Source organism: Canis lupus, chromosome 8, assembly GCF_003254725.2.
Source record: "Canis lupus dingo isolate Sandy chromosome 8, ASM325472v2, whole genome shotgun sequence".
NCBI classification, from domain to species: domain Eukaryota; kingdom Metazoa; phylum Chordata; class Mammalia; order Carnivora; family Canidae; genus Canis; species Canis lupus.
In genome coordinates, this window is record NC_064250.1 from 39,512,330 (window position 1) to 39,583,947 (window position 71,618).

Sequence of the window (71,618 nt, forward strand, 5' to 3'; positions counted from 1 at the left end):
CAGGGAGTCTGCTTCTTCCTCTCCCTCAGCCGTCCCCACCATGTTCGCTCACATGCTCTCTTTCTCTCTAGTAAACAAAAGCATTTTTTTTAATGTTAATAGTTAAATAAATTATGATTTCTCTACACCATGGTTGCATACAATGGGCTAATCTGGAAAACTCTCCAGAACCCAACCTAAAGTGTAAAAAGTGTGGTCTGGGGATGCCTGGGTGGCTCAGTGGTTGAGCTTCTGCCTTTAGCCCAGGGCGTGATCCTGGAGACCCGGGATCAAGTCCCACATCGGGCTCCCTGCATGGAGCCTGCTTCTCCCTCTGCCTATGTCTCTGCCTCTCTCTCTCTGTGTCTCTCATGAATAAATAAAATCTTTAAAAAGTGTGGTCTGTGTGCACATGGGCTGACATCCCCACAGCTTTTCCTGGAAGCGAGCAAGACCCCTTTAACAATGGGCAGCTTTGGGAGAAAGATGAGTGATGAAGGGAGGGAGACTTATGTATTGGATTTTTTTTCCTTCTGTACTATACTCTGCTTTTTTCTTCACCATGTGCATTACAACTTTTATCTCAGTAAGTGACCAAATACATTTATTTAAAGGCAATGATCATATTGTGAGCTAGAGAGATAACAAGAGCCCGATACACAGCAGCACACAAACCCCGTCCTACCTCACTCGGCAAGTGGCTGTCAGTAATTCCACGCAGGTCACTGCCATACATGTGTAGAGGACAGTAGTGGAATAGAAGGACAAATGATTAAGATTTTCAAAATATAAAATGCAGACCAAATTAGTGAGTTATTTGGTTTCTGTGGAGCAGTAGGCCTGTGAGCTTGTGTTTGGATTGACAGTTACTGGTTGCTTATATATTCTCTGAGACATGCTGCAGGCCTGGATTTTTCCGTTTGTGAAATTGAGCTACATGTGCTATACCCATCAGTTGCTGTTTAGGAAAACTTTTGATTTCTTAGAGAAAAGGAATCTTTGAAATGCAAAATGACATGATGATGGGGATTTGTAATTTAAGGGAGGGGTATGAAGGATTTAGAAGGCTGATTCCAGTGCAGTCAGCACTCAGTAATCATGTCTGCGTTCAGCTGTGATTATGTATGCTGCTGTGCAAATTCCAAAATCCTGGGAAGCTCCTTGTTGAGTTTGTGAACTTTGAGCTTGTAGACTTCAGCAATACAGCAAGTAACTGACCTACTCTGTAATCTGTCTAATAACAAACACAGCAGTTTCTTCTCAGATTCCGATTTTAGTGATAGGCTGGCACTTACCTTACAATAATAGTCTTTTATTTCTTATAGGATACAGAATAAAAGTGTATTTTGAACAGATGTTTAATGCAATTATCCTAAAGTTTAATATATTTACTCTAAAAAGAATAGCTTTCTTGAGGTATAATTCACATACCATACAATTCACTTATTTAAAACATACAATTCGGCGGTTTTTAGTGTAGTCACAGAGTTGTGCAACCATGACCCTAGTCAATTTTAGAATTTTCATCACTTCCCCAAAGTCCCTATACCTATTGAATGTGCCTCTTTATAGAAGAAATCACAAAGGAAAAATCAACAGGATGATTATAGCATAGAAAAACGTGTGTCTATAGTATTAAATGGAAAATATAAAATTATAATAACTGTAAAGAAAAATATGTAGAAATAAAAAAGACTGGAAAAGGAAAAATTAGCTTTTAATAAGGTATTTACAGAACATTTGCTATGTTTGTAGTAGGCCAGGTATCAAAGTATAAAATTGACCCAGGACTAACACACGTGTATTTTTTAAAAAACAACTCCCATGTAAATGCTTTTGCAGATGCCCTCCTCTGCACTCGAGAACTGTGCGGCCCACAGAATTCTCTGCCCATACTGATGCAGCTTCAGATGAGGAGGCCTACTTGCTTCCTGTTAGTATTATTACCAGAATTACCAGGTTCTGCTCCTGCTACCATATTATATGATGCAGGAATCCTGGCAGTGACTAGTAATGCTTCTTAGGAAAAGTTTTTGAGTCAAGATAAAAATTGGAGGATGGCCTTAAGAGATGAATTAAGTTGAGGCTGAGAAAAGTAGAAGGAACAGACATCGCCCCTGTGGAGAGTTCTCTTAGTCAATTAGAGTCAGAGATGTGCTAGAGGAAGTGTCTTGAGAAGCCCAGGGTGGCATAGGGTGCCCGAGTGGTTGAGCATCCCACACTTGGTTTCGGCTCAGATTTTGGTTCATGATCTCAGGGTCATGGGATTGAGCCCTGCATTGTGTTCTGTGCTCAGCACAGAGTCTGCCTCCCCCCACGCTCACTCTCTTTCTCTCTCTCTTTTTCTCCCCCAGCCCCAAATAAATAAATAAAATCTTAAAAAAAAAAAAAAGCCACAGTCCAGAGTAAGGAGTCAGGAGCAGTAGCAGGGTGGGTCTGGAAGGCGGAGCTAGCCATCCGGCTCACACCTGACAGGGATGTAGTTTAGGATGGACATCCATGGTAAGGGCTCCAGCTAAGGTGCCACTCTGCACTGCTGCTCTTTGACTCAAGTCAGAGGTCAGGAGAGACATATCATAGGACTTGATGAAGGTATTAAGTGTCCTAAGAATGTAATTTTCAAAATTAATCCAGAAGAATAGAGGGAAACCTTAACTGTCCCCAATGGGTAATAAAATACAAAGATGTCATTGACACTGTGCTGGATGTTGCCTAGGCCTTGGCCCGCCCTGATCCTTTGCCTTTCTGCAGGCGACCCTGCCCTCAGCATGAGCCACTGGATGTTTCATCAGCAGGCCCTGCAGGAGTACATCCTTATGTGCTGCCAGTGTCCCGCTGGGGGGCTTCTGGATAAACCTGGCAAGTGAGTGGCTTCTCTCGGGGGATCAGGAAGGGGGAGAGGGATGCCAGTCAGGCGTGTTCAGAGCCAAGGGCAATAGTGGATGAGCTTTAAAAGCCGGGAGAGTGTGTGGACAGTGGGGGGAGTCCCTTTCCATCCAGCTGCTTAGTACTAGTGTAAAGCACCCCAGTGGGGGCATCTCCTTCTAGTGCCATCCTGGCATCCCCTGTGACCGTCTTTTCCCCCAGCTTCCATTCACCCCTCTTTCCAGGTAGGTATACAGATTGCCAGGTAGCCTTTCTTTCCTCCTTTTTTCTTTTAAACTAATTTAAATAGAACAGGTTACAGGATTTTAAAGCCCTTGAGTGTTGTCAACAGAAATTATAATCACCGCAACCACTGCAGCGTAGATTAAATCTTTAGGCCCCACGGACAAAGAAAAGGGAAATCAGATTAGGCCCCGTGCCCCTCTCTTGCTACTGGGTGTGCACACACCCTGCCACTGTCAACTTCCAGGGCCTGGCCCAGCTCAAGGTCAGTCCGAGCAGTTTATCGGGAAGAATTTGGCCCATTTCTATGCATTTTGGTGGTCTTTTGGAGAACTATAGTAATTTAGCAATATATATATAGTAATATATATAATATATATTTAGCACTCTAATTACTAAATTGTAGTTATTTAGTAGTTCTTCCCTACGGTGGAGAGCCCTTTCCGGAAGACAGCTGAAGGGGCCCTGGGGCTGTGCGGCAGGCCTGAAGGATGGGCCCTGAGGAATGCTGCCGGGCCGTGGGAGGCGGGAGCGCACCCTGGGCCTGGATCTCTGTGGGGTTTGTGGGGAGCGGAGGAGCACCTCTCAGAGCCGCCCTGTCCTTGCAGGTCTCGGGACTTCTACCACACGTGCTACTGCCTGAGTGGCCTGTCCATAGCCCAGCACTTCGGCAGCGGAGCCATGTTGCACGATGTGGTCCTGGGTGTGCCGGAAAATGCTCTGGTAAGGCGGGATGGGGGCCTTGACACCCCTCTCCCGGGTGTCCTGGCACGGGGGCGCTTACCGGGAGAGCAGAGCAGCCACTGCGCCCCGGGGAACTGCCCGCGCACCGCGCCCACCCGTCCAGGATCTGCAGCCTTCCCCAGGAGCTCCCGCGGGGGCGAACGCCTCTGGGCAAACGTGGGGCTCCAGGTGGGGGCGCCGGTCCGCCCTCCTCCCTGCCTCGGGACCCAGCCCTGCGGCTAGGCCGTCCGAGCGGGGCTTCCACGCGCCTCCCGCGCGCATCTCTCCGGAGAAGCTGCCCAGGCTTCGGGCTTCCCGGCGGACGCGGGCGCCCCGCAGTGCGTGCCCCGGCGCCGCTCTGTGCCCGGCCTGCGCGCCGCACGGTTCGGAACGTGTGTCCGACCTGTCTCCTGCTGCCCGCCAGGGCTGTCAGGCCCGGGGGGGGGGGGCAGGCCGGTGGGTGCCGCCCGCAGCCTGGGCCCGGCGGCCGCCGGAGACAGCCCTCCCGGGCCGCGGCGCGAATCCCGCTGAGACTGTCCGCGCCCGGCGGGCGAGCAGGCCGCCACCCAGCAGTGCGCAGGGAAGGAAGAGCCGCGCCGCGGGCGCATGCGGAGGTGCCCAGCCGCGCCCGCAGCCGGAGGGAATTGCAGTGGCCACCGCCCAGCCTTCTCAAGTCCTGACGTTTTCCCCTGCTTGCCCCCCTGCCTCCCTCCCTCCCCGGCATAACCTTGTCCCCGGCCGTGTGGCGCACCTGCCCACGTCTGTGTGCGTCCCGGGCTGTGTCTGTGTCTGTCCCTAAACGGCACAGAGGGCAGGTAGGCGCAGGTAGGCGTTCACGCCTTGTCCGGGAGCATCTCCCGCAGCGCTTACCGCGCCTGCTCCTCTCGCCGGCCCTTAGGCTTTGGAGGTTTGTCTGCGTGCAGGTGTCTGGTTTGCCCGTTTCCACAGCTCTGCGGCATCCCGGTGCACAGATGGACCCCGGTGTATTTTCCTTCTGTTGGTTCACGTTGGGATGCTTTCAGCCCGTGCTGTTGCAGAGTCGCGGTGTACTTTCTTCTGTTAGTTTCCCCGGGAGCAGAGGCTTGCTGGGTTGCAGAGAACACACGCCTGCGTCTTCACTGGACCAGCCGATGTGGCCCCACGTGCGTGTGTCACTTTCCGCTCAGCAGCACTCAGAGGAGTTGCTCCATAGTCCGACTTTTCCCTTCTGCCATTTGATACGTGGAAATGGTACCTCAGTTTTATTTTTGCATTTCCCCCATTCCTAGTAAGGTTAAGCATCTTTTCAAATGTTCATTGACCATTTGTGTTGTCTTCTGTGAATTGTCTTTCTTGCTGATCTGCGATTTTAATCGTTTGCCCTTTTCTTATAGGTTTGTAGGAGTTCTCCGTGTGTTCTTGATACTCATCCTGTGTCTGTGGTGTGGGTGTAGTGAATCTCTTCCAGTTCGTGACTTGTCTTTTCTCTTTTAGTGTTTTTGTTGTTGTTGTTGTCGTTGAATAGGAGATTTTAATTTTTTAGTGAACAGTTTTATTGCCTTTTTAGTTTTAGAGGGTATGGGAGGGGTACTTAAGAAATCTTTCCCTACCCTGAGGTCATACATATATTTTCTTCCAAACAGTGTAAAGTTTTGCTTTTCCCATCTGGATTTCTAATTCTCTTGGAATTGATTTTTGTCTGTGGTGAGGGTTGGATGTAATTTTATCCTTTTTCCCTGTGGATGACCAGTTGACCAGCACCACCACTTATGGAAGTTTATAACTTTCGTACTGATGTGTGTCACATGTGTGTCACGTATCCAAGTTTCTATATATGACGTGATTCTGTTCTGTTCCTTTGGTCTGTTGTCCTGTCTGCACTATCTGAAGCAAATCTTAAATTCAGGTAGGCAAGTCCCATCCAGTTTGTTCTTTTTCTTCAAAATTGCCTCGCTGTTCTTTGCTTTTTGCTTTTTCCTGTGAATTTTAGAATCAGCTTATCAAGTTGCACAAACTATATATAATGGAATTTTTATGGGAATTTGCATTGGATTTAAGATTCATGGGAGAGAACTGACTTCTTTTTCAGTATTAAAGCTTTCCATTTGTGAACACAATTTTTCAGATTATCTTACACGTCCTTCAATGAATGGTCTCTTATCATTTTCTCTATAAGAAACTAGCACATCTTTTGTTAGAGTTAGGTCTAGGAAATTTATAGTTTTCATGTCTGTTGTGATTGGAATATTTTTTCCATTATATTTTATAACTGGTTGTTACTAATGTACAGAAATGATACTTGTATTTTAATTTTTTTTTTGTATTTTAATTTTTGTATCCAGCCACCTTGTTGAACTTGCTTAGTAGTTGTAATGGTTTGTAGAATCTCTTGGATTTTCTCTTTAGAATGTGATATTATTTTTAGATGAGGAGGTTTGCCTTTTTCTTTCTGATTCTTTTAAAAAATATATATTTATTTAGAGAGAGTGCATGTTGGGGGAGAGGCAGAAGGAGAGTGAGAGAGAATCCTCAAGCAGACCTCAACATGGAGCACAGTCTCATGACCTGAGGTGATGACCTGAGCCAAAACCAAGAGTTGAACACTGAACTGACTGAGCCATTCAGGTGCCCCTCTCTTGCTGATTCTTTTTTTTTTTTTTTTAAGATTTTATTTACTTATTCATGAGAGACAGAGGGAGAGGCAGAGACACAGGCAGAGGGAGAAGCAGGCCCCGTGCAGGGAGACCGACGCAGGACTCGATCCTGGGACTCCAGCATTACACCATGGCCAAAGGCAGGCCTAAACCGCTGAGCCACCCAGGGATTCCCTCTTTCTGATTCTTAAGGGTTGTATTTCTTGTTCCTGCCTTGTTGGCTACGACTCTCATAGAGTGTTGACTAGAGGTAGTTATAGAGGACATTCCTAATTTGCTTTTGGTTGTAATGAAAAGGTGTCTACAATTTGACTATGAGGTAGGATCCTTACTGGGGGGTTTTGGTAAATACCTCCAATCAGGTTAAGATGTTACTTACCCTCCCTTCCTGGTTTGCTAGGTTGTTGTGTTGTTTCATCATAATCTATATTAAATTTTATTGAATGCTTTTTCTGCACCTGATTTTTCTCCTTTAACCTGCTGTATTTTTGTTAATAAATGTTCTGACATTAACCTTACATTCCCAGGATCAGCCCTTGGTCATAGGACAGTGTGAGTATGTGTGTAGTACATTGCTGGATTCGGCTTGCTAGTATATTTTTGGCTAGCATTTTTATTTAGGAGTTTTTATATGATATAAAAAAAACTGATCTAAAATTTCTGTTTTATTGTATTGCTCTTTCCAGTTCATATTTCAGGATAATATCACAGCCTCGTGAAATTAGATGAGTAGTTTCTCTTCCTTCCCTGCCACCCGCCTTTTTTGTTTTTTTAGTCTTTGAGAACATTTGTACAGGTTAGATGATGTGTTTCTTGTAGGTTTGATAGCGCTTGCTCGAGAAGCCGTGTAGGCCTGGTGTCCTAAGGCAGGAAGGGTGGTAGTAGAATAAGCAACTGTATTATTGATCTAATTTATTCATATACATTTTAAAGAACTTCTTGAGTAAATTTTGAAAATTTGTATTGTTCTTTAGAGTTATTCAGTTTATCTGTACTTTTATATGTTTTGGCATAAAGTTGCTCATAGTATTCTCTCTTAAAAGTTTTAAAACCTTGGGGCACCTGGTGGTTCAGTCAGTTGAGTGTCGGACTCTTGCTTTTGGCTCAGGTCACGATCTCAGGGTCATGAGATCAAGGCCCATGATGGGCTCCGTGTTCAACTCCGAGTCTTCTCCCCCACCCCTCCACACTCCCCCACTCTCTATAAAATAAATATGTAAAATGTTTTTTTTTTTTTTACAGAAGTTTTAAAAACTTCTCCAGCAATTCTGTCCCCTTCTTCATTTGCCCAAAATGGAACAGTCCTCAATATTAGCTTCCAGTTGTACTGTGCCTTAGACCTAAAGTTTTTTTGGGGGTTTCTGTGATGTAATTATTCTGTGAATACTGTAGATAGGGTGGAACAACTCAAGCATGGCCTGACACTTTTACTGTGTCATAAGGTTGTGGTCCTTTTTCCCGATTACAGATGTAAATACCTGGTGTGATTGCTTTAATAATTGGAATATATACAAAAGTATAATTAAGAAAATTTAAAACAATTGTATCACTGTTCCTATTTGGGTGGATGTCCAACTTCTACCTGTGAATCACATCTATCAAAAAATTTTCAAAAATTCTAGGATAAAGGATGCCCAGGTGCCTCAGCGGTTGGGCGTTTGCCTTCAGCCAGGGCGTGATCCTGGAGTCCCGGGATCGAGTCCCGCATTGGGTTCCCTGCATGGAGCCTGCTTCTCCCTCTGCCTGTGTCTCTGCCTCTCTCTGTATGTCTCTCATGAATAAATAAATTAAAAATCTTAAAAAAAAAATTTAGGATAACATTGTACATACTGTTTTCTACCTCATATGTTATAAGTATTTGCCCTTATCATTAAATATTTGTTTTTATTTTTTTAATTTATTTTATTTATTTATTTTTAAAGATTTTTATTCATTCATGAGAGAGAGGCAGAGAATAGGTAGAGGGAGAAGCAGGCTCCATGCAGGGAGCCTGACGTGGAACTCAATCCCGGGTCTCCAGGATCATGCCCCGGACTGAAGGCGGCACTAAACTGCTGAGCCACCCGGGCTACCCCTGAAAGCATGTTTTTAAACGGGACATAATATTCCTTTGTGTCCTGTGTACCATTAAGTGTTTCTACTAATACCTTGTCGTTGAACATCAGGGCCTTGTGTGACAGATCTCCCAGGTATCTCTGATGAGTCCTTCTTCTGATAAATTCTTACAAGCACCTGCAGTGGCTCCTAGGCTTGCATGTTCCCAAGGACCACCGGGGTGACTAACTAGCATGTGTCCTTCTCGTTACAGCAGCCCACTCACCCTGTGTACAATATTGGACCAGATAAGGTGATCCAGGCCACCATGCACTTTCTGCAGAAGCCAGTCCCGGGCTTTGAGGAGCATGAGGATGAGACACCAGCAGAGACTGCCACCGCCTAGAAGACAAGGGCCCCGTGGCTCCATGCTCGCCCACCTCCCCAGTCAGACCAAGGTGTATACATTTCGATACATGCTGCATTCTGTGCTGCACAAGCCTTGGCCACTATGGAGCTGTGGTCCCTTGTCCTTTCTTGTCAAACAAAACAAAACTGATGGCTCTGGGTTTGGAGAACATATTGGTGTGGTTTTTTAAAAATTCTTTCCACTTCTGAAAAACCAAAACTCTTGTCAGCCTGTGCGGCACCTGAACCCGGCTCTGGCCTGACCAGGGCTGTTGGGGAACAGTGCATGCTGGGCAGAAGCGGCCCCTCGCCACCAGCTCTCCAGCCGGGACAGCCGTATTGAAATGAATGGTGTCTAGGAGTCACTGCTGGATCCCCCCTTGCACGCCACCGTTAAGTCACCAGGAAGGTGCCCTCCCATGTCTGCTCTGTGCCAAGGGGGAGGGGGAACTTTGGTCCCATCAAAATGAATTCTCAGAAAAAAATCATGCTGGGACTTCACTACATGCCCAAGGCTGTCACCTCCCACCTTGGTCACTTGCAGGGGAAAGGAGCTGGGAGAGAAAGGTCTCCCTGGGTTATGAGCTTCTCCCGCTCCGCGCTGGAGGACCGAGCCACACCTCTCCCCAGGGCCCTCTCGGCTGCAAGGGTGGGATTTGCTTCAGCCACAGTGGTGACTTCAACCCAGGAAGCCAATTACGAGTGGAAAATGAACCTCTATCAATTCTGTGCCCGAGGAAGCAGCCCCAGTGCCCAGCCCTCCCCTACCCCATCATGTACCGTGAAAAACCCCTCTCGTGTCCGCAAGGCAGCACCTGCAGCCTGTGGCCATTGTGCGTGTTTCCATCTTTCTTCCGTCAGATGCCCAGCCTCGCCCCCTCCAAGATAGTGTTGTCTTCTCTCATCCCAAGTATTAACGCTACTAAGTCTTTCACCTTAATTTGACTCAGGATTTATTCACATCCTGCCCACTGTAGGCTCACAGAAATAAAATCAAGTGCTAGACAGGCTGGCTGCTGCTAAGGCAGTAGCCATGGAACCCTGGCTGAGGCAGGGCTGAGGGCCACCCGGTTTGCTCAGCCTGTCAGGACCTCTGCTGCTCACGGGGAACCCGTTCTTGGGCAGTGGGGTGTCGAGGTGGGCCGTCTGTCCACTGCTACAGTCACAGCAAACTCCGCGTGGCTGACCTGGCCTTCAGGTAAGCAGCCATAGGCTGCGGGCCGACAGCAGCTCAGAGATGCAGCATGAGGCTCTTCTCAAAAACTCTGCCCGTTGCTGCCTCTAATTCCCTATTGCTTTGGCGGATTGGGCTATGTATTACCTCCTTGAAATAATAAAAGAATAACATTTTCCATGACGTCTCTCATTTGTGATTGGTACCAAGAAAATTCCCTCAGGATGTCGTCCAGTGTTAGGAGTTATTGAAGACTGCTCGTGGCCTGCCAGTGTCCTGCGTGCAAGGTTCCAGCCCCTGGGTGTTAGTGACTACAGGTATCTGGCTCGAGTTCCACCTTCAGACACCTCCTCCCATCGAGGCCACAGTGAACCAACAAGCAGTGGGGAAAGCTACATTTTCCCCAAGCTCCACAGAGCAATTCGGTTTGCTTCTGTCCCAGCACTCTGTACTCCCTGTCTCATGGTCTGCATGTCTCCTCAGTCTGGCTCTAGCCAGGGACTGTGCTCCTGAGTCCTAGGGCAAGCGTTTCGGCAACAGGTGGAGGTGGTCGTCCTGCCCAGGGGTAGGGGGGCTGTCCCAGGAATTGGCCAGAATCCTCTGGTCCCCTGGCTTCCCTTCATGGATGACAAGAGGGTATCCTCACTTTGGAATGTATTTCCTGTCCCTGTTAGCACAGCATTGCCCTGATAGCAGAGCTTGGGCTACAGAGCAGTGTACTGAGATGCCCCCTTGCCGCATAACAAAAGGCCAACCCTCAGCACCAGCTGAGCAGCCTCTAGGTGGTAGGGGATTAGTTGCAGTAATTGGTGTGGTTGAGACAGAAGGGATTGCTTCCAGAAGGGATTGCTTTCGTAGGAGCTGGCTTTATTATATCAAGGAGGGAGGGTTAGAGCTGGCTTCAGGGGAAGGTGAAGTTTGCCTCAGTGGAGAAGAAAGGGTCACTTCCTGGTATTCTTACCTCAGGGCTTTTATACTGGCATAACCATAAGACTCCCTGTCTGCTCCCAATTAAGTCTGGAGGATTTCCTTTCACAGCAAAGTGGGGGCTGGAGATAAATTCTCAGATTATCATGTGGTTCCTCAAGTAGAAGGCACTTGCATAGCATTTAAGGTGGGTTACCCCAGATATTTCCCCATCGGTAAAGAAATACAAAATGACCACAGATCTCTATATCCAGATGGGCTCCCAGCTTACTCCTTGGATCCATTTCAGACCCACCTTGTGTCCCATGTAAGTTGGGCAACCTGCTAGATCCTCCTGTGCACAGAAGGGGGGCTCCTGGATAAGCAGACTCCCCAGGAGAACAATACCAGCCAACAATATCCTGAACTGCCTTGTCTTCATGGCACCATTTTTGAGTTTGAAACCACCAGTCAGATGCTGGCCACCGTGTTGGGGGCCATGCAGTACCAACCTTGATGGAGCCACTGCTCATGAAGACCTCACACAAAACCATATGCCATAATATTAAATAATAGCTCCACAATGGCCTTCCCTTGAGAACTGGGCTTAGATCTTGGTATGTTGCTTCCTGGTGATTGAACTTAGCAGAGATGGAGGTTAGGAACCCCTGGCAAGGTGGTTGCTTATCTGACCTTGGCTATTTCATTAGTGTTAACCATCTATGCTGAACTTAGTTGGGGCAGGAGCTTGATAGGATTAAGAGTGGAGCTTCAAGTGCCCCGAGTGCCCTATATTGTTGCTAGAAGTGGAATCCATTGGCTTCACCTGTCAGATGTACAGAGAACAATGTTGCCATTCCATCATGAAAACTGAGGAGCTTGTCTCATCTTCCCACCAGGTTTGCATTGATCCTACCTCTTTGTGGAATTAGGCTGCTGGGCTACCAGCAGGAACTCTCTAGTAGCTTCAGTGTCTCAATCCGGAGGGAAGGATAATGGTCCGGGACAGGCCATTATTTATGTCGGCGGGCTTTCCTAGGCCCTCTGGGGCCAGGACTACTAAAATACACATGTTGCATAGGCCAAATATTAACCAAAGATGTAGGATGTCTCTCATTCACCGCCTGGGCTAAGTTCAGTTCCATGAAAGTTTGCTTTCCTAATGCTGATAATCAGACCTGAGGTTAATGATACGGAGGTCTATCATGGAGGGCTACTCACTGTTGCTACCGTTTGGGGACACAGGTATTCACTGGGAGGGTGGGGGGTATTTGCTAATATTTTATTAGTCTACCAACTACACCAGGGGGCAACATATTTTCTCTGTAAAGGGCCAACTACTAAATATTTTAAGCTTTGCAAACAACTACTCAACTTCAATCTGCCATTGTAATACAAAACAGCCATAGATGAAGTGTAGCTGTGTTCCAATAAAACTTTATGAAAACAGGTGGTGGGCAAGATTTGGCCCAGTGGGCTGTAGTTTGCCTACCCTTGATCTAAACTAAATCCTACCCGTATTCATTCAGCTTTCTTCCACATCTGTCATGGCTGAGATGCTTTCCATGTATATTAGTCTCAAATTATTAATGTGCTTGGTAAAGCTTGTACCAAATATCCCAGCCACCCACACACACTGTTCAGGGCATTCACTGCCTTTGAACAGGAAGGAGGACTGTATGATTTAAGACATTCTTAAAGCAAAGAGGAAATTGTTGACTCACAAACTGAGATGTCCGGGAATTAACTTGGCTGTACGGCCCCAACAGGGCTCTCTCCCCCTTTCTCCATCTTTCTGTATCAGCTCCAACCTCAGGCTCTCTCCATGTGAGTGTAAAATGGCAGCAGCCATAGTTCCAGACCTTACATCCGCTTGGGGTGAAGTTCAGCAGACGAGCGGCTGGCGCTGTCCCAGTCTTCCTTCCTGGCAAGTGTCACTGTGTTTCACTGGCTTTGATCAAGCAAAGTGCCTTTCCGAGAAGCAATCCAATGGCCAGGAGATTAGAGTGCACTGTTTGACCTAAGTCTTGATCATGTGCTTCTCCCATGAGTGGGAAATGGGGTTCTATCAGAAGCACATAGTCTAAGAATGGGGAAGGAATGAAGCCCCAGATGCAAACTAGGGTTGTAACCAAAGTATGGGACACGGATACTAGTGAGACAAATCACCATTGCTCTCTGTAACAGTGGATTATTACTAGGATAGAAACCCGTAGTGGACATAGTTGGCATCCGTTCCCCTCCCTCACCCAACTGTGGCAGCCAATAGGCTTGTGTGGATTTGATCCCCTTCCTCCCTCCAGGTCTAGGCCCTGACTGGCCTAAGCCAATTATTTTAATCCATCCGTCTTTGCTTCAGGAATTTGTTCACGTTTGGCAATGACCCAAGTGAAGCCAGTCAAATGGCTTGTCCTTGCTTCACTGATGGATGCAGAGCCAAGCATGTGGCCAAAAATGGACCAAAGAGAGAGAAGCCCTGGATATTATATGATAGAGGAAAAGCACCTCTCTCCTGTTGGGGATGGCACAATGTGTGGCCTGGAACTCCAACCATTTTCCAACCTGGAAGGAAGCCACTCTTAGAAGCCAGTACACACAGACTCCCTGACTTACAGCATCCTAATAATCCTTTTGCATTATTAGCAAAAGTTCATCCCATATTGGCCTGTGGGTCATCAAAGTCCTTACCCACTGCCTGAAGGACACTGACTACCTTTGCCACATTTACCCAAAGAATAACCCCTAGGAGAGTTCTACTGCCTCGCCTCATTTGATCCTTGACTCAGCCTCATGAAGTGGGTGAGGCAGGTGTATTATCTGCATTTTACAACTGTAGAAACAGGGCAGAGAGCTTAAGTCAATCACCCAAGTTTCCTAGTTATTGAGTAGTGGAGTCTGAACCTGAAACCAGATCTGCTGCCTCCAAGTCCATGGCTTTCATCCCCGCAGGTGTCTAAAGGAAGGTGAGATGGATGGTCTCAGCAATAGGGGCAGTAGCTAAATGTGCATGGGTCACCTCCAGGACAGGATGACTGGGACCCCAAATGCCCATCCTCATCTTTTACCAGGACAAGGACAGCCACCAGCAGGGGCAGGCTCACCTCACCTTCTTAAGCCATTTCCTGCTCTGCCAAGGCCTCGGCATAGAGCGAGGCTCCCCGCGCCAAATGGGTGCCACCCCAGTGCAGAGTGCGACGCCGCGTGACTCCCAAGCGAGGTCATGGTGAATCATTTTTCTCGGAGCTGATCACAACATTGAAGACAGCCCAGCCTCTGCAGCCTGGCCTGGCCTGCCTAACTGGTTCCTGGACATCCTCTTTCACTTCCCGGCAATAGCCTCCCCTCTGCTTTTCACCAGCTGCTGCAGGAGGATCAGAGAACGAGGCCAGGTGGCTAATGGTCCCCTCCCACTTCTTGGGTACATCCAAGAACAACCAGGCAGGCGGGGACAGAGTGCTCATCGCCAGCCCAGCTAAATGGAAAACTTTTCCTGTCCTCTGCCCCTCCTGCATAAACACGAATCCTGCAAAATAACAACAAGAACACATTTTTAAAAACCATCTTTTTATTTTAGGGTAGTTTTAGATTGACAGAAAAATCGGGAGGATAGTAGACAGAGTTCCCACATACTCCTTAAGCCGGTTTTCCCTACTGTAACATCTCATCTCACATTGGAAGGGAACATTTGTCACAACAACGAACCGATTCTGATTCACTACTACTAACTAAAGTCCATAGTGGGGTTGAAGAGCTTCGTTCTTACCTAATGCCTGTTTGTCCCAGGATCCCACACAGGATACCTCATTACGTTTAGTCAAGTCTTTCCTTAGGCTGCTCTTGGCTGTGGCAGTTTCTCAGACTTTCCTTGTTTTGAATGACCTTGACAGTAATGAGGAGTACTGGTCAGGGATTTTGTAGAATGGCCCTCAGTTGGGATTTGTGTGGAAATTTTCTCCCAGTTATGCTGGGGCTGTGGGTTTTGGAAGGAAGGGCACAGAGGCCAGGCACCCTCTCCTCACGTCCTTTCAAGGGCCTGTGTGGTCCACATAGCTTATCCCTGGGGCTGTTAACCTTGGTCACCTGACTGGACAGTGTGTGTCATGTTACCCTACTCTGAGATTCCTCTTTCTTCCACCTTCCAGACTGTACCCTTCAGTAGGAAGTCCATGTGCACTGCCCACATGAGAGGGTTGGACAGTTATGCCCCACATCCTTGAAGGTGGAGTATCTACATAAGATTATTTGGAATTTTTCTGTGGGAGGTTTCTCTTTCCTCCATTTATTTATTTAACCATTTGTTTATAACAGTATGGACTCACGAGTATTTATTTTATGCTTTGGGTTGTGTTCTGCACTGTGTTGTTTATTTTATTGCTCAGATTGTTCCAGCTTTGGCCATTAACTCTTTCCATCGGTTCCCGTGTCCCTTTGACATCTCCATATTTCCTTACTTATAAAATAACAAAATAATAATGCTTGTCATCCCTCTTCTTCCAAGAAGTATGGCATGTTGATCATGGACACTGGTTGATGGGTACATTAGCATTCAGTACACTACTCTCTCAATTTTTGATAACATTAACTTCTTTCCAAAATAAAAAGTACTGCATGCCAGTGATCTTGGATGTGAGACTACATGCAAGTTGTCATCTGCTGTACCTGTAATGGCTTGTGCTGATGGGACAAAGGTGGTGACAGGAGCTTAGGATTTCAGCTTCCGAGTCAGAGTAGACTGGATGTCACAGCCTTGTCAAGGGGAAGGCTGGGGGATCCTGGAACTGCAGGGGGCCCTGCCCTCCAGGCACGCTGACCAGTACCTGGCAGAAGAGTGGTAAGGGTCCTGCAAGTGGCCCCTCTGGGTGAGGGGGATGACAATCACAATGATGGAGAGAGCAGCCAGGAGAGCTATGCCAAGCTCCCAGGAAGGTGGATGCTTTGCTGGGCTCTTAAGTCCCTGCCCTCCATCTTGGGAGCAGCAGCTGTCATGGCCTGGATAGCAAGGTTGCCAATGAATGTGCTGGAATGGGAAGGGCGATCTTGTCCATGCAGAGTGGAGGCTCTGGCCCGCCTTCCCTTCACCCAAAGCCTCCACTGGGCGATCGTAGGGAGGGAGGAAGGCGGGCACACCAGACCTTGGGAAGCAATGGCCTGGCCTCGTGCCTCACCCCTCCACTCTCCCAACACCAGCTGTCTCTCGTGGACAGCGTAGCTTCAGAACTCATTTGGCATCTGGAGTGCAGACGTGCACATCTCTGCCATGTGCTCGAGTCTGGTCTCTATCTCCTCTGAGCTTCCTAAAGGCAGGGCCCAGGCCTCATTAACTGCCTTGAATCTCCCCAGTGCCTCACACAGTGCTGGGCTAAAGGTCCAAGTGTTCAGAAACCTGTGGGTTGAACTCATGTAGAGACAACCCTGGAAGTGCCCTAAACGTGCACAGAAATGCATGTACAGTGGAAGCTAGAGTCCCTTGGCACGCACAAATGCTTGTGGGGTACCTGGTGATAGGCAGGCACTGTGACAGGGATGCAGCAGCAAGCACTGAGACCAATCCCTGGCCTCGGGGGAACTTCCAGTCAGAAATGCCTGCCAAAGTGTTCACAGCAGCTCTCTGCAGAGTGGGCAGTCCTGCACTCATTTCCTGGGTGGGAAACCTGGTCAAGTTCTCTACCTGAAGTCTGCCCCTTGCCTTGTGGGAGGTGTTTGCTGTGGACGTGACATTCCTTCTCTCAGTTGGCTGGCCTTGCCGTGGCCTTTGGCCCAAAGCCATCAGCTGCTGCCCTTTAGCCCCAGATCTGCTCCTGCCACCTCTGAGTTGTTGATGGCACCAGGAGATACGAAACAAGGAAGCCTGTGCGTAGGAGCCCCACTGCCAGCTGGACTCTTCCAGCTGGTAGTGAGTGAGGGTGTGGGTGGCAGCTCTGCATGCCCATTTGGTTATTTCTTGAACCAGACTTTGCATGGCTCATTGGGCCCTTGCAAGAGCCAGCTTATGGAATATGTACCTTTCTCTACCAGCCTGCTATGGTAGCTGTCAGGTATCTATTTTTTGTTGCAGGAGGATCAAACCCTCACCATGTTCAGCACTGGAGTGGAAGGTTGGTTCTGGCACAGATTTTTAAACACTGGATCCTTGATTTCTTCCCCCGACTTCTCAACTCTGGCCTTTAATTTAGTGAGAAAAATTAATAGACTGTGCTGGACAAATTTTCCCAGAGAAGGCTACAGGTATACAAAGGCCTCACTCCACCATGGACATCAGAGGAAAACAATCCTAAATGGGCCCTGGCAGTCAGAACAGGCCTGCTGGTGCAGCTGGCAACCAGCACAGGGCACAGGAGGGAGCCTGCCCAGCTGGTTGTGAATTGTCCAGGGCCACCTGTTCAGCTCTGTTCTAGACACGCCCATTCTGCTGGGTGTGTGTGCGTGCACAAGGTGCACACACACACATCAGCCAGAGTGAGCTAGAGTATGTGGGCTGCTGGGTTTAGTCATCAGACCACATGGAGACAACAGGCTAGTCTGTCCCCACCTCACCTCTCAAGGCAGCTCAGCTCAAGGGGCCCAGAGAGGAAAGGCTGAAACACAAGGGTTCGAGCGCTATTGGAAGCAGGCCCTGGCTGGTAACACCCAGCTGTCACAGATTGGCTCTTTTGCAGTTCTCTATGCATGGCACAGGACAGGCCACGAGGCAATGCAGAAATCCGAATTAAAACCATGATGGGGGGATCCCTGGGTGGCGCAGCGGTTTGGCGCCTGCCTTTGGCCCAGGGCGCGATCCTGGAGACCCAGGATCGAATCCCGTATCAGGCTCCCGATGCATGGAGCCTGCTTCTCCCTCTGCCTGTGTCTCTGTGCCTCTCTCTCTCTCTGTGACTATCATAAGTAAATAAAAAAAAAAAAAAACAAAAAACAAAAAACAAAAAACAAAAACCATGATGGGGAACAGGGCGAAGTAACCAGTATGGTAATGGTTAGTAGTTCCGATCCAGCTAGCAAAGGTCTATTTCATTTCCCAAGTCCAGATTTTAGCAAAAGGTAGTAAGACTTGTGGTCTTGCTTGAGTTCCATCAGAAATCAAGTAAAGCGGATCTCTTACCACCCTTTGGTATTCAACATGTATTTACTTCCTTTAAGGATTAAAATGCACTGAAGGATGGGATTTACTCGCTCTGTATTTCAACAAAACTTAAACAGAAATGGCTGCATAGCCCAGGACCTCTGATGGCAGGCAGATCTAAGAACTGCTAACATCCGAGTACTGATCAAGTGCCAGGCTCAGTTGAAGGACTTTCACACTTAGGCCTTTACGGCTCACAATGGCACTTTGTGCTGTTGCCGTCCTCGTGTTCTGCCTCAGGAAACCAGAGCAGTGTCACCCAGAGCCCATCCAGACAGGCAAGCTCAGAGCTCCAGGCCTCACCAATCAGGCGCTAGATCTGACGCTGTCCCGGCCCCTTGCCCCACCCTGACCCTGATGAAGCAGTGACGACACTCCCCAGCTGGGGATGATGCTTGGCCGAGAGCCTCCAAAACTCAAGTGGGGGCCTGCCTGATGCCATCACCCCAGTCCTGCACACAGTTGAGCCTGCTTATCCCAGCTTGTCCAGGAATGGGGTATTTGGCCAACTTGATTTCTACCTCAGGAATGAACTAGAAAATATTTTTTTATCCCCTTCCCAAGGAAAGCCTGGCGCTGTATTAATTTAATTAGTCCATGCCTTAGTAACCCCAAATACTGGAGGACATTCTGGCTTTGCCCATTCATGATCTAACAGTGCTTCAGAGGGTCCTGGTCCTTACCATGGTTTTTCCATTGTACGACCAATGCAGAGGCTAGCAAACTCCTTCTCCCTACCTGGGTCTCCTCCTCAGGCTAGAGAAACGGTTTGAACAAAGAGAGACTCTCATTTCACGTTCCTGGAGGCTGTCCAGAACAGAGCCCCGGCCAACAGAGACGGCCTTGCTCTGGCTGGCCTATAGACCTGCCTGGAAACCCAAGGACGCCAGTGTGGTATAAAACCGGGTGTGGCTCCATGCCATCCACCCTTGCTTGGGGCTCTGAGAGTGGGCGGCGAGGTAAGCCTCAAGGGTTAGAGCTCCACGGGGAAAAGGGAAACACCAAGGCAGTCCTATCAAGTGGATGGCTTACCAAGCCTCTCCCCTTTCTCCCAAGCGCAGCCTTAAAAGGCTGACCTCACACCCACTTTGCTAATTCAGCTCACCTGTGCCTCCCTTTCTCCTACAGCTTTTTTTTTTTTTTTTAAAGATTTTATTTTATTTATTCATGAGAGGCACAGGGAGAGAGGCAGAGACACAGGCAGAGGGAGAAGCAGGCCCCATGCAGGGAGCCTGACATGGTACTCGATCCAGGGTCTCCAGGATCATGTCCTGGGCTGAAGGCGGCGCTAAACCGCTGAGCCACCCAGACTGCCCATCTCCTACAGCTTCTTTTTGTTCTCTGGATTATTTTACTTTTGGGGGTCAAACCTGAGTGCATGAGAACCACATGGGAGCGCCTGTTGAAGAGACGGACTCTGGCTGCCGGGCCTACCATATGCTTTAGGTCAGAGGAGCAGGAGCCCAGAAATCCTTTAAACAATCCCCCTGGGCATGCCTCGGAGACTCGACTTGGAGTAACAACACCATGGACAGAACACCAAGTGTCCAAAGTTCAGAGATGCCACTGAAGAACAGGAGGAGGGAATAGCGGAGCCTCACATGGGCTGACACCCGATCTGAGGTACCTGCAGGTGCCTTTTTGGTTTTAAAGAGTGTGCCTCTTTATTCACTGTGCCTTGTAAGGATAGGGCACATCTCAGGGGTGGAAGCATCGTGGGACAATGAGGTGTCCACCCTCACATACTCAGGGAAGGCTGGCTGAAGAAGCTAGGTTTTTCCATTTTAGCATCAGCCCTGGTCACGTCCTCTGTGCAGATAATGATAGCTGGCACCTGGGTGCTCACTCGGGCCTGAGGTCAAGCACATTATAAGCAGTATTTCATTTAACTCTCACGGCCACCTTATAGGGCTGGTACCATTACTACCCTCGTTTTATGGATGAGGACATTGGGGCTGGGAGAAGTAGCTCCCCTGAGAATAGCAGCCAGAGACAGAGCCAGGATGTTGCACTCAGGCAGTCTGACTTCAGGACCCAAGCATAAAACGCTCTATTATTATAAACAGAATTCTCTTATGTCTGTCTCCGATCATCTATCTACTCAGTCTTGTTTTTCAAACCTTCCCCAGCTAAGATGGGAGCTCTGTGAGCTGAGCTAATTCTTTGCTGAACTTGTAGGAACTCTATATACTGGATCTATGTATCAAGAATTTTAAAAACCACGGGGATCCCTGGGTGGCTCAGTGGTTTAGCGCCTGCCTTTGGCCCAGGGCGTGATCCTGGAGTTCTGGATAAAGTCCCGCATCAGGCTCCCTGCATGGAGCCTGCTTCTCCCTCTGCCTGTGGCTCTGCCTTTCTCTCTCTCTCTCTCTCTCTCTGTCTCTCATGAATAAATAAAATCTTAAAAAAAAGAAATTAAAAAAACCAGACCATTTAAAACACCCTTGCACTTGGGGCAATCACAAAGGAGGAAAGTATCAAGCTTATCATTGCAAAAGACAACAAGGTGGCTTTCTACAGGACCCTCAGTGAAGCCACCTGCTGCAGTGACCAGGCAAATCACCAGGTTCTCTGGCTTCCTGCAGGCCTGTGGTGTCCCGGGGGATACATACATTGGCTTCCTAGACAGACCAGAAAGAACTTAGCTGTGACTTTCATTTGTCCCCTTTAGTGAACACCATCTCCAGCGTGGGTCTCCTACCTTGTTTTCCTTTCCAGGCAGCTGCTCCCCGTGGCACCAGCTTTTGCTCCATCACAGCATGTTGGTCAGGTGGTTCAGATCTTCCCAGGAACCAGTTATCCACAGTGGCCCTTTTCTTCCAACTGGTTTCTTGAAATTTTGAGAAGTGGAAAACTCAAGCCCTTTGTGCAGCCAATGTCCTGGAGCCACAGCTGGCTCTTGCGGACATCATCTGTCCTTGTGCTGGCTCGACTGCCCTTCTCTCCCCCTCCTGTGGCCCAGCTGCACACTCCTTCCACCTCAAACACATGGCTTCACCTGCAGCTTGCTTCTGAGGCCCACCCTTCCCAAGCCAGCTGTGTAGACTTATAATTAAGGCCAGATATACAAAGAGATACAGTGAAGAGCAACAAAAAAGAAGAAAGCATGCTGCCTTTGAGGGCTTATTAAAGATCACCGGACTTCACTCCCATTTTTTTTCTTTCCTTTTGAAAAGATTTTTACTTATTTATTTAGAGAGGGAGAGCACAGTGGTAGAGGAAGAGGGAGAAAAGGACTCCCCACTGAGCAGAGAGCCCAGCACGAGGCTCAATCCCAGGCCTCTGAGATCATGACCCGAGCAGAAGGTAAATGCTAACTGACTGAGCCACCCATGCGTCCCACACATTTTATTTTCTTATTGTCTCTTTCCTGTCTTGGAAAGGAGTGCCTTTAATAAATGGGATGCTGTTCTCCCAGCATCCTTGTTTTCCTGATTGCAATCACCGTTTTGGGGGGGTTTGGTTTGATCAGGTTCCAAACTGCCTGTTGTAGAAACATGGCCTACCTATCAACTCCCATTAGCCAAAAAGAGAGCCTCTGAACTTGACATCTGGTTGACAGGACCCCCAGCACTACCATTCTAAAGAGAGGGGCAAATCAAAGAACTGATTTAACTTCATTCCCTCCCTTGGTCTAGGAATAGCAGTATTTCCTGTCAGCCAGACAGGAAAACCAAAGCTGAGCTGTGTTCTGGCCATAAATTCTCTTCAAGGTTAAACAAGTTCAGGCCAATGTTGGTCCCTAAGGCCGCATGGAGCTAACACGATGCTGCTGAACGAACCTCCTTTACCTCCAGCCCTTGGCAGCTCTACTGCCTCCTATTACTGTGGTGGAACTCTCTAGAAACTCAAAGGACCTAGAGACTACCAGTCACCTCTGAACTGGGCATTCATTACCAAGAGAAACCCAAATCCACAGCTCTGGGCTACCAATTCCCCAAGGGTCATTTATTTAGCAGGAACTGTATCTAGAAATGTTGCCCTGGATAACCACATCCCTGCTGAACTTTAAAAACTTCTATTCAATGAGCAAAGTCACCACCACTGGCTCACCCATCCCCTGGCCTGCCCAGCTGATCTGAGCCCTTAGAACAAGAGGGTTGCTGTGGCTTCCAGGAGCTCCCAATTCTGTAAGCCCAGGTAAGTGACCCTTCTGTTAGGTCTCCCCATAGGCCCTGTGGCTTCCAGAGAGGGTTCCTTCCCTTAACCATCGTGGCCTCTGCTAGGGCAAGAAGACACCACCACCAAGAAGGATAAAATAAGTTTTTATTTATAGTCTTATAGTAAAGGGGAAAGCCTTAACTTGCAAGACAATTCTTGGGCAGTATGTACAACATACTTTTTATTTCCATGGAATGGAATCAAACACGGACTGAGACTACAGAGTACACACTAGAAATCAGCGAATGCCAGGAACAGAGTAGGAAAAAGACAAAGAAATGAGGCCTAAACACACAAAACCCTTCACTGGGATCTGCTGACCGCAGCCAGGACCAGGGCTGGATCACACAATGGGAACGGGTTCCAGGACAGTTGGAACAAGAGTAGGGTGAGGGTGGGGAAGGGTCCGCACTGGGGTGCGGGTTTAGTACCAGGTAAATTGCTCTTGGTATTTACATACAAAATCAGTTGGCTCTATTTCTTAGAAATACACACGGAAAGAAAGGAAGATTTGATCATTACTTTATGAATCTGTCGCTTTGCAATACCGACATCATCAGAAATAGGGACAATTCACTCAGATCCAAATTTCAGTAGCAGGAAATAAATATCAAAACATCATCACTGGCCCTCAAAACAAAACCTCTACCCGACTCGATTCTCCCTCCTCGTCCCACCCCCTAACCACCCCTTGGCGGCTACCACTTCACTGCTGCCGGCTGTCCCCTACACATACCACACGAGTGTCATGCGGCCCTCCCCATGGCTGGCTGAGAGAAGCAGGAGTGAAACAGGCCAAAGACTGTGCTGCAAATCTGTCCCCACTTGTTTTTATATCACAGACTTCTTCAAAGATCTGGTCTTTCAATAGGAGCGATAAATAGCTTTTTAGGAAAAAAAAAAAATCCTTAAAAAACAAAGGGGATTAGTTCTGATTACTCCAAACCGGTCATCTTCTTAAAGTAGAGCAGTCCACAGATTCACAAAGTCTATCAAACGGAGGTGAGGGTGGCCTGGGAGGAAAGGCCTGGGAGGGGCAGGAGTCCTCCGGGCAAGTGCCCGGCAGGGCTGGAGGAGCTGGTGGCTGGTCAGGACACCATGTGCTCAGAGGTCCGGCCGGCCGTCTATCCTCCACAGAAAAAGCTGCCAAGTTGGGGTGTTTTGGTTTAAAAATTCCTGGTGGGGACAGGGAATCCCTGAAGGGAAACATTAAAAAAAAAAAAAAAAATTGTGGAAATGGGGAAGGAGAACGAGAGCTGTTGTCCAAGAGCTTCTACGTAAAAATAAAATTAAAAAAAAAAAAAAAAAAGAGAGAGAGAGAGAGGAAAAAAAAGAGTCTCTTAAATGGTTGTGAGGGTTCTGGGGATGAACTGAAAGGAGGACGGGACGATGGAGGAGACGGACAGTTTGTATTGCTGGCCTGCCCCGCGGAGCTTAGCTGGCCTCCATCCGGAGCTTCTTCCTGCTTTGGGGCTCTTCGGGCTCTGACTCCGAGCTGGAGTCCGAGCCTCCATCGAAGGCAGAGATGGTGCTGCCCTTGGCGTTGGTGTAGAGGCTGTTGTCTGAGGAGGGGTAGTTGGTCTGCAGTTGGGCACTCGACCTCGCCTTCTCCAGTGCACGGACTGAAAGGCAACCAAACAAGCAGGTTACAGTCTTCTGGAGACTGGGGGAGTAACTAAGTCTCAGCTCAGGGTCCAGCCTGTTCTTCCGAAGGGCTTGCTGGCCCCCGAGGCTCAGGGTGGCTTAGAAGTCAGTCCCTTCTGGTGGCTGTTCCACCCACACACTTCATTTCCCTCCTTTCCCAGCCAGACCTGGGGGCCCAGTGGACATGGCCAGCCACTCTGCGATGCCACCCAACCCTAAAGAGAAGGCTTGTGATGTCACCGTCCTGCCATGGAAGCCGAGTGTAGAGACAGGAGCATAAGCTCCCTGTGGGAACCAGCAGTGCAATGACAGAGGAGAAGCTGGCCTGGCCATGCCAGGCTCCACAAGGGTGTGAAGGCCACACAGCAGCAGGAAAGGATGACATAAGATGTGTCAGCCAAAGAAAAGTTTTGGCTTAGCTCTCTTGTACAAGATCCACTTGGAAAGACAAGCTGGACACTTGGAAGCAAGTCACCAATACACACAGAATACCTGGGCCTTTTGACACATAGCCCCTACATGCAGGCTGCTCAGCCCAGTAACCAACCCACTGCCACCTCCCACTGCCCGTCCCTTGGGGATCAGCTCATCTTGAGCCTGGAAGGTCAACCCGTTTATTTTATCTTATTTTATTTTATTTTATTTTATTTGAGATGTTCTAACCCAGGTGGTTACTTGCATTTCCTTTTACTTGCATCTTCCATGAGGGAGGAAGAGAAGTGAATTCCCCAGGAACAAAGAACTTGATCAGCTCTCGCTTTCCCCTGTGGTTGTAGGAAAAGGCGGGTGTGAGCATTGGAGAACAGCATGGGCCTGGCCCATAGGCTGCCCTGATTGGACTACCATTGACAATGGGGAGGGCTCACTGTCCCTGAACACCTGGAGTTTCTGGTACTTACACAGCACACTCCAATCCAAGGACCTCTCTTTTGAGACACCTGATGCCAGGTGTGACCCCTACTGCAGGCAGACCACCTGAGCCCCAAGAAGGGGAGAGATCAGGTCAGAAAAAAGTCTCCAAATGTCCAACCCCTAGACTCCACTGTTCCCTCACTGGCGGCTCAGGTCCTTCCTCAGGATGGTTCTAACACTCAACTATTCAGGCCCAAGAAGCAGGGCCGCAGCCACTTATGAGCACACACTCCGTAACTGGTTCTGACTCTGCAGGCCCAGGTGCGAAGCCCTGACCTGGCCAGAGCACAGCAGGGCCAGCTGCCCCACCAGCTCAGGTGCTCACCTTGCTGCTCCAGAAGGGCATTCTGCCGCTTGAGGTCATCAATATCTTGCTGGTGTGTGTGGTTTTTCCTTCGCATATACTGGATATACTCTGTGGCTTTGTCTAGGATTTGGGCCCGGGATGCCTGTTGCAACAGGAGAAAAAGCAAAGGGAACAAAGTAAGGACCTCGTCCAAGCAGTGAGGAAACCATGCCTTTCTGCAAGAGCAGGACAGGAGGGTGAGTTGGGCCGGGGCTGACAGAGGAGAGGAACTGCTGTTGAAGCCGTCTCTGTGCTGGTCAAGCTGTGCTTGTGTGTAAGTGCTTTACACAGCTTAACCTCACGGCAGCACTGGGAGGCAGCTCCACCAGGAGCCCGAGGCTCAGAGTTTACTGGTGTATTCAGTCACCAGCTAGATACTGGCAGAATCTGGATTCAAGCTCAGGTCCATCCAATTCCTGAACTTGTACTCCTCCATCCCCCTTTGGTTATTTAGGCTGCTTTCCAAGTCTTCAGCCTGGCTATGTCTGAAAACATTAAAATCCTACTTAGCTGAGAGCTTGCACTACTCATTCTCTGCTAGGGAGTGATATGGGCAGCTGGGCCAGAGAGACAAGAACAAGCTGTTAGGGAAGCCAGCTCAGAATCGGAGTAGGTGCAGAGCTTTTCACCAATGTCCCTAGACTTCAGACTAACCCTGACTACGTGCTGCTGTGTCATTATTTCAACCTTCCTGACTGAAGAGACTTGAGTGAAAGCTGTCAGAGCTTGATGTCAACACAGGAAGGGCAGGAGATTGGGCCATTTCAGGAAGCAACCGCACCTTTACCATGGCCATGGGCAGCCTAGGCACTGCCCTTTTAGGGGAAGAGGTTGATAAGCTATTAAAATGGATGTCAGGTTACTGTGCCCCTGGAGGTCAAACATGCCTCAAAGAGTCCCTCCAGGCTGCAAACATGGCCAGAGTTACTCACGGCCAGGCAGCTAACCAGCCAAACTGGTAGAATGGTATAAAGCCAAGAGGACTGATACCCAAGGCAGGGTATTCTAGGTTCTGAGTATGGCATTCATGCCACTGAGGATTCTGAGCAGTAGCAGCAAAACTTCTTACTCAGGGTAGGGCAATACTGGACAGTTCTGTGTCATACTTCTAGCATGTCCCAAACCACCAGAACACAACAGGGGGGAAAGGGCAAGGAAAACATCTACCCTCAGGATAGCAAAGCTAAATCCACTTGTATTAAACCCTGACAACCTCAATTTCTATACCTCAGGCTGGGCAGCATATCAGAGAAGACTGCAAGGCCTGGATTTATTTACTAGTCCTCAAAAGTACTAGAACTTTCAGGCTTTCCTCTTATAGCATGCTTAAGGCAATTTCCTCAAAAGGAAATTGCTCATATTTAACCATTTTTATCTGCTGCAAATTATGTGAAGGTACTGAGCACTGTGGGGGAAACAAAATGTATTAGTTGTGGCTTCTTTGGCCCAGAAGCTTACTTACTATCTAGCTGAGGAGATAAATATATCTATACACAAGCAAATCACAAGGCAGCACCGACAAGTGTAACTTGAGTAGTACAGATTAGAAAGGCCACAGGAAAGATGGCTTCTGGCTGGGGCAATTACCTACTGTGTGCCAGGCATTGGCCTTGGCTCTGTGCGTGTGCAGGCGCGAGCGCACAAACACACAACTGAAGTGACATCTGTGGGAAAGGGTCACTCTGGGCAGAGAGAATAGCACAGCAAGGGTACAAGAGTGGAGATTGAGCCAGGTGTGTTTCCTGAGTAAGTCAGCTTATGTTGGAAGAATTAGAGTACCCAGCAAAGCAGGCTTGCAACTCTGGCTGCATAGATGCTTTTCCCGTTTCTGCCGAAGGGAACTTACTAGAATGTAATTATTAGGGGATAAAATGGAAGAACCTCCCCACCCCACACACACATAATTAGAAAGGACTAATTAAAATACTCTGCTTCTCTGGATACTAGAGATGGAATTTTAAAGAAGTACTGCAGGATAGCTGGCAGAGTAGTGAGGAAGTTTATAAGCACCCAGGAGATAGGTACATTCTGGGCTCTATGACTGCAGACATAATTTTTCTCTCTGTGGCTATTTCTTAGAAATTCTAGAAATTCAGACTGCACCTAGCCCTCCAAATTCTATGCACCTCATCAATGACCTGGTTGCTATGTATAATTATATCCCAGGCTCTTTGAGTTTGCCTATTTTTTCAGCTAATAGTTCCCAGAAAGCAACACTAGCTCTTATTAACTACTCATTTGCAGGAAAAGGAAAAGGAAAAAAAGGAAAAAAAACAAGACTGCAAATGTTCAGCGATGACTCTTACTAATGAATGACCACACTAAGTAGCAGCCTGTGTGCTACCAGTCTCTTCCTCACATAGTTATACATGAAACCATGAAGTGAAAGTGAGGAGTAAGCACAGTACAACAAACCAAAGAGGGGAAAAAAGATCCTTCCAGTAATGGGAGTTTCCATTTCAGCCCAGTTTTCAGATGAAGATAAAATTCACAGATGCTCAGAACACAGAGGTCCCCAAAGAAGGCTGAATTGGTATAAACCCAGCAAAAAAATCCTCCAAAACACTAAGCACAGCCTTTCCTCCACCCCCTGCTGAGAGCACAAGCATCCCAGGCCACCCCTTGGCAAGTCCAAAAGAATAGTCCAATTAACTTTATTTTGCCCTTCCCAGAGTACTCACCAACTAAAATACAACAAGAAAAACTTTCAAGCACAAAATACAGAATTGCCCCAAATTTACATGCATGTCTAGTCCAGGGGGGTGAGGGTGTAGAAGCAAACTGCTGAAGCTAGAAAATGCTAGACATCTAAAATCCCCTCTTCTTGGCTTTCTAAACCATGAGATCATGTGCCCAGCCACAGGATTAAGGTGTGGGCAGGCCCTTCCGTGCCTTCAGGAGTTTCTACTATGTGAACAGTAAACAAGAAACCTGACAAGAACCTCGGGCTTTATGGTTTGGACTGTGGAGTGGCCTCAGGGTTTATGGCACAGACTATGGAATGGCCCTGGGCAGGCTTTCAGTTTCTGTTTTCTGAAATGCACTTTGGCTGATCAGTAATCTGTGTGTGTGTGTGTGTGTGTGTGTGTGTGTGTGTGTGACTGAGCAGATAGAACTTGGTAAACCAATGTGTCCACAGATGGACTGTTGCCTTTGGATACTAGTAAGGACCTGGATAATTTTTTTCCTGCTAATTTTTACAAGCACAAGGCACCAATTCTGATTCTGCCTAAGCAGAAACCAACACAGCCCTAAGACAGCACACACTGGCTGAGGGGATGAAAGAGGTACTAGGCTTCTAACATAGCAGTGTGAGTTAATGCAAAGTGGCTCTTCAGCCTCTCCTTCCACCTCTGGGAGCCATGCAAAAGTTCCCTGGACAGCCTTGCCAGGTCTTGTTCCAAAGTTATGGCTGCATTATGGCAATATGAATGATGATGATGACAATAATGGCAGCAGCTAACACTTCCTGAGTACTTACTTATTAAATGCCAGGTACCTTCATACCGCCTTCTGATGTATTATTTCCTCTATTTTATAATTAAGGAAACTGAGGCATAGTACACTAACTTGCCTACTATTAGGTAACAGAGTCAGGATTTGTAGCCAGGCCTCCAGGACACCTCTACTTTGGTAGCAGAGAGGAAGCTGTGGAAAAGATCAACAGAAATGCACCAACAGGGATATCATAGAGAGGAGTCTGAGCAGGAGGGAAATGACAATCCAAGAGTCACAGGATTTGTCTACAAGGAGGTCAATAAAGCCCCAGGTGAGGATGGTTTCCTTGGAGGAGTCAGAGTTCAGGTAAATCATCCTCAGGGATGAGGTAATGAGCATAGGGATGAGTTGAAGCTGAAGACTAGTTTTTTAGAATTAGGCTGAAAAAATGAGAAATGAAAAAAAAGTAGCTTGTAATAATAGTGGCCATTGAAGGAAGATTTTTTTTTTTTTTTCTCTTAAAGACTGGTGAAAACCAAACAGGCTTCTAGCAGAAGAGCAGCAAACAGAAAAAGCCTAAGGATACAAGACAGCATGAGAGAACAGACTGACCCTAGCCCTAGCAGAGGGGAGATGCCGGCTCCCAACGGTGCTGTTGGCTTCATTACCTAACAATGGTCCAAAATCAACACAGAAGACCCAGTGTGGTGTAGCCAAGGTGCCCAACAGGTTCCTGTCCCTTCTCTGGCTCGTGCCACCACTACTGGCATGATGACATCTCTGCCTAAAGAACAAGGAGAGGAAAGGGCCAACCCAGCCTCTGGAGGCACCCACTTGAATGGAACTGTACTTGGGGTCAGAGGGAATGCAACTCATGTGTTGCAGCAAGAAATGAACATAGTTCACAAAAGGACCCAAACCCAAGAGTTTGATTCTAATTAGACCCTTTTAAAGGTCCCACATGATTCTTGAAGTAGTTAACACTGATATTAGGGTAAAATCCAAGGTTACTAAATCCCACTTAACAGAGTAGCTCTCAAAATTTTTTATTTAAGGCAAGAGTGTCACACATTTGTGGAGATGTAAATCTCCTTACAGTAATCTGGATTTGTGTAAAAACCCACATTGTTTTAGAAAGCAAGTGGAGAGAGGTGAGGAAGAGAAGTACTCCTAGAATGTTCATGTTAGGAACACCCCTGCTATTCCCTAGGGTTCTAGCTCTGACTTAAGAAGTAATCATCTTGGTCATATTTATCACTTTTCCTCCTCACTGTCAAAATAAGACCCTACCAAGCAGATGATACCACTGCCTTGTACTCCTAAGAACCAAAATGCCATATCCTGGGGAATGAAAATAGTACTGTCTGCCTCACTAACTGACATCTGTAGTGCACTACGTATTTTAAGGAACATAAAACCATTATTTTCTGAAATCTGCACAAGCCTTTATACATATTAAGGTTAAGAGGGAGCTACAGAAAAACCGACATACATTTCCATTGGAATAAGACATCTTCTGAAAATAAAAATTAAAGAATTTGCACAATAAATTTGGGTCTATATTAAAGTATTCATTACAAAATGGAGCCCCTATCAATGCCAATAAAGGAGGCTGGAAGGCTGTGGGGTCAGAGCCAGCACAGTCACATGGCCCCTCAAAGCATCCTGCTGGCAAGCCCTCCCCAGCCTAAAGGACCATTTTATTGATTACTACAGGAAGGCAGAGCTATCATGCCCTCTAAGGGGCTTAGTTAAAGCTAGGAGTTAGACATTTGTTTAAGGGTCTACAAAAATCTTATTTCAAATCCTGTACTCTTTTCCTTGTGCCCTTGGCAGTTTGAAATGAAGTTGTGACACTTGGTCATCAAACTCTGACCATGAAGGATAGAGGTACACAGTTCCCCAAAGTGGAAATACAACTAGTAAATATGTGGAAAAGGATTTCATATTATAAGTAATAAAATACAAAATTAATTACTACCTTTTGCCGACTAAATTCGTTCCTCCTCCAAAAATATTCCAGTGATAGTAAAACTGGAACTCTCAAAACACTGTCAAAAGACTAATCTTTACAAATATGATACAATTTCACTCATATATGGAATTTAAGAAATAAAACAGAGGATCATAGAGGAAGGAGACAAAATAAGATGAAATCAGAAAGGGAGACAAACTGTAGGAGACTCTTAACTCTAGGGAACAAACAGGGTCACTGGAGAGGAGGTGGGTAGGGAGATGAGGTAACTGGGTGATATACATTAAGGAGAACACCATGTAATAAGCACTGGGCGTTGTATGCAACTGATGAATCAATCACTAAGCTCTATCTCTAAAACGATTAATACAGTATATGTTAATTTATTTTTTTAAAAAAAAGACTAGTCTTTAGCATTTACTTTAAAAAATAAGAAATGAAAGAATGAAAACAATCCTCTCAGAAAGCATTTTGGCAACACAGCAAAAACCAGATGTTCTTAACCATAGACCCAACAATCCAGCTTCTAGGAATCTATTCTATGGAAACAGTCACCTACAACCAAGATGGTCAGCACTACATTACTTACATAATTAAAAACAGGAAGCAATGTAACTGGCCAACAGAAGAAACATGCCTAATGACTAAATACAAACACTCTTATCACTGGGCAAAAAGCATCTTATGTGATAACAAGCTGTAATATTTCAGTCATGTAAAGCATGCATACAAAGAAATCAGAAGGGAATATACAGATTGAAAATACCATCATTTCCTTGCTTCTTAGATTCCATCAATTATTCCATGAATTTTAGCAACAGAAGCTTTTTAGGGGAGAAAAAAAAAGGAGGCAAGTTTCTTTTGACACTCATTGTAAGACAGCACCCAGTTTTAGTCATTAACATGGGGTATGGAGCAGGGAGCTATGTCTGAACTGCACTGTTGTCCAAATGGCTGATAAGCACTTGAAATGTGACTAGACTGAGTTAAGCTGTGCTATTAAGTACAAAATACATGGATTTCATTGAAATCATACTTATTTTTGCATATTAGGTTAAATAAAATGTATCATTAGAATTAACTTCATCTGTTATTTTACTTTTTTACTGTGTCAACTAGAAAATTTTAACTGTATTGAAAATGCATTGTGGCTCACATTAAACATGTACAGGGCAACACTTGTCTTAGAATCTTAGAATAAAGGAAAGGCTATAGTTGTGTTAGAGAAAGGGGGTACACACTGCTTTCTTCTTCCCATTTTCCTAAAATTTTTGCAATTTTGCTACAGGAAAAAAAGAAAAATGCTGAAGGGAAAGCCTAGGAACCTAATCCAGTATCCTTCCAAATCTCAAGATGGAAAATATTAGTACAGCCTCCTGGCTCTCTAGTCCTCTCCATAGGCATGAGCCTTCCCCTGCTCAGCACTGCAGACACTTCTAGAAGAATGGACAAGACTTCTGCCCTCAAGGAGCATACCCTTCAGTTAGGTGGTAAGATTGCCACAGAGGGAAGAGAGAATAGGAGAGGCCAGTGAAGCCCGTGCACACTGGGGCTGATGGGAGACCAATACCGCAGGTTCTCTGGGCGGTGAACTGCAAGATATGAGCCTTGAAGCCAGCAGGCAGACAGGCAGGCAGGGGAGGCCCAGGTGGGGAGAAACATGGAGGCGCTTCAGCAGGAAAGAGGCCCTCATGGGGGGGGGCGGGTGTCTCTTCACTATGAAACCCTGATGTCCTCTGGGTGATATGGCTGGAGTTGGACCTTAAGAAGGCGAACAGCTCTGATAAATGACATTCCTGGGGAAACAGAGGAGGGTGCTCCGCAATAAGGGAAGGAGAAAAGAAAGAAGGCTGGCAACGTGGGTACCTTATTTAGAGGACACAGAATGCCAGTTTTCACCTCGATGGGCACTGAAAAGCCCTGGGAAGGTTTTCAGTAGCACATAAATACAGTGTACAAAGAATTCAATAAATCAATACATTCATAGTTGCTAAGCCCAGGGCTCAATGGAGATGACAAATTTAAGGTAGAAAATTAAATTTTTGAAAAAATTATTTTTAAAAAAAGATTTGAGAGAGAAAGAGAGGGAGCAAGCACATGTAGTCATGAACCAGTGGGAGGGCAGAGATGGAGACAGATCTCAAGCTGACTCCACGCTGAGCATGGAGTACAATGTGGGGCCAGATCCCACAAGCCTAAGATCATGACCTGAACCACAACCAACTTAAAACCAACTGCACCACCCAGGTTCCCCATTGAAAAACTTAATTTTGAAGAAAATAACTGCCTAGGCTGGATGGAGTCTGTCTAGGAAATAACCTTAATGAATAATGAGGTGAAATGGGTAGGGCTGTGGCTTACATTTCATTTAAAAGATAATCACTTCAACAGCCCAGATATGACACAGAAACAGTGCTGCTGAATGAATGGCATATCATAAAAGGTGTCCACTGGGATGAGCCTCTCCCAGTATACGTGGCTAGGTGGACAGGGGGCTTCCTGCCTTTGGTTAATAAATACTTGCTTTGTCAATCGGAGAAGGACAAACAGTGTATGTTCTCATTCATTTGGGGAATATAAATAACACTGAAAGGGAATATAAGGGAAGGGAGAAGAAAAAGACTCCTAACTCGGGGAAACGAACTAGGGGTGGTGGAAAGGGAGGAGGGCGGGGGGTGGGGGTGAATGGGTGACGGGCACTGAGAGGGGCACTTGACGGGATGAGCACTGGGTGTTATTCTGTATGTTGGTAAATTGAACACCAATAAAAAATTAATTTATTTAAAAAAAATAAAATAAATACTTGCTTTGCAGCCTACTGTGTGCCAGGCACTGAGGGAAGAAATAAGACCAAAAGAAGATGTTTTCCCTGCCTCATGATATTTCTTCTAGTGCAGGGTGGCAGATGGGCAGATAGTCACCAAGTAACCACACAGACATATGTACAATTAAAACTGGGGTAAGTGCTCCAGTCACAGTGCTTAGTGAGTTGAAGAAGAGACTGACCTTTAGCTGTAAGAATCATCAGGTTCCTTGGTATAAGGGAGCTATTTGGTTATCAACACTTTAACATGTTAAGAAAAGTAGGCTTTAATGGAAATGAAACAGATTAGCTTAGAATTAACCTCTTATTAACCTCTTATTTGATGCTCAGCATGTTACCTTATTATTGCTACGTAATAGGTACAATCCTCTCTCAAAAAAAAAACAAGATCCTTAAGAGGAGACACTATCTATTACATATTTTAAACCTCTACAGTGCTCACATAGGTCTTGGGTCTTAATTAAACAGATGCATACAACCATGTTAGCTGTTGCTGTTTTGTTCAAGGACTCAGTAAGCCCACGGTTTCCTCTGGTGTTCTCATTCCACAGCTATGTACTGTGAACTACCACATGCCAGAGTCTGTGGTAGGAGTTGACTGCGGCAGGGCCCTCATGTTCTCACCCAAAAGGAAGGAATACTGAACTTAATGCTCACTAGAAGAACCCCTGGTTTTCTTCTTCATCTCAGGTTATATTATCTCTTTTTAACACAGCTCTACCCAGAAAGGAGAAATCCATAGTACAACTGCCTGAGAGAGCAATTAACCATTTAGATAAGCAGGTATTTAGGAACAGACTAAAAAGATGAGAAATTTCTATAACCCACTATACAGCTACAAATGGCAATGCTGCTATAGAACATTTTATCACTAAAGTCAACCATGCTAAGGAGATAGTGTGACTGGATGCTGGGGCTAACTTATGGGGCAGAGGGCAAAATTATATTCCCATGTAAAGGCAAACTTTACCTGGCTGGCTACCAGGTCTTGAATCCATATAAAGAGAATGAGCTCAGTGCCAGCAACCCACAGGGCAACACTCTCTAGTACCCAACTGAGCACCCTTAAAACGAATAATTCTGTTTAAAAAAGAGAAATGTCTTCCTACAGAACAGTTATTCTTTTTTTTTTTTTTTTTTTTTTTTTAAGATTTTATTGATTTACTTATTTGAGAGAGACAAAATCCTAGCAGGGGGAGTGGCAGAAGGAGAGGGAGAAGCAGGCTACCCACTGAGCAGGGAGCCGAATGTGGGGCTCAATCCCAGGACCCCAGGATCCTAGGATCCTGATCTGAGCCAAAGGCAGACACTTAACTGACTGAGCCACCCACAAGCCCTTAGAACAGTTGTTCTTGCCCTTACTCCCTTACTCTTGTTGACTGGCTGATGGTTTTAATTCCATACTATCTTTCCCTGTGTGATGTCCAGTGGAAGAACTACATGAGAAAAAAAGAGACTCAAACAACAGAGTTTGAGAGTCGGCTTGCTTACACTGGGACCTATGGCAAAACCCAAATGGACCACCAACAATAAGGTTTATTTCTCAGAGAAACTAAGTGGATTCAGAAAAATTTACAGACTTTAAGTGATCCTCAACTGTCTGTACTTCAGTGTCACCTATGTATCCCACCTCAGGAAAGAGTATGCTAGTAATAACAGCCCCAGTAAGACATACTGCCAAGATTACTGGCTCTACCTAGGGGGAGCTCCCAATAAAAAGATCTAAGTATTTAAGCAATATTTCTTCAAAATATCCTCAAGTTGTTTACCTCTCCAGTGTGGTATAAAGATCAACCTCAGCAATCAGCAGCCCTGGATTCTAGTCCCTGTCCATCTGCAGATAGGGATCAGGATCTCAAGCTTGCTTCCTCATCTGTGATACAGTAATGATGGCAGGAACAGCATATGTCCAATTCTATTAGTATAAAACTTTACAGAACCGTTGTGCTTACTTTTATATGGCAACAGAGTTGTTGGTTATTACTGATTTTTTTCTTTTTACTTAATGTAAAAGGTGACCACTTTTTATAACGTTTATGTTATAGTAAAAATAAAACAGCAGACAGAGTATGGCTCTCACATTTAAAGCTATTTTTTTTTATACAAGTATCCCTCATTCCTGGTTAGAATACAACTCACTCAGTACTGGTTTCGCTTTAAAAAACAAAAAGCTTGGGACATGTATGACAGATGATTCAAATATTAAGTGAGAAGTCATTTGGAACTTAAAAGATGCTCAAATCAAAGGAGACTAGAGGGCCTTCCCTGTAAGAAATTGATCTAAGCTCCCCCAAACTCACGATTATTTACATAATGTTGCAACCTTAATTACCGCAATCCAAATCAAGAATTAGCCAATTTCCTTTGGTTTAAATACCATGGTTTTAAAAAATTGCAACATTTAGTGAGCACTAAGAAGACTGAGAGACAAAGTATTCTTTCTGTTAGACTCCCTACAGCATCTGTGAAACAATGCTGGCAGACAAGGAAAATGATGCAGAAGGTGGAATTCAGATGGGAAGGGGCTCAGGGCTACTTTACTCATATTTAGTGCGAAATATCTGGATTATAACACAGATAGGATTCTGAAATCAGAAAGGCACCTGGTCAATTTCTACCCTCGGGCTTTGTTAATGGGCTTCACATAAGCTGGCCGCTCGACCACTCCTCTCCCCTCGTCTTCCTACTTCTCCGATCTTATTTCCTGTCACCTTCCCTTCACTCATTCCATCCCAGCCACCCTGGCCTCTGTTCTTGACAGGTCCAGCAATGCTACCAGGTTCCTACCTTTGGGCTATTACACTTGCCTTCCTTTGGCCTAGAATACTTATCACCAGATAAATGCCTGGTTCTTCCTTTCACTTCCTTCAGACCTTTGTTCAGATGTTGCCTTGCCAGTGAGTTTTCTTGTCTGCCCTACTAAAAACTGCAACCCTTCCTTCCCAGTTTAATTTTCTCCATAGCACTTATCTAACGTGCTATATATATTTTACACTATTAATTCACTTTCTATCTTTTCCTCACCCAAATAAGTTTCTAGTTGTATGTTCTGTTTACTGCTGTTTCCCTAGTATCTAGAACAGTTCCTGGCAATGCAGCAGAGCCTCAGTAAACATCTGATGAATGGACTGAATGAATGGGCCACAATGAATGACAAACTATTCAATTTGTAAGGCTACCAAATTTAAACCATCAACTTCCTTGAAGAAAGCAGACAGCAGGATTTACGATACTGTGATTTTTAAAGACTTAAAGAAGAATGTTATGACAGCACAGAATCAGCTAGATAAGGAAAAAAGTATACTTGAGCGCCTATGACCAGCTTCTCCCAAAGAGTTCTCAAACTTAAGAATGCTTAAGAATCACCTGACTGCTTGTTATAAATATATAGTCTCATGCCTGCCTCCAGAATGGCAGTCAGTAGTGAATCTGGAGTGAGCCATAGGCCACCTCCTGGGAAACACTGCCTTGGTGCTGCTCCTGGTTAGATGAGAGACTTAAAAGAAGGGAGCTTTGTCCATTTAGTTCACCAAAGCCATTTAAATTGATGCCGTGGCATATGAATAAGCACTGAGTATCAACAGTTCAGACAAGCACAAGAGATAATCCTTTGCATGTGTGTACCCTGACTAAAAGGATGAGTCTCTCCATCCTAAGGATTTCCTATACTGCTTAGAGAATGTCTTGCCCAGGAATGTTGTTATTCTAGGTAAACATCTTAGTTCAAGGCCACTAAACCAAGTCCACACTAAGTAGGCCTAACCCATGGCAAATTCTGGTTTTGCAATACTAGGTATTCACATGGCCTGTTTTGTTTTTTTCATAAAGGTCAGACCTACCCCAAGCTTCAGTCACATAGAAAGCCACACCTTAGATAAGGTATAAACCACATGACTTACCAGAGCAGCCGTATAAACAAAGTGCAACTATAGTGATTCTAAATTTAATTCTGGATAACCTAAAAAACTCAGGACTCCCACCCACAGAGCTAAATCAAGAGAGCCATTCAAAGCTACCTGAGAGCAATGATTTTTCTTAAAATAGCTGCTTTTTTAAACAGTAGATCATTGGACCAATAAAACACAGGTCCTCTTTGCAGTCGGCCCTTCATACAAGTGAACTGCTGCGGAGAGCAGCTGGCTACATTCTGTGTTAAGGATATAACTGTGCAAACAGATGTTTTTTCCAAATTCCAAGAAGTGACCCTAACCCATAGGCTTTTTACTCAAAGCTTCCAACTTTGTTTTTCAAATGTAGAAACAGCTGGTGCCTACCTCTCCAGGGAAAACATTAGTTTCTGGAAGGCCATCAGTGGGGTGGAGGGAAGCATAAGACCAGTCATTTTTTTCCCTCCATTTCATATGAACATGTCTCTTTCCTTTAGTCTTTTGTCTCATAGTTTAAAATGCTCTTTATATGCCTTGAAATAACAGTTGTTGGAAATGGGAGATCATTGGTGCCCAGGTTGGTTCACATACATTCCCTGAGAGGTCTCATTTAAGATAAATATTAACTCTGAACCATATGAAAGAATTCTCATGGAGACCTAGGGAGTCACTGACTTCAGAAATCCTTCGTGTTATCCCAAACTTCTATGGGCTACTCTCTGTACTATAGTGGATAGTCATAATCATTTCTTGAGTGAGTAATTTATTACAAATAATTCTAATTTTAAACGATAATGCCTACTAATGTCTTATAAGCAGCTCTATCACATCTGTCATTATTTGCTAAAGAGAGAGTAGGTGTATAATGATACTCCAAAGAATCAAAAATGAAGGAAACCACAATACCGGAATATCTCTGATTCCATTTCTTTCTAGACATGTAAGTACCTGGTAAGCCTCACAGCAAGTTTTAAGTTAGTGGTGGCCATCGACTTTCTCAATAAACTCACCTTCTCTCCTTGGAGTGATGGGACCGAGTCCCGCAAACTGTGAAAGCTGTCTTTGATGTGGTCCCTACGTTTTCGTTCCAGTGCATTATGATGAGCCCGTTTGTCAGCCTAGAAGAATGGGAGAAAGAGCACATTAGCCATGTCACTCCTTTTGCTTGGTATAGGTAGGCAGGGAATAGCCTGGAAGTATATGCTGTCAGCGCTGTCCCTGGCGATTGGGCTGGGAAGGATTTGTCGAGGTGGGCAGTTAGGAGTCTCCAGAATTAGGATCTGCTAAAGGGGGAGAAAGGGGTGAGCAAGGCTTGCGACAGGAACATCCAAAGTAGCTCGATGCATCCAGCTCATGCATAAGTAAAATAAAAGTTATTCACAGGGACCAAGTGTCACTCTCCTGCAGCATCAGTCTTCCCCCACAACTTACTGATGTGCTAAAACAGCCGCCAGTCCACGGTTGGGAAGTGACCAGGGAAAAGCTCTGGGGGGCCCTTCATAAAATGTTAACACCCCCACTGTAAAAGATTCCCCATGGTGGATGCTTAGGGAAGGAGTAAGGTCACTGGTACAGTGTTTCTTTCAATGTGAAACCCATCACCACAAGCCTGCTCTAGGTCTCCAGTTTGCTAAAAGGGACTAATTGAAGACCTGTTCACCAAACCATACAATAGAAACTAAAACCTCTAGAGACCCCAGATACATGAATCTGGGATTATGACAGAGCTGATAAAGACACCAACCACATTCTGAGTTCCTGTTTTTTTTAAAAAGTGGATCCACAGCCGTGATCCTGCCAAGGGCTTCCCCTCAACACAGGCTATGCCAGAAAGGTTGTTCTTAGCAAATCATCTGATACCCACAAGCTCTGAATAAATTTCCTCAGGCACCTGTGGCAGGTCAAGCTTATCTGGCAGTATCTAAATAGCCATGGACCAAAGTCTTTATCCTGTTCGGCTTAGAATCACAAAGAACTATCAGCTGGAGAGGGATGATTACTGGCCACAAAATCAGCAATGGCAAAATACTCTGGCTTCAGGCAAGAGTGCTGGAGAGCGCTGCAAGAGAGCTTCAGCAGGTCCCTAGAAAAAGGGCATTCCCTCCAAATGGAACACAGATGCTTAACTTAGTCAAAAGCAAGAATTTTATCACATTCACACTTTGGGAATTATGGAAAATAATATACTCTGAGAATTGACCCTGAATACACAAGGTTGTACTGAGCTAACCTAGAGAGCAAGTGTGTATATGGAAAGTTCGGGTAGCTTTAACCTACCCAGGACACCAGGAATTTTAGATATGAAGCAACAAGAGTAAATAACTTGGCTTAGCACAAGAATGCCTCAAATGAATCCTTGTACTAGACAAGATGTACAGACAAAAGTCTATAAAGACAAGAGTCATGGGAATGAAAGGACTTGAAATTCTATTATCTAATCCTAAGTCTTAGATATTAGAAACAAAGAGGCAGCTGGGAGCAGCTGTGGTAATTGAAGTCACTTCCTGGTCTCTCAAGCACAATACCTCACCTATAGCTTTGTTGAAAAGGACACCTGGTTCCCATCGTGGCCGTAACTCTACATAGCATAGCAGCAACTCATTTTCAGGGCAGATGCCTGGACACTTCTAAAACTCTCCTAATCTTGTTAAGCCTGAATTCATGGCAAAGTGCTTGCTGAACTCAGTAACACATGGAATTTATGGAGAGACTGAGGGAGTGATCAAGTTTGGACACTAGATAACCTGAGACTAGAGGTACACGCACTGTATCACACAGCATCAAAAGAAGAATGCCAATGCCTTCTAACAATAAGGATGAAAAAACTTGAAGGAATTAAGCATATTTAAGTACCTAGTCCTTTCCTTACAGTCCCCTCTAGTCACCTACACAGGTAAGTGGGCTGGGCTCTAACCTGGACTATACCTAAAGTGCTGAGAAGGTGGAGATGGCATTTGGCATCTATCAGCTGTTCCAGCATTTGCTACATACTCCCTAAGATGGTTTATTTACATGCAAATGAACTGCCCAGCTTTGGTCTCCAGCAGCAGCCCAAGATACTCCTGTCTACTAAATCATCCTAATTCCTGGCCCTCCTCCCGGCTTAAGAGCTGTGCACAGAAGCAGTGACAGCAGAGTTACCCACAATTCCTCTTGTTGATACAAATAAAATCCTAATTGTCTGTTTTCTTTCTGGGAGAGTCCTGCAAATCTCAAAAGGTTAGAATCAAGTTGGACTTGGTTTCACTCAGGCCTGCACCACAGGGGTGGAGCTAGGTATAACCTAACACCAAAATCATCCCCACAATGCACTACCCCCTTCCCATTCACTGAGCCCTGAAAGGACTCAAACGGACAAGTCTTTTGGTTAGAGGATTGTTAAGTGAACTTGGCTGTGGACCATCAGCAGAAATCTTGGCTTCTCATCTAGGGAGCCAGCCAAGTTTGAGAAGTTGGCTCAACAAGGAAAGGCAGCAGTCCACTGCCTGGTAGAAAGCCTGGGCTGGGGACTGTTGTTCTTGAAGTAGTGGATGGAATTTCTGTGGTGGTTCCAGGCCCAATTTAACTAGCAGAAGAGTAGAATCTTAGACCAATCCCTGCTGCCATGTTCATCCTCAAGCTGCTTCTCTTAACCAGAGTCAATTTCAAAGCTCTCAGAGACAATGGCAATGATGTATTTTCTCCTCCTTAGGCCTCATTTGAAAGAGCAAGTTAAAAATATGCAGAATTAACATGCTAACTCCAAGTAACTCTATACTAAATGATACCTCTAAGTAGCTTGAAAGAGCATATGAAAAACCTTTACACAAAGTTGAGAATTCTGTTCAGGAAACATTTCCAAACCATAGAGATCCATCCAGCCTGATAATAATGCTCCCCTGTCCCCCACTCCAAATCATCCAAATGGAAGGCCAGTTGCCAGGCTTATCATTGCTTTGTTAATGGTCTTTACTTGCTGGCAACCCTTTTTTGAAAGGGCCAAGATTTCAGAGTTGAGAATGAAAAACAGGATAAAGACTTTCAATGTAAAGCATCTGAGATATTCCCACAAACTCAAAACTAGTTAAAAGGGGAGGCTTGGGGGAAGGGCCAAAGAACTGTGTGTCTTGAACATATAAAATTCAACTCAGAAATTAGCCAGTTCCTGTCGCCTGTACTGAGAAAGATGTTTGATAATGAAAACAAGTGGTACCAAAAAAATTCTAGAAGACAGCAGAAGTATTTTGAGTCTACACAGCAAGCTCTCAAATACCTCCATCCTTACATCCTATAGGAGCTGTGACTGGATGCTGCCACCCTTCCACTTCACTCCATTTGCAGTTTCTGCCAAAAAACCCTTCCTTCAGGGCATCCCAGGCTAACAGAAATCCTAAAGGGCTGTGTGATACTGAAGCGTGGCCCACAGATGCTCAACAGGAACTCCAACACCAAATCGCTTCCAGCTTTGACATCTCTGCCAAGGTTTTTACTCAGCCTCTTAGTTTTATTTCCACCAAACTTTCCACACTGGCAGCCAGAGTACAAATCTTCACCTATAATTTGTCCACCTCTGACACTAACAAGCACGTGTATCTTAAGTGTTGTTATATGTTGAAAGCAAACATTATTTTGTTGGCCAAGAAGTTGCTAAACCGGCAGGAGGTCATTCAAGCTAAGGAGGTCTGTTCAAAATTGAGGGGAATCTCTCTAAATTATTTCCTTCCAACTTATTGCATAGAGAATACAGCTTCGTTCAAGGCATTGCATCAGTTAGCAACCTCATTTCTTGCAAGTTCTAGGTAGGCAAATAGCACGGGGAAATAAATACTCCATTATTCAAGGACGCAAAAGGTTCTCCAGAACAATGCTATTTCTTTCAGGTTACTTGACATCTAACCCCATCTACAGGAGAATCTTCTTAATTCCCATATAAAAAATGCACAGCAAATACTGAATTAGAGCTGCCCACTAAACATTTACTGCCTTTAAGAAATTGAAAGATTGCATTTTAGAGGAGAGAGAGTGTTAACTTATTTTGAATAAGCTACTCTTATTAAACACAAATGCGGAAAATACACAGGTTCAAAATTCTCATCAGAAAAGATCTGTTTATTACTTCTGATGGCAAGCAGACAGAATAAATAAAATGGAATTTCTTAGCAACTTAATTCATTTTAATCAGCACGAAAACTACAACACGAAATAACAGGTAGCTAGGAGGAGAAACTCACTAAAGTCCTTAACAGAAGGATATAAACTTCAACTTTCTAACACCTTTCCTGCTGGAAGCTGACTGCCTGCTACGTATTCCTAACATCTACTAATACATGTGTTTTTGAGGCTTTTTTTTTTCTAGTATAATTTGGGCCTGAAAGAATTTGGGAATGCTATTATGCAAATATGCTATCAAACTATAGCTATTTAAGAAAGTAAAAATCCCCTGGTCATGAAATTTTAATTGAAAACCAAGCTGGATTCCATGATCAACTATTTCCCTATTATGGGCATCTTGAAAAAGAATTTTAAAATGTAAGATCACCCTTTACTGTAACAAACAGGCATATTGAGGAAGCAAACTTGGCATTTCTGCATCACTGTCAACATTGTGAAGCACACACAAAGTATACGCAGCGTGCACAACTTAAGCCACACAACTTAATTCTAGGTAAAACAGAGAGTCGTTTCCTGAGTAAGTAAATTCCAATCTCAAAGGTGACCAAGCTCATTCCCTTCTAAAGAGATTACAATTCCTAAAGTGCTTCTTTGCTTAAGAGTGCTGAGAAGTTAAAAATATTTCATATCAGGGAAGTCCACAAGTGAAACTGCACAAATCTGTTTTTATACCCGTTAACAAATATACTGTAACTGCCAACACATTTAGCTGATATGAAGGATAATAGGCTAAAAAAGGCCTTGGGTTTTCCAACTAACACACTAACCCTACATTTCTCATATATTTTCATTTTTCCCAAAAGAAATTTCCCAAACAGAAATAAAACAAAAGGATCACTTTGTATGAAACATAGCTGTCCCAGAACATTATCTTCAAAATGTAACCCCTTCCCTCCAAAAACACAGTAAGACAGCATTGGTGGGATTGTGGGATGTATAAAATTTAGTAATAAAAATATTGTTTGGGATTCAACAAAGCTTACTGGTCACCGGAGAAGCTGTTTTCCGTTTGCACTGAGGCAAGAGAAAAAAATATTCGTCAAATCAGTTTCACTTTCTGTTATACTTAGCCTCACTTCCTAACTGTTCTTGCTGAGAATCTTATATTTCTCACACAGCAAGGCTGTACCTATTGTAGTGACATTATAAAACATAAATAAATGTCTCTATTTCCATTAGGACTCACAGAACCTTTTTCCATACAACTTTTTAAAAGTTCTCCAATAGTCCTAAATACTTGGTTGTTCACATCCTTTTCTGAACTAATACAAAGCTTAAGAATAGTTCCCCCAAATTTTAAAAAATATATTTATTATTTATACTAAATGGTGGGAAATTGATGTATTCGCAGAGGGAAAAAACCCAAAATCCATTTTACCCCACTTGTTCACGATAATTGTTTGATATTCTATAAAATTTATCTATTGCTTCTTCTCTCCATACTATGGTGATTATTTTATGCCAGATAATATTTAAAAGTCTCAGCAAGTAGAGGTGTCAAATTAAAAACAGAGGGTCAAATTCACTCCCACTGCCCACCTCCCAAAATCAACGAGAAAAAAAACCTAGGCACCTTACCACCAAACTAAAAATATCTAGAAAAAACAATGACATTAGCATTCTAGGAGAGTGGAAACATTTTAATAATTTAATAAAGCAATTTACATCAATACCCTTGTGGATGGATATTTTGAAAAGCAGAAAGCTTTCAAGAGCTGTAAGCCAAACTTTCACAAAGAAAACTTTCTCTCACTGGAAAGCCAATGTAATTCCAAGTCAAATAATGATTCTGCAAAGCATGCCTAACCAATCCCTATCCTCCAATCCTGATCAAGCCCTGGGGCACATTTTATAACTGGAGACTTGGAAAAAAAAATGTTTTAAATAGACTGGATCCCAAACATGAAACTCCACGTTCACAATAAGGATCACAGTGACTAGAAAAAAAGAACTGAATTTCCAAATAAACACGTAAAGGTAAGTGTCTGACAATATATCAAGGAAAGATAAAACAAACAAACCTTTTATAGTGACTTTTACCCAGGTATAATTTTTAAAATCTTCTGGAACAACTGCATACTCTAGATTTTACAGCAAATATCAGCTCTCAATAAACAATATTTTTTCTTAATGCCTATCTGCATGGACAACCTATAGAAACTTTGCTTGCTCTAAAAAAGAACAGATATAAGGAAGAGGACTTGCTTTTATCCTGGGATACCAGAGGTACCAAAGTGTCATCCTGCATATTCTAACAAGTTCCCAAACAACTTGGATGTCCCAAACATCATTTCAAAAATCAGAAAAATAACATAAAAATCTGGGTTTCTAGACTTTCTTTAAAAATAAGATCTGGAAACAGTGAGCCCTTACTCCCACATAACACCCCCCCCCCCCACCGGAGTTTAGTGATTGCCTTTTCAGATGAGACATGTGCATTCCAGAACCCAGTCCTCACCTCCACTCTTTATTCCCAACGATCTTACTGCCTGGGCTCCCCAGAGGCATCTGAATTTTTGACCCTCATTCTATAAACTTCGTACTGTTCCCATCGGTCAAATGTTAGACACTCTGATGTATTTCTCTTCCTCTCTCTCTGATTTTTTTTATGTCTATCTTTTTTTTTTTCTCTAATCTATTCATGGTACTGTCCCAAACTGGAAAGGCATGAGAGTAGTATCTATCCAAATCCACGGAACCGTCTACTGACAACATTAATACCAAACCCTGAGAAATTTACTGATAACATTGCATGTCTCAACCACCACCTTTTAGCAAATCTATCTCTGCAATGCCACCTTTCCTTGACAATTTTTCCATTTTCTTTTATACCTCTCCTTCAACTCAATCAGACCAAAATAAGCAGTTTGTGACGCTTTCATATTCAACCTTTGGTTCCTCTACATTTCTAATTTCTGCATTAGAATGATACCAGGTTGTGCCAGATTCTATAGGTCTACAGCAGTCACATGACCACGTGACTTTTGGTTAAAGATGATTTTTTGCATGTGGCTTCAGCTTCACATAACTGTGCATGTATGGTTTAGAATCTGCTTGTGCCAAACGAAATCTGACCACTTTGCCCCAAAATAATACAATTTACTTCAGAATGACATTTCTCATTTTACACTTACATAGTGACATCTAGATCCCCCACCTGGAAACTACAGAAAGAGTCATTTCTCTGCAAACAGCTCCTTTCACTCACCTACACTCACTGAAACACCGGAGAGTCTAGGATGAGGAGATTTGAAAACCCGCCCCCCCGCCCCCCACCTAGAACCCCAGAAAACTGCCCCGCCTCACCTTAGCGGTTACAGAAGAGTTTACTACAGTATTAAAAACAATAGGACAATCTTTTTCTCTCTGACCCCAAAAAGGACTAGAACTGAACGGAAATGAAAATGAAATGGAGAGTAGGAGACGTACCGCAGATTGAAACCTCGGTTGCTCTTCCTGGAATAAGAGAGAAAAAAAAATAGAAAATATAGAAGTTATTTTTACACTTCACATTCAATAATAAGAAAGAAAATGCCGGCGGCGGAGGAAGCGGCGGGTGGGGAGTCAGCCAGACCCCCCTCCCTCCCTCCTCACCCCACGCCCCCATCCCCCCAGCGGGATCCGGTAGCCGGGCAGGGGGGTCCCGAGCGCCGCCCCTCCTTCCGGGATCCGACTCCGGCCGGAGGGGGTTCAGAGCACTGTCTCCTCCCCTCGCACCCAGCTCTGGGCATCTGGGCACTCCCACCCCCTCTCCGCCCTCCCTCACCCGCCAGGATCCGTGGGTCACGGGAAGAGGGTGATCGCAACCGAGGGGGGCAGGTCCCGAGCGGCGTCCCCTTCCCCGGGAGCGGACAATGGATCCCGGGCGCACCCTGTCCCGGACCCCCGGATCCTGAGCGGGATAGGGTGGGAGCCGGAGGCAGCAGCACCTTCCTCCACCGGGGGAGGTGGGGGGTCCCAAAGGCCGCGTGTCTCCACCCCACCTCCAGTCCCAGAAGGCCGCTCCGGCTAGGAGCCTGGAGGGGAGCGAGCCGGGAGCGCGGCGGAGGCGGTCCCAGCCGGGGGAGGGGAGGGGAAGGGGAAGGAGGAGGCGGCTGCCCGGCCCCCTGCCGCCGTCGCCCCGCTGAGAGCCCCGGCCGCTGTCCCCGCCTGACAACCCGCACGGGAAGGAAGAAGCCCCGGGACTCACGTCGCTCTCCACCTCGATGTCATCGTTATCGCTCATTTCCTACGGCCCAGGGAGCGGCCACTGCAGCGGCGGCGGGGAAGGGGGAGGGGTGGAGGGGAGGGGGAAGTCACCGACAACAACAAGCCGAGTCCCCCCACACACACACACACTCACTCACTCACTCGCTCTCTCACTCACACACACACACACACAACACGGGCGAGAACCACCTCCTCACTGCAGCACCGGATCAACGGCGGCACGCACGCCCGGTCGGCCCCCTGCCACGTGACCCGGTCCGTCACGCTGGGGCCGCCGAGACTTGTAGTTGTCTTCCCTTTGACTGACGGCCCGGCTGGCTCCGGAAAAACTACAAATCCCAAAAGGAGCTGCACACGGCCGTCGCCGGTCCAGCCTGCTGACGGAGCCCAGAGCGCCTGCGTGTCCTGTGGAGGGGGGCGGAGAGCGAAGCGAAGCGGTGTCTGCTGGGAGTTGTAGTCCGCAGACCGCGAGTTGTCAGGAGGTTTTCTTCCAGAGGCTTGCAGAGGAGGCTGCTGGGAAGACAGGACACGTGGAGGGAGCTGGGGCTCCAGGAGCCCGGCACTGTCTGAGCGCCGGGCGCCGGGCCCAGGGGACAGGGTGGAGGCTCTGGGGGAGTAGCTGGCTGCCTAAATAACGCTGCCTCTCCTTGGTGCGACTGGTTTTACTTTGTCTTCCTGATGCCTGAGTCGCTCTGCATTGCGCCCTGGGGCGTAACCCGCTTGGGCCGGGGGGGGGGGGGGTTTGCGGCGGGGGGGGGGGGTGGTAGCCTGCTGCGGGGGACCTAGGGGGCGCGGCTCGGAATGCCCACGCGAACCTTTGGGATCTGGCAGTGGAGAGGTGTCAGTAGCAGGTGTTAAGTGGCATTACAGGACTGGCAGGATGACCGGCCTCGCTGACGGACCTCTCCCAGCCAGGAGAATCTTGCATTCATTCGTCTAGAGGTTCTGTCCTTGCTGCTCCCCGTGAGGCCCCTAGGTTTATGGATCCCAGGTCCTCAACAACCAATTGCGTGGAAGTAAAACCCCTTCTGAGTTTGTTGTAGCCCAGGTAGATGAGAAAGTGCCCAGGGCTTAAGAAAAAAAAAAAAAAGAGTGCCATAATTAAGAATTTCAAAAAGTATCAAGACGGGAAATTTGTGCAGCTCCCTATCCAGTTAAAACATATTTATTCCATCAATATTTATTGAATACCTGTCATGTACCAGCACGGGGACACCAAAATGTAGGAGACTAGATTGGTCCCTGACTTCAGGCAGTTCACAGCTGTCGAAACAAAAATGATACTGCACAGCCATCATTCTAAGAGTGTATCTCAATAAAATAAAATAAAATAAAATAAAATAAAATAAAATAAAAATAAGAGTGTATCTCAAGCCCCACAGAAAGAAAAAACAAAATAATAAGATACTTTCAACCCTGAGATAAAGGAACTGAACTACTCTTTTACATTTGGTGTTCAACGTGAATGAAATCTCAGGCTTTTCCCTTAAGTTACAGGTTCCCTAACGAAAACCGTTTTATCACTCATTTTTGAGGACAGAAATTTGGTATATGTGACAAATCTTCCCATGTGAGCATATCATCAGGGCTGAAGAGACCAATGTAAACCACGGTAATCTGCCTCTTACATCTTTTCCTTTAAGTATCTTGTAATTTTTACTCAGAGATACAATCCTAATGAAGTCTGCCCATCTTTGCAAGTAAACGTACCTTTTCTAAATACTTTTATCTCCTAGTCTTCCTTTTACATCCAATTGGGGATACAGGCATAAGCAGATCATTATAAGAGCTGAGGGGCTGTCAGGGAGACAGGAAAGTAGTTCTGGGTGAGTTAATTAGCTGAATATTAGAAACTAGAGCTAACTCATATTAGAAACTAGGACAAACAATTATTGGTGCCAGTTATGTGCAAAGCATTATAGGGCGACACTGGCTACAAGTTAAAATCACTCTGGGGCTTTTAAAAATTTTAATGTCCAGGCTTCACCCCAAACCAATTAAATCAGAACCTCTGGGGACAAGAAGCAAGTAGCAGAATTTTTTTTAAAGCTCTCCAGGTGATTCCAGTGTGCAGCCAAAGTGGAGAACCACTGCTGCAGAGTATGCCAAGTTAAATAAGACAGTCTTCCACTAAATGGTACATTTTATAAGAGTGAATTTTATAGTTTATTGAAATTATATTTCAATAGAACAGTTATATAAAAAAATAGGATAGTGTTTGTCCATTTGGAATCTAAAAACTGATAGGGGAGTAAATTATGAACACAAATAATTGCAATGAAAACAGACTGTGTAGATGTTAAATTAGTTACACAGGCAGTGAATGCTGTAAGAGCTCAGAGAAGGGAGAAATACTTCCAGATCTGAGATAGGCGGGGAGACGCTGGTGATCAGGTAAATCTTAGGCTGTCAACTCCATTGGGGCAGAAACTGGTTCTGCAGAGACCAGGTCAGATTTTGGTCACCATGAATCCCCAAATGCTAGATGAAGGCTTGGGCCCTAGGAGAGGTGGAGAGGAAAGGCTTTCCAGTCAGATTTTAACACATTTATTTTTAGTAATTGATAGAATATGAAGACCCATTAACTCAGTTAATATGGGGGCCTGGGTGGCTGAATGGTTGAGTGTCTGCCTTTGGCTCAGGTCATGATTCTGGGGTCCTGGGATCGAGTCCCACATCGGGCTCCCTGTATGGAGCCTGCTTCTCACTCTGCCTGTGTCTCTGCCTCTCTCTCTGTGTGTGCCTCTCATGAATAAATAAATAAAATATTAAAAAAAAGAAAAAGATAACTAAAAAGTCCGTCTAAGTTTGGAACTTAAGAAACACTATTAAGTAACCCAAACAGAGGGACTTTCATGAGCAAGGTGCATACTTAGAGAAGAACTAGACGTACAAGAACAAAAAATTTCCTCTACTTTTCCTTTTTGGTTCTTTTCTGATGTGAATAATAATCCAGGATCCTAAGAATTCATTTTCATCTCTGCATGCTTAAGTGTCTGGGGTAAAGCCCTTTGTGAGCTTATCAAGACTGGGCATTGTCACTGGGCAACCTAATCTAACCCCTTGCTGCTTCAAGTTTGGTCCAGTGGTATGTATCGACATTCCTGTGGCACTTGTTAGAAATACAGGTCCCACCCCAGACCCACTGAATCAGATCTGCAATATGACAAAATGCCCAGATGATTCATCCACACGAGGGGCCAGCAAGTGGGGAGGGCAGGCCCATCACCTCCATTTTCTCCTTAGTTCTCCCACAGCGTGGCTTCCTCTCCACCACTTTGCTAAAATCACTCTTATCCAGAGCACCAGCTATCCTGTATTGCTAAATCCAAAGCCCTTATCTTATTGGACCCAGTGGTGGCTTTCTTTACTGTTGACCACTCCTCTTTCTCGAAGGCCAAGGACTCCCATGCTCCTCCTACCTCATTATCTGCCTCCCCTCATCACTCTTGCCCGTCAGGGTTTGAGTTCCAGCAGCTCTGTGGTGGTTTTTGCCTCTTCACCCTCCTACCCTCTACCTCGGGCGAGCCTCTGCCTCCTGAGGCTTTTGTGGCCATATCGCTGATGGTGACCCCAAGACTGAGTCTCTTAGACTCTAGATTGTTATATTCAATTTATTTCTAGGCACATCTACTTGTATTATTCCACCAGCAACTCAAAGTTGAGGCTTATGGATGAATGAGAAAAAGTGGGTTTGATATAGCATTTGGAGTATGAGCCACTCAAAATAAAACACATCTGTATGACTATTATATATGTGTAGAGAATTATGTAGAAGGATAACCAGTAGACCTTTAATAGCATTTGTTTCTGGGAGGTAGGACTTCCAGTGATTTTTCTCTTCTTTTTAAGTGAGCAACATCATTCTCAAGCAAACAGTAGGGCTATTAAAAGACAACCACTATCTCAGTAAGTCTGTTATCTTTCCTAAACAGCAAACTTCTCAAGCCATAATCCATAGGAAGACGGTCCCATCCCTTTCCTGTGTCATTTATGCTTCTTTTCTCCTTATTTAGGGGCGGGGGTGTAACCATGAAAGGCTCAGCAGGAACCAGCTGGCACACTCAAATTAGGATCATTCACAGAGTTTTTAATAACAGGGTTGTTTACAAATATGTGGGCAGGGTGTAAAGAAACTACAAGGAAAAAAAAAACAACAAAGAAACTACAAGGAATTCCACAGCACCCTGGGACTCTGTGCCCACCCAGGCCTATAGAAGAGAGAGAATGAGTAGTTAACAGAGTTGGGTTGGAGGCTGTATGAGGAGGGCCCTCTGAAAGGAGCTCAGACCCGGGGCCCAGGACAATTGGATCTGGAAGGCCAAGATGAAGATTTCTGGCCCTGCAAAGGACCCTTGTTTCGTCCTCTCACAATTTCAGAGAAGGCTGGAACTTCCAATCTTTCTCCTGCCTGTTCACCTTGCAGCCAGACGGATCTATCAGGAATGAAGTATCTTCACTCTTTCCATTAAACCTTTCTATCCCTCTGAATGCCCTCAGGATAAAACTTCGACTTCATAGTTTGGCACATAAGGTCCTTCATGATCTGGTTCCTTTGCCAGCCACATCTTTTAGCTCCTGTTCTCTCCCTCTACAAATCCAGCCATGCAGAACTTCTTGCCGTTCTTCCAAAGGACCATGTTTTCTTTTGTGTCCAGGGGTTTCCACGTGCTGTTCCTCCTGCCCTGAGGGTTGTCTCTCCCAAACTACTCCCACTCCCCTGCCCCCTTTCCTTCTCATCCTTTGAGGCTTAGCCATCACCGCAAACCAGAAGACCCCTTGGATTCTCCAAAACTGGATTAAGGAGCCTGGGCTGAACCACAGGGAGCCAGTTTCTCCTCTCAATTTGCAAGCCCATGAGTCCTTCTTCTTCCCAGGGGGAATAAAAGAGGGAGTAGGAATGCCAGAGTATTCCTCCCATAGTTTTTCTTCCCTGCAGAGAGTACTATTCAGTCTCTTGAAACTTCAACCTTGGGAACTGGGAACAATAATTTCTGTTGTTATAAACCACCTAGTCCATGGTACTTTGTGTTAGCACAAATAGACTAAGACAATCCCCATCTGTTTCGATTTGGTATTTGTTCATTTATGTATGAACCAGCACCCCCATCTCCCAGGCCATAAGCTCTATGGGGTCAGGGACCATGCCCATTTTGCTCCTACTCATATCCATGGCATCCAGCACCATAGCTGGCATGTGGTGTGGTGTACAATCAATAGTGTGGGACTGAACCTTGCAATATTTATTTCAACCCCATCATACTCTATAGACTGCATGGACGAATGTTAAAACTGTTAGAAGTATCTGGGGGAAAAATCATGAAGATTGCTTCATCTTTGCCTTGGGGGCTGAGTAGAGCTTCCCTCTCTGACCTAAACATCCCTGGGTTGATGGAAAATGAAGAGACTATTTGGGTTCTGCTTCACGCAGTGTGCTTGGCAGGGCAGTCCTCGCTTAATAATGCCTGGCTCTGAATTCTTCTCAAAATGTGTTTCAACAATTCTGAGGACTTAGGGGTCAAGATGGAGAGGAGGAGATTATGTCAAGGGCCAATCTGTGTTTAGCCTATACTTTTCTTGTAGTCCTTGAACTAATTTGATTCCTTTGTCAGGAAACCAAAGGCATTGGTTCATAGCTTTTATAAGAAAGAGCCAGCAGGGGATGTTTTGTTCCTTAGCACCAGGGTTAGCTCCCTTATAGACATTGGAGGTTTGTTGATGGAACTTGTTCCATTGATCACTTTGGTGACTGTTAGTGGTATACAGTAGTGTTTATATTATGTAGGATAAATTTGAATATAAGGAAACAATTTTGCATGTGCTATTTGTTTCATCATCTAATCAAAGCCCAAGTTACAAAGAGCAAACAAAAATCACACATCTTTAACGAGGATGTTTGAGGTTGAATGGGATGATAAGTTTTATTTTAAATAATAATTTAATCAGTCTCTATTGTGATCGCTCTCCAAAAGGCAAAAATGTATTTCAAGAGGCAGTGTGGAAGTCAGTGCTTAGTGTGATAGATTCCTCGGCTTTGATCTAGTTTCCTTCCTATTGTAGCTAGAACATTTACCGACAAATATTACATCAGAGGAATGTGGCTGCCCCAGGGTGTGTGGTTCCTCCAAAAGGGTCCTTTGTCTCCTCTCCATAACAAATTAGAGACGTTGGGAAGAAAATGTTTCTCTGAAGCTTTGTGGAACTCAGATACCTAGTGCCAAACTTTTAATTAACAAATTGATTGATTAATTAATGGTGTTATTTAAGCTGATGGCTTAAAACCTTAGACATTCATAGGAAAGGGAAGATGGGAGAGAGAAGTGGCTGCAGGGGCTACCATGCTGGCTTGTCTGAAGAAGATTCAGAGAGGAAGTAGCTCCAAGCAAGGGAACCTGGGGTACCGGTTTTGCAGGAGTGCCACTTCCCTCTACAAGCCTCATCTCCCCATAGCAGAAATGAGAGAACTTGCCCTTGGTGATGGGGATATTGGAAGAAAATGAGATTATGTGCACACCAATATTTTTCTTTTGGCTTTCTTTTAATTGAGGTGTAATTTACATGAAGTAATTTTTTAAAAAATATTTTATTTATTCATGACAGACAGAGAGAGAGAGAGGCAGAGACATAAGCAGAGGCAGATTCCAGGACCCTGGGATCAAGACCTGAGCCAAAGGCAGACACTCAACCACTGAGCCACCCAGGCATCCCCATAAAGTAAAATTTATCCTTTTTAGAGTATATATACATATATATTTAAAATATTTTATTTATATATATATTTATATATTTGTTTGTTTATTTATTTATTTATTTATTTATTTATTTATTTATTTATTTATTTATGGGGTGATGGAGAGACAGAGAGAGAGAGAGAGGAGCAGAAGGAGAGGAACAAGCAGACTGCAATGAGGGGGGAGCCTGTGGCCAGGCTCGGTCCTACAACCCCGAGATCACTGCCCCAGCTGAAACCAAGAGTCAGTTGCCCAACTGACTAAGCTACCCAGGGGACCGTTTCAGTGTATATTTCTGTCAGTTTTGACAAATGCATATAGTCATGCAACCTAACATCACACTTGATATATAGAATAGTTTCCTCACCCCCTAAAATTCTCCTGTGTCTTTCTAGTCAACCCCTCCTGCCAGTCTCAGCCCTTGAAACCCACCACTGACCTATTTTCTATACCTATAATTTTGCCTGTTCTAGAGTGTCACAGAAGTGACATCATACAGTACACAGCCTGTTGGGTCTCGCTTCTTTGGCTTTGCAGTTGGGACTCATTCATGAGTATGTCACTGGCCAATTCTTTTGATTGCTGGGTAGTATTCCATTGATGGATATACTAGTTTGTTTAGCTATTTATCTTTTTTTTTTTTTTTTTTAAGATTTTTTTTTATTTATTCATGATAGTCACAGAGAGAGAGAGAGAGAGAGGCAGAGACACAGGCAGAGGGAGAAGCAGGCTCCATGCACCGGGAGCCCGACGTGGGATTCGATCCCGGGTCTCCAGGATCGCGCCCTGGGCCAAAGGCAGGCGCCAAACCGCTGCGCCACCCAGGGATCCCTTGTTTAGCTATTTATACCAGCTGAAGGACATCTGGGCTGTTTCCTGTTTTGACCAGCATTTGCAGCCAGGTTTTTGTATAAACATAAGTTTTCCTTTCTCTTGGATATGTACCTACAAGGGGAATTGCTGAGTCTTATGGTAAGTGTATGTGTAAGTGTATAAAAACTGCCAAACTGTTTTCCTTTTTTTTTTTTTTTTTTTTTAAAGATTTAAAAAATTTGTTTATTCATAGAATCAGGATCACGCCCCAGGCTGAAGGCAGCACTAAACCGCCAGGCCACCTGAGCTGCCCCTGCCAAACTGTTTTCCAAAGTGGGTGTGCTCTTTTGCATCCCCATTAGCAATGTACTAGTATTGTGACAATATTTTGAAAAATAAAAATGTCTACACATCATTTATAAAAGCAAGTAGATAGCAGTTTTCCCGGGATTGAGAGGGGCAACTTAGAGAGCAGCAGATTCTCAGCCCGACCTTCTCAAACTGGAAGGGAAAGGTCATTCCATTGGACTTTCCTATATTCAATGGCGAGAGGTTTTCTTCCCAGAATATTCTCCAAAGAAATGACGTAGACTTAACAGCACAATTTGAAGGAAGCTGAAAAGGTTGAGAGCAGAGGACTGAGGCCGGTTTGGATGGGAAGAACAGCTACAGAAAAGCCCAGAGCTGCTGTGCACAAAGCTTGAGTTCTGCTCAATGTCCCTTGGCCCTGGTTTTTTGTGTGCTAGAAAAAGCAGAACGTAGAACCTCATGAGTGCTAATAACTAATAATTATAAAGAGCTAAAAGACCAGCACAGGGGAGCAGTTTTAAGGGTCCAATGTCTGGAATCTAGCACACCTGGATTCTGTTCCCTGTTAGTTCCCTTATAAGCTGGGTTGCCTTTACTATGTTTTTTACCCTTTCTGGGCCTCCTATCCTTACCTGTAAGGTGGGCTTACAGTAAGAGTCATTGTGAAGATACAAATAGATCATGAAATCCAAGGCTCAGAGGATAGTAAGTGCTCAATAAATGTCTGCTAGTATCAACTGTGATCATAAATAACAATATTCTTTGCAGCATTGCTCCAAAGATTCAGTAAACATTTTCACTGATTTCCATGGGTTTTCCTGGCTCGTTTAGCAAACAACTCTAAAAATAAAAATGTCATTTATATATACATATATATTTAAAATATTTTATTTATATATATATATTTATTTATTTATTTATTTATTTATTTATTTATTATTATTTATGGGGTGATGGAGAGACAGAGAGAGAGAGAGGAGCAAGGTCAAGTAACTGGCCCCATGTCACTTAGCTGGTTGGTGGCAGAACCAGGATCTGAAACCAAGTCTCTCAGATGCTGAAATGTGGCTCTTCACCATAACAGGCAGGGTTGCCTTGGTTAGAAACACAAGGGAAAGCTTTAGAATGGAAAGAAAGCTTGGAAAGGACCTAGTCAGATGACCCCAAATCACTCCTTTTGATCAACAATAGCATAGTTGCTGTTATATCTCTATTTAGTTATTCCCTGCTTGCTCCATTTGGTAGAACAGTGAATTGGAGAAGCTGGACTTGGGAATTTCTTGTGTGGATTGAGACTCCTGTGTGGTCAGCATAGTCTGAGGTTGTCAAGCACTTGACTAGGGTGGGTGTTCAGGGGGTGTCGGGGTAACTAAAGGTAGCAGTCAGAGATGCTGGTTCCCTGAGGCTACAAAGTAGACCTAGAAGTGTCTAGAGCACTCAGATGCTCTTTCTAAGGGTGAGTGAGGAAAACACTGCTGAAGCTGTCACATAATTTTCCAATATCTGATGGTCTCTCCCAACTGCCTGCACTGAACCCCGAGCCTCTGGCATTCTTCTCTGGGCTTGGTAGGGATGGCAGTGCCTGGCACAGCCTGTCTGCTGGCTGAAGACAACACAGCTACTTCCTACTCTTCTTTCCCGCCACTGCCAGGGCCTGTGTGACCTTGAACAAGTCTCTTGAGGATCAGTTGAACAGTTCAAGATATAAGCATATTGATCAAAATAAAAAAGAATGATAATATGTGAACAATTGTTCTGTATTTATAGAAAGATATTCTTCCCCCAACTCTGTTGTGGGATTACAGGCCAACTGCTGTGGCAATTCAAGGAGAATGAGAGGAAATTTGCTTTGAAATAGGAGGAGAAACTGACCTGGCTGGTTTGGTAACAGGTTCAAAGAACACAGTGTCTTCTGGATGCTGACAGCTGCTGGAGAAAGTCTGTTCTTCTTGACAGTCAGGCCCACCCTCTTTGGCCAGTCAACTGATGCATGTGGCAAGTGGAGAAGGTCAATAACATTTATGGAAAGCCCACTCCATCCTTGACAGTGAGATGTCCGAGGTGGGAGAGGATAGAGATTTTTATATGTTGATGAACAACAGGAAGACATCCACAATGGAAAGGGGCACCAGTGAACCAGGTTACAAAACAATACGTAACATGATATCACACTTTGGCATTTTTACAAATGAGTATGGGTAAATTATCTGAAAGAATGTATACAAGTGGGATGGAAGAAGGCAGAGAGGAGATTTTCACTTTTGACTAAGTATACCTTGGTTATTATTTGAATTTTTCCTAAAGAGAATGCATTGCTGTTTTCCCCACTATTCTTTGGTAATTATTACAATATCATTTTTTGAAAGTCAGATTTACTGAAGTTAAATTTACATATAATTAGATAGTAATCATACATGTATATTAGTAAAAACACTGTTTTAAAAGTGTAGGGTTAGGGGGCATCTGGGTGGCTTAGTTGGTTGGGCATCAGCTTTAGGCTCAGATCATGATCTCAAGGTCCTGGGATTGGGCCCTGCATTAAGCTCCCTGCTCATCGGCAGCCTGCTTTTCACTCTACCCCACTTGTGCTCTCACTCTCTCTCTCTCTTTTTCTCAAATAGATAAATAAAATCTTTTAAAAAATTATATGATTTGATGAGTTTTGGCAAATCTATACAGCCATGTAACCACTGTCACAATCAAGATATAGACCATTTCTATTACCCCCGGAAAGTTCTCTTCTGCATCTTTGCAGTCAATGTCCTGCTCTTACTCCCTACCCCAAAGGACCATTGATCTTATTATTTTTTAATGTCAATAAATGGTATCATAGGGTATGCAGGTAGCTTTTGATTTTGGCTTCTTTCAGTAGCATAATGCTTTTGAGATTTGACAATGGTGTTGCTTCTAGTAGTTTGATCCTTTCCATTGATGACTGCACTGCACCATAGTTTATCCATTCACCAATGTGGCTTGTTTTCAGCTGTTAGCAATTATAAATAAAGCTGTTATAAGCATTTTCATACAAATCATTGTGTTTAATATGTTCTGGATATAAGTTTTCTCTTGGGTAAATACCTAGGGGTGAGACTGTTGGGTCATATATTAAGTGTATGATTCATTTTATAAGAAGCTGGCAAAGAAATTTTCAAAGTGGCTGGACCATTTTGCATTCCCACCATGAATATCCCAGTTGCTCTACATCTTTATTAGCTTTATTTGTGGCAGTTGTTTAGATTTGAGTCATTCTAATAGGTATGTAGTGTTACTTTTTTATGTTTGTTTTTTTTTAAGGATTTTATTTATCTCTTCATGAGAGAAACACAGGTAGAGGGAGAAGCAGGCTCCCTGCGGGTAGCCCGATCCGGGACTCGATCCCAGGACCCCAGCATCATGACCTGAGCCAAAGGCAGATGCCCAACCACTGAGCCACCCAGGTGCCCACCTTGTTATGGTTTTAATTTGCATTTTCCTAATGACTAATAATATTGAACATCTCTTCATGTGCTTGTTGGCCATGTGTATATTATTTCCAGTGAAGTGTCTTCAAATCTCTTGTTTATTAAAAAAATTGGGTTATCTTTCTAATATTGAACTGTAAGGGGATGCCTGAGTGGCTCAGCAGTTGAGTGGTCTGCCTTTGGCTCAGGGAGTGATTCCGGGGTTTTGGGATTGAGTCCCACATCCAGCTCCCTGCATGGAGCCTGCTTCTCCCTCAGCCTGTATCTCTGCCTTCTCTTTTTGTCTCTCATGAATAAATAAATAAAATCTTTTAAAAAAATATTAAACTATAAGAGTTCTTAATATGTTCTGGATAGAAGTTCTTTATTAGAGTTATTTTTGAAAATATTTTCTCTCAGTCTATGACTTGTTTTTCCATTTTTCTTAATGGTCTCTTTTGAAGAGCAAAGTTTTTATTTTGATGAAATGTAGTTTACTCTTTTTTTAATATATATATAGTTTTTCCTTTTTGGGTCCTATTTAAGAATTATTTGCTTAACCCAATGTGACAAAGACTTTTTTCTTATATTTTCTCTTAGAACTTTATACTTTTAGCTCTTACATTTAGGTCTATGATTCATTTTGAGTTAATTTTTATTTCTTTATTTTTACCTGTCACACTATCAAAGGAACACTCATTCATAGACATCTCACCATTTCCCAATTTTAGAGGAAAAATATTCAGTTTTTCACCATTCAGTACTCTATTAGTTTGAAAAAGTTACCTTCTATTCTTAGTTACCTGAGTGTTTTTATTACAGAAAGATGTTGGATTTTGGTCAATGCTTTTTAAAAAAATTTATTGAGATAACTATATGGTTTTTCTTTTTCAATTTGCTGATATGGTAACTTACACTGTTCATTTCTTTGAATGTTGAACAACTTTGCATTATAGGAATAAACTCTGCTGGGCTATATAGATATATAGATATTTAAATATGTCTGGATTTGATTGGCTAATAATTTTTGTTTGTAAGAATTGTCATGTTTAGATCATAAGGATATTGGCTCACAGTTTTCTTGAAATGTCTTTTTCTGATTTTGATAGCAGGATAATGAAATGAGAATTGTTCGCTTCTCTTCTCTTTCCTGAGAGAGTTTTTGTGAACTTGGTACTATTTCTGCCTTACTTTGACTTTGTCCTCAGTTTTTAGTTTGAATATTTCTACATTTTTGGATTTTTTTCCTGAAGGGAATGCATGCTTTAATAAATGTCCTATTTTGAAATAATATTTTACTTACAGAAAAATTGCAAAAACAGTGCTGAGAGTTCCTATACCTTTCACCCAGATTTCCTTAGCTAACATTTTACATAATCATAGTATAATTACCAAAACCAAGAAATTAGCATTGATATATTTTTAACAATTAATTTATATATCTTCTTCAGATCTTACCACTTTCCAATAACGGTCTTATTTTTGCCTAGGATTCCATAGTGCATTTAGTTGACATGTCTCCTTAGTATCCTTCATTTTTTTTTTTTAAAGTTTCCTCAGTCTTTCTTTATTTTTAATGATATTTGTATTAATTTTTAAATTAAGAAATAATCAGGGAAATTTTTTCCTCTCTCCTTTCAATACTTCTGAATAATTTAGTGTAAAGCCATTAGCTTGTGTCAAACAAAGTATGCATCAGTGGGGAGTGGGAATTTCAGTGATCTGTCACAGATATAGGAGTGCAAACAGGGTAAGGCAGCATTAGTGAATTGGGGTGGTGATGGCCCAACAGGATTGTCAGGGTCTGAGTTGAGAGAGGAGGGGCTCTATGCCAGTGTAGAGGGGTAGGTGGGCCTGAGTAGGCGAGGTGATGAGGGCATCTGTGCAGGGGTGTGATGGTAGCAACAGAAGGTTGGTTACACATGGAGCTTTAATAAAATAAATAAACATATTGAGAATACTGAAAGACAGGTGTCTCCTGTCAGAGAAAGAAATTATGATATGGAGAGGGAGGTAACTAGAATGAATGAATGTTGTTTTGTTAGAATAGAATGGAAGTTAAACACATAAACTTACAGTTTTCACATATTTCAATCGATATAGAAATATAAATCTCTAGCTTCTATCCTCTGAGAGGTTCTGGGAGGAGTAACATTCCGATAGCAGTGAGCACACCTAGTAGCCAGATCTTGGCTTCTAAATAACATTTTCCACTAAAAGAAACCTGGGCTCTTTGGAGAAATTACTAATTACTATTTTGGAGAAATTACTAATTACTAGTCCCTATTACTTTAGGGACTAGGACAGAGAAAGTACAATATAAATCTGGAAAATATTTTTGTGTCAGAAATTAAGCAGTGCTAGAAGAATAATGGAGACACATCAAAAGAATATGAAGCCAGTTTTATGGGGCTCCTACTTGCCAAATCTGGGATAATTTGAGGATCAAGATAAGTAATAATAATTATAGACCATAACCTATTTAATAAAATGGGAATGAATCTATGAATCTATGCTGAAATAGGTAAATGAATAATAAATGGAGAGAGCAAAAAGCTCTCCTTTACCATGGAATGTCTACTAATGAATGTAAAATAATGATGGAATTAGAAAATCACTTTGGCAACCCAAATAATAAAAATAATCCAGTCAAGAACCATCAAGAGATGCATGGTGGGTAAAAGTTAAATGATGAATGGATATTTACATCACTTCAAACTATCTCCGAACAAATATTTGATGATTAAGAAAGAAAATAGGGTAACTTTACAGTAGAGAAGTCTTGCACACATCACCTAATCAAGTGATCAAGATTACCACCCATTACAAGTAATGGGACAAATGGGCATTAAGTCCCTCTTTATAGAATGCAATCAGGAGCATAGAGCATCTCTTTTGTGATACCTCTGACGAAAATGCACAATCTAAATCTAATCATGAGGACACATCAAGCACACACAAAATAAGTAACTTGCTAGAAAACAATCAGCCTATAATCTTTAAAAGTCTCCAGTCTGTAAAAGACCAGGAACACTTGGGAAAAAATTCGGATTGAAGCAAGTTGAAGAGACACAATAACTAAATGCTAGGCATGATCCTGGATTAAGTCCTTTTGTTATAAAGGATGATATTGGGACAATTAGTGAAACTTGAATGGAGTATGAGAATTAGATCATGGTAATGTGTTCATGTTGGTTTCTGATTTTAATGGTTATAATATTTAAAGAGAAAATAATCAGCAAAAAGAAGCAATTTATCTACCCCAAACCTGCTACTTCTCTGGTATTCTCTATCTTAATTGTCGTTAAAACCATCTATCCAGAAATTTAAGCTTGTAACAAGGGAGTCATTCTTGACAGCTTTCGTACAACTTAAAAGTCCATTTGGAGCAATTGAAATATCTATTGGTAGTCCAATAATATTATGAAACATCTGTGCCTTGGAATATTATATGGCTTTTCTGAAGATTGAAACAGGTCTGTGTAGCAGCATAAAAATAAAAGGAGAAAGCCATAAAACAGAATATGAAGAAAGACACCTTTTCTGTCAATTTTTATATATGCAAAGACCAAGGAGATACATTCTGAAACATTGAAGGTTAGTATCTCTTTGGGATGGAATTATGAATTTTCTTCTTTTATGCACTGTTTGGGTTTTCTTAGAGTGATGCATTTTTAAAAAGCACAATAAGATATTTCACTTTTGAAGAACTTTTTAATATAAATGATGTGGCAGGGACTTACAAAGGAGATAGAAGCTGTTCACCTTCAAATCTAATAGGACAGTGTAGAAATTATGTATGTGGCACAGAATGCTTATAAAAACAACATAGAGAAAACACAAATTTAGAGGCAAACTGCAGCTTTAAAAAACATTTGAGGATACAAGAAGGAAGAAAGATGTATGGGGGCACGTGGGTGCTTCAGTTGGTTGAGTGTCCTTTTGGCTCAGATTGTGATCTTGCAGTGGTGGGATGGAACCCCTCTTTGGGCTCTGTACTCAGCTCAGAGTCTGCTTCAGATTCTTTCTCCCTCTCCCGCACACTCACTCTCTCATTCTAAAATAAATAAACAATAATAAATTTTTTTTATAAAGAAAGAAACATGTATGAGAGCACTGAGAGAGACTGAACAAATGGGGGACAACTGAAAAGGTCTTGGTTATGAGATGGATTTTGAATAGGAGAGGGTCATAGGAGGCAAAGATAAGACTCTTTTCTGAGAATTGAGAGTTTTCTGAGATTTGAACCAGGTAAGTACCTAGAGTGAGATGCTTAGGTGATGTGATAAGCAGATTCCTTCCTGAGTTTTGTCTTTCCTTACTTCCCTCATTTTTAATTCCTCCTTCCCTACTGTTCAAGGCTCTGGGGATAAAATATCCCTATTCACTCCAAGGAAAACATGGACAAACTCCATTAATAGAGCTGAAAGAGTTAGCATTAATGAAAATTTTTATTAAGAAACAAGGGAATATATAAAGAAAATAATGTCTGAGAATACAACACAAAAAAGAAGCCACCCATGTCTGGCTTCTTATTCTAAAAAAATTATTTGAAAATATCTAAGATCTGTAATAGCTCTAAGTTTCTCTGTTCTTGAAATAATTTTGTGCTCTTTTTTTTTTTTTAAAGGTTTTATTTGTTTATTCATGAGACACACACACACACACAGAGGCAGAGATATAGGCAGAGGGAGAAGCAGGGAGCCCTATGAGGGACTTGATCCCAGTACCCTGAGATCAAGACCTGAGCCAAAGGCTCAACCACTGATCCACCCAGGTAATCCTCATGCTAATTCTTCAAGGCCCTAGAATCAGTTTGTGGGCATTTGTTCTGACTTTTTATCCTCCCAATCCCTCTGTCTGCACTTAGCTATGTGGTCTCTGGTTGCCATATTGTTTCCTAGTCCAGGGAAGCTGGTCCAACAAATATATCTGGTTCCATATAAGGACAAACTCCAGCTCCATTAAAACTCAACCTTCTGGCACCTCTGGAAGCTTCTCATTCCCTTCTAGTACAAGTTAGTATAAGGGCACACCTAGTTTGCAGCTGAGCTGTCAGGTAATACTGATGGGCATCTTTAAGCCCTTCTTACTTAAGGCCTTTGGCTCTACTCTAGAAACATTTTGTGATGATTCATTCAAGTCCTGAAACACAAGGAAGGGTCTTGTAAAAATCTGCCTATTACAACATAGTAATAACCACATAGAAAGCATACACTTCATACAATAGGAATTAGTATATTTATATTATGAGGACAGTCATTCTCATTTACCCAGTGAGGTGGTGAAATCTTGCCTGGAGGGCTCAGGTTGGGTAGACTGGGCATAGCTTTGCAAGCAACTGAAAGCTTGAGATACTCTTTCCAGCAATTTTATCAACTAGGTGGTTTAAAGATTAGAAAACAATTGTGCGAATTTCATCTCAATAAATTATTTTAAAAAACCAGTTGTGTCCATGTCCAAATCAATATAGGGATACCTGTAAAACCCACCTCTAAAGTATAAGTAATTTAAATCTCTTCTGTTGAAATAATTACTGTTTAGAGTAGTTTCAGGGAGTAATTCAATTTTAACTGGGCTTACTTGAGGGTAATTTTTATGTAGTTTTTTTCTAAGATGAGGGTCTATGTCAGGTGTTTCAGTTCTGTGACTTTGGCTCTGTGGTGCTGACATTGTAAGTCTTCAAGCTTCTTTTATGCGAGATCCTTGGGAAATCTTCTATGGGGCCTGAGACCTCCTAACATTACTAAGAAATGGTTTTAATCTTCTCGTGGGAGGCACGTAAGATGAATAGACTTGTAATTATATATTAATTTTACAAATTGTTTTATGGTACTAACTGTATGCTGAGTATTGTAGGAATGGTAGCTCATGCAAGCCTCTGACAGCCTTCTGAGGCAAGACTGTCATGAGTTCCACAGAGCTATGGCATAGGGAGGTTGTGATGTTCCTAAAATATCATAGCCAGTAAATGGCAGAGCCAGGATCTGAATCAAGTCAGTCTAGTAAGGCTTAGAGTCCATGTGGTTTAAACATCATGTTATGGTGCTGGCCTACTGTAATTGAACATGGAACTCCAGGAGCTCAATGCCTTCCCAGGAGATAGGCTGATAGGTACAATAAAAAAAGAGAACAAACAACACCTCACAAATTTCCTGTTAAAGTTTAGGAATCAGACATGCTGTATATTTTAGAATAGAGACTCATATCTTCTCAGGTCCCAGTGTGGTATGAGAATAGAGACAGATGTCACTGTGGGAAGACAATTTCTGTACTGAGGAAAGTAGTAAGTAGAGGCAGACCATCTTCCCTCATTACAGAGATGGGCTGCCCCTTCTGTCCTCAATCCCAGTGATCTGCCTAGTTTTGGGGCTAAGGACCATGCAGGTAAGAAGAATCCCATCGTCAGGCAGAAGACAGGGAACACTGTGGATGTTACATTCAATACATTTCGGTCAGTCATTTTCGGTCTCAAGGCCCTCTAATGCCTAACTTGTTACTATAAATGGAAATGGAAGTACCATCTAGACAGGAGCGGGAAGTGCCTCTAGTTTTGCCAGTCCTTAAAAAAGCCACACTGAACATGTCAGCTGCACAGATTTTGAAACTTAGAAAGAAAAATCTTTATTAGGTGGTGGCACACTCATGTTTCAGGGTCTGTTCGGAGTATTCTTAAAACACTTTATTGGACATACAGAGTCATAGTTTTTGCCCTCACATCACACTCTTGCTATGGAAATAACATGTATGCATTAAATATGATTATTGATAATGCCTTTGTTATAAAGGTTTTTCTGTGGTTACACATAATTATCTTCACCTATTCTCTTTTCCATTATTTGGAAGATGATTTTTTTGTTTTTAAAGATTTTACCTATTCATTTGAAACAGAGAGACAGAGAGTGAGAGAGCATGAGTGGGGGTGGGGGGGTGGGGGAGAAGCAGTGAGCGAGGCTACATGGGCTCAATCCCAGGACCCTGGGATTATAATCTGAGCCGAAGGCAGACACTCAACTGACTGAGCCACCCAGGCACCTCTGGAAGTGAGTTTTTAGAGCAGGCCAGTTGGGTTTTATTTGAGAGGTCAAAGTAGAATTTTAAATGGCATTTGGTGAAGGTGAAAGTAGAAGAATGAACTCTGAAAACTCTGACTACCAACAAGAATAGGAGAAGGTGCATGGTTAGGGGTATCCTGTTAATTTTATTTCTGCTTTGCTGTCAACCACACCAATTGTCCCATAAGCAGTAGAAGTCCCATGTTCTCCTGGCAACAGCAAGGGTGACTGACCTAGCAGCTCTCGGATGCTTATGACCCATACCCTGAGTCTCTTGGGGAAGGATATGCTCAGAAGTGGCTTCTTCCTATGAGCAGAGAGAGATACTGGCACCTTTTGAGGACAACCAGAACAAAGGAAAGATTTTCTCAGTAAACATGGCTGAGAAGGTAGCGATAGGGGTGAAATTCTCCACCTTGTAGAATGACACTTCCTTCATAGCCTGAAGACACTCGAGTCTTACTGGGTCTGTCTTCTGGGAGTATGTCCGCACAGAGGTCTGTGAGAGCCTGCTATCCACTCTGTGGAGCCCTACAGCTCAGGCTTCTTCATATTTTAGTTGAAGCCACTCTTTCCTATCCATAGATTCTTTGACCATACCAACTCCCTGGGAGATGCCAAAGGCCGCCTACATATCCCAGGAGTGTATCTCTGATGAGACCCCACCATGCCCAGCAACCGGAAGTCAACACTTTGGGTTGGAAGGTCCAGATAGTCCTCTGGAAACCTCTACTTGAGGTACCTGCTGGCAGTTTCTGGGGCCAGGATCAAATCGCCAGGGGAGAGAAGACCAGTGGAAGTACCGGGCAGACAGCTGAGGGCAGGGAAGAGGTCAGTTTGGGAAAGCAGGCTTGAATCCGTAGAAGGCTGTGGTGGGATGCCCCTCCCCACTTTTCCCAGGGGAAAGCAGCCAGGCCTGCTTGGCCCGGGAGCCGCTGGCCATCAGAGGCCCGCTCTCCTGCCGCGGGCTTTCCTTTTCCTCTCACGGGACAGCGCACATCTGGGGTGTGTGGTCAGCAGAGGGCCCCAGAAACACCTGCTGGGCTTGGTAAGGGCAGGCCAGCAGGCTGCTTAGGGCATGGAGTTTAAGGAGGTGCCCACTGTTGGAGTTGGCCAGGGGCTCCATTCCCTGTGGAGCAACTGTTCCAGCTGCGGGGCTGAAGTCGGAGCCAGCCTTCCTTAGGCTTGATCTTTACTGCCATCCTGAGGCCACCGGCCGAGCTCGGCCTGATGCGGGGCTCACCTTCCTGCTGACTGCTCCTTCCTCCCGAGCCCAGTTCCCTTCTGTTATCCCTCTGCACCCTGAATGTCAATAACCCTACTAGGTGCCCTTCTTAAGCGTTTTGAGACACTTCCAGATTATACGAAATGTGCGCAGGAGATTTGGCCTGGCGCACTCTCGGCATACTCAGCACAGCGGACTGCTCTGTCAAGCCTGCCTTAATCTGCACAGCTGGCCAGACTTCCCTTCCATAAGGAGCTCGGGCTAGTGCCCATTTAGATAGCCTCACCCGGCTTGTTATTCTGAGCAATTTACCCCCATTTCCTCTGGGGCTGGTTCTCTAGGGACAGGAAAAAGGGAAATGCTTTGAGCTCCCAGCCAACAGGTGCCTTCCACATGTATCTTCCTTTAGAAATCCAAAAAAAAAAAAAAAAAAAAAAAAAAAAAAAGGCAGCGCTGCTTCCCAGCTTCAGGAAGGAGAGACTGACCTCCCTTCTTTGCTTCTAGATCAACAGTGACCACTCCAAGAGCGGCAGGAATTTTCATTACTTTCGAACTCATGCAGGACACAACTGAATTGTTTACTCCTCCCGAAGAAAGTGATGTTCCTCTTGCCCAGTTCAGTTAACTTGAGGGTTAATGGCTTAGCTTAAGTATTTTCACCTATGGGAATACAGTTTGGAGATCAAGGATGAGCTGACCTACTTCTTAGATGTAAGAGGGAGAAGGGCAAACTGAAAACACTGTGCTCCCTAGAAATGGCATGTAGAAGAGAGGGGTACAGGTGAGGCCCAAGCCCTGCCCTCACATTTGTAGGAGCGAGAGAAGAATGAAGGCCCACACAGCCTGTGTCTACAACTTTAGGAGCTACACATCAAGCCAGTGAACTGCTTAATAGAATAATAACTACGTGACACATATACTTTCATATAATGACCTAGAAAGTCAGGTTCAAATAGAAAATTCTCGGACTTCTTAGGATTCTGCACAGGGACATGGCAGCCCAGGGAGTGCATGCCCAGGCCCTATACCACCCAGCCCCATTCTCTTCCCACCCTGGCTCTGCTCTGCATTGTGAGGAACCTGTGCACATGTGGGTCTCCCACCCCTTGGGTTTGGAGATTATTTGCTTGTGTGCAGGTCTGTCCTTAGAAGAGCAGACCCAGAGAAGGGGTTAATATGGGTCCTGGAAGTAGACTCTGGGCTGTTGAGCAAGAAATTTGGGGTGTGTTGTCTAGAACTGAGGGCTGGGACTTAGGTGTATGGTGAGCTTATCTCTTTGACTCTGAGGTAGGTCAGCTTTCCATGGAGGGCCAGAAAGGGGACTTCTAAGGCATGGGGCCTAGGTGTATTCCAGGTGACCAGGTGTATTCCTTGACCATGTGTATTCCTTGCCAGGAATATATAGCTCCCCTTCTGGGACTTTCCTCTTCTATGGAGACACCGTCTTCTCCATATTCCTGCCTTCACATATGCTCTGGACCACCGAGGAAGAAGCCAGTAGGGAGGCAGTGGGCCATGATTTAGTGCCACGTGGACACCAGTCTAAAAAGTATTCAGTGAACCACCTTCTTATCAGCTCCAGGTCCAGGAACTGCTGCTGCCCAGTGCATTGGATTATAGCCACCACTGCAATGGAAAAATATCCATCCCCAGGTTCTATGGAATCCAGTCAAATGCCTTGAATAGAAAGGAGACAAGGAGGATGTTGTTAAGCATGTCAGAGCCTGCCAGGCTAATTGTTCATTTTCAGACTGCTTCACTTTCTGTATAGGGAAGCAAAAGCCATCATGATGACATCTCAGTGACACCTCAGTCCTTCCTCCTCACCTCCCCCTCATACCCGTTTAAGATGCTCCTGCTCTTCTATAAAGCAAATTGATGGTGACCAGAGGGGTGGGGGTTGTGAGGTGGGTTAAATAGGTGATGGGGAGTAAGGAATGCACTTGTCATCATGAGCACCGGCTGATGTATGGAAGTGTTGAATCACTATATTGTACACCTGAAACTTACATATCACTGTATACTATCTGGAATTAAAATGAAAAGTTAAAAAACAAATAATTAAAGATAAATAAAACATAGAGGGCTCAGGTACCTTCCAAATGTCAACACCAGTCTTGTCCTACATGAGACTTTCTAACTTTTCCTGGATAATTCATAGCCTCCTCAACAAAGTGAACCAGCATTCATCCTATGCCTTTGTTTTAGAGGTTCTTTTATAACTGAAATAACCTGCTTATTGTAAATATCTCTTGTGGGATTTACAGAGGTGTCATCTGTTCTATTTTCCTGGCTCTTTCACACATTTATTTAACTTCCCATGCTGTTTGGCAAGAACATTTTGTATTCTAAGTCTTACTCATATGAGAGAGGATTATTGTCCAACAGACACAGTTCTTACTATATTGATTAAGGTTTTCTTAATATAAAAGGTAGAGTTGGGCAGCCCTGGTGGCGCAGCGGTTTAGCGACGCCTGCAGCCCGGGGTGTGATCCTGGAGGCCCGGGATCGAGTCCCGAGTCGGGCTCCTTGCATGGAGCCTGCTTCTCCCTCTGCCTGTGTCTCTCATGAATAAATAAATAAAATCTTTAAAAAAAAAACGGTAGAGTTTGGGGGATCCCTGGGTGGCTCAGCGGTTGAGTGCCTGTCTTCGGCCCAGGCCATGGCCCTGGAGTCCCGGGTTCGAGTCTTGCATTGGGCTCCCTGCATGGAGCCTGCTTCTCCCTCTGCTTATGTCTCTCTGCCTCTCTCTCTCTCTCTCTCTCTGGCTCTCATGAATACATAAATAAAATCTTAAAAAAAATAAAAGGTAGAGTTTTTGTCTTTTTGATAGTTCCTTAGCAGTTTAAAAAATATTTTATTTATTCATGAGAGACACAGAGAGAAGCAGAGACATAGGCAGAGGGAGAAGCAGACTCCCTGGGGGAAGCCTGTTGTAGGACTCAATCCCAGGACCCTAGGATCACACCCTGAGCCAAAGGCAGATGCTCAACTACTGAGCCACCCAGGCATCTCAGTTCCTCAGCTTTTTAAATAAGTTTTCTCTGTGAAGCCCTAGGACTGGCTCCAAAGGTGCAAAATGCTTTCTTCAAGTAGGTTCACAGTGAATACTGTATAACCTTCACCACTCTTTCCAGAACGTTTTCAGCATCCCAAACAGAAACTCTGTACCCACTAAACAATACCTTCCCAACCCTGACATTGTGGTTCCTAGCTTGTGCAGTGTTTAAATGAATATACTTTTGAGCCAGGGAACTGGAGCTGAAATATTGATCCTGTCCTTTACCAGCTCTGGCACGTTGAATAATTTGCCTGATCTGTTCAAGTCTTGGTTTACCTATCTGCAAAATGGAGCTGGTAAGAATCAGAGTACTAGCTCTCACGGAGTCATCCCACAAAGGAGCATCATCAACTCTCAGGAAGTACACTGTCTCTTCCTTGCTGTCAATGTCTCATTTTTGCTTGTATCCCCCAAATTCCCAGATTCTCATTGCCACATGGGCTAGACCTGGCTCCCTCTTCACCCCTTGAGGTAAGGCTAGGAGGGGGGTGGGGCATTTCTTTTCTTTTCTTTTTTGAGAGAGAGAAAAAGGTGGTGGGCAGAGGGGCAGAAGGAGAGGGAGAGACTCTTAAGCAGGCTCCACATCCACATGGAGCCAGACATGGGGCTCTGTCTCACGACACCAAGATCACAACCTGAGCCAAAAGCAAGAGTTGGGCATTTAACCAACTGAGCCACCCAGGTGCCCCAATTTCTTAATCTTCACAATAATAACTAACATTTGTCAAATGCTTAAAGAGGAGGAAACCAAACCCAGAGAAAGATGCTAAGTAATATGAACAGGCTCCCCGGCCTGTAGGTAAAAGACAGGATTTGGAAATAGTTGGGCTTTAGGGACCATGTTTTCAACCACCAAGCTACAAGGTCTTGATGTGCTAATAAGCATCTTGGAAAGGGAAGTTCAGGCTTAGCCAGCAAGTCAGCGGCACAGCTAAGATGACAGTCTATGTCTTCTGACTCACCTCACAGTGCCCAGGCACTAACCACAGCAATGGCTGTGCTCAGGTGTAATTATTCTAAGAGTGTTATGTCAAGAGTGACCCAAGAGTCAGGTGTTCAATTTCCCCTTCCTTAGAGTGAGGCCTGAGGTCTTCGGGGAGGTTTACCTCCTGGAGTATTGCTTTGATGGCTTCTCTCAACTTTCTTTCCACAGACCAGCCAAACCACATGCTTGGAGTTGCCTAAAGAAAGTGAGTGTCACCAGCCAGCCAGCCACCCACTGCCATCAATTTGATTCTCAGTCCTCCAATGCTGTCAATTGGAGCAGCAATTTAAGACTTCCTTTAAGACTTAATTGACTGAGTGTGGGCAGTTAAGAAGACATCTTTCATTTAAGTCTCTGTTCACATTTTCATGTAGATTTCTTAAAATATCTATGTGAATACCTCTCAGGACAGAAGATTTGTTCTGTGTCCTCCAGGAATTGATGGAGTTTCTCAAACTCACAAGTGACTTTCTGTCATTCAATTTGTTTGTTTCTAAAGTAGGTAGAGACAAGATGCCACATGAACACTAGAGCAGTCATATGCGTCTTTCCTTTTCATCATGCCCAAAGATGTTGCCTATAATTTCCTCTTTGTGTGATTATATTCCCATCACATATCCACTGTAAGGAAATTTAAAAAAGAGAGACAAAACATAAATGTACTTAAGAACTTTAAAGTGTATGTCATGCAATGTGATTTTGAATTGAGTTTTTGCAATGCCAAGGCTATCTCCAGCTGTCTTAGGGGATAATCTTAATTATGAACTTCTCAGAAAATTAATTTTAATTCTTCTTGGTTAAAAAAATGGATGCGCCCATGTATTACTAAGAGGAGAATTGAATGTGTCATAAAGTCAAGAACACGTGTCTGTGGGCGTAATTATGAAAAGACTGGAAACGAGTGAGTTCTCTGCAAAGCATGTGGCTGTCTGCCTTGTGGTTTGGTTCTTTGGCCCTGGTGTTGGGCTTTAAAGGAGTTATCTATCTTCAGATGAGCAAATGTGGAGAGATCAAGTAACAGGACTAGTTCTGCTGGATCCAGACTCTATCCCGACAAGTAACAGAGTGACTCCAGGATGGAGCATGAAGAGGAGACGTGAAAGGCAGAGGCAGGTGCTCCAGAGAGCTATCCTACTCGGACCAGGAGGGTGTGTGCTGAGTGATGGCAGCAGACGTGAGATAATTAAATTAACCACTAGGAGCTGAAGTACTAGGAGCTGAAACCATCTGAATGGTAATGGTAATGCTTTAAAATACTGATAATGGTAACAATGCTTTTTTAAAAAAGCTCACATATATCATGATCAATTAGAAAAAAGTCAGAATCAGTAACAGTTAAGGTAGAGACACCATGTCCAACTTGTGTTTCC

General features: G+C 44.3%; 2 protein-coding genes across 9 annotated transcripts in view; one reads left to right on the forward strand and one right to left on the reverse strand.

Annotated features, from left to right (window-relative positions):
* Positions 1 to 10,237, forward strand: part of FNTB (farnesyltransferase, CAAX box, beta) — a 64,742-nt gene extending 54,505 nt beyond the window's left edge. For both annotated transcript variants that reach the window (XM_025442708.3, XM_025442707.3), the window contains 3 exons: positions 2,731 to 2,842; positions 3,696 to 3,810; positions 8,752 to 10,237. In XM_025442708.3, the coding sequence (XP_025298493.1) occupies positions 2,731 to 2,842; positions 3,696 to 3,810; positions 8,752 to 8,883 (359 nt within the window). In that variant the 3' untranslated portion in view covers positions 8,884 to 10,237. The remainder of the gene's footprint in view (positions 1 to 2,730; positions 2,843 to 3,695; positions 3,811 to 8,751) is intronic.
* A 12,094-nt stretch (positions 10,238 to 22,331) lies between these two features.
* MAX (MYC associated factor X) lies at positions 22,332 to 46,878 on the reverse strand. 7 transcript variants are annotated; one of them, XR_003134885.3, is made up of 6 exons: positions 46,610 to 46,853; positions 45,850 to 45,876; positions 38,280 to 38,387; positions 25,125 to 25,248; positions 24,551 to 24,651; positions 23,726 to 23,865 (listed from the first exon to the last, which is right to left on the reverse strand). XR_003134885.3 is itself a non-coding variant. In XM_025442988.3 (5 exons), exons 1-5 carry the CDS (start codon positions 46,643 to 46,645, stop codon positions 23,678 to 23,680), a joined length of 483 nt encoding a protein of 160 aa, XP_025298773.1. In that variant the 5' UTR covers positions 46,646 to 46,859; the 3' UTR covers positions 22,332 to 23,677. The 7 variants fall into 7 exon arrangements, 3 of the variants coding, with proteins under 3 accessions (XP_025298773.1, XP_025298775.1, XP_048969220.1); XR_003134886.3 differs by having other exon boundaries at positions 24,567 to 24,651; positions 46,610 to 46,829; XR_004818317.2 differs by having other exon boundaries at positions 24,563 to 24,651; positions 46,610 to 46,829.
* Between the last annotated feature and the right edge of the window lie 24,740 nt (positions 46,879 to 71,618).

Coding starts and splice junctions, on each gene's coding strand:
- MAX (XM_025442988.3), bottom strand. CDS start 46,645: ATGAGCGATAACGATGACATCGAGGTGGAGAGCGAC. Junction 38,388..45,849: donor AACCGAGGTTTCAATCTGCG/GTACGTCTCCTA, acceptor CCATTCTTCTAG/GCTGACAAACGGGCTCATCA. Junction 25,249..38,279: donor CATCACTCCAAGGAGAGAAG/GTGAGTTTATTG, acceptor CTGTTGCAACAG/GCATCCCGGGCCCAAATCCT.